We start from the raw sequence: 72,089 nt of genomic DNA on the forward strand, positions 1-72,089 counted from the left end.
AGGCATCCCACCACGAGGTGACGTTGTGGAAATTAAGCAAGCTATTGCCCAGAGTCGCAGAGTGTGAACCCGTGAGTCGAGTAGGCACCGGAGCAAGAATTGTTGAGTCCGTGGACATTTTAGGACTCAAGACCCCGCCGAGCCGGGAATTGAACCCTGGTCCCGGGCTGACCTCTGCTTCCAGGTCTGCCTCCTCTACCCAGTGAGCCACACTTCTCACACTTTACAAACGTTTATCCTATCCTATCCTAAGTCTGGATCCACCCGAGGGGGGGGACAATATACCTTGCAAAATTGGGGCTTCAAATATGAGTTTTCTTCTTTGATTTGTGAATACATGTCACATTGTCCTTTTCTTTTCTCTCTTGTATTTGATGTACTAATAACAATAAATAAAAAAATAAAAAAATTGACATTTAAAAAATTGAATTTGGTAAAAAGTTACAGGAAAACATTGAATTATACAGGCTGTTGACATACAATGCTGATGAAATGAGATATTTAATCAAAGAAGCAACCAAATGTGCAAATGCAGCACATGAGAAATTGGATCAATTTGTGACCTACTGGTTCCACCGGGTTGCTAGGTACACTGAGCTAAGGGTGTATGGTGTTAAAGAGACAGACCTTTTTTTAAAGGTTGAGGAATGATGACACAATTTAAGTTATTTCAAAGAACAATGGTCCTAAGGGATCAAGATATAACAAAAAATGGCAATACAGACTACAATGAGTACTATATTTTTGAAACACGTCCAGCCGGACGCAAGTTTATTCAAAAGATAACATGAAGTTGTTGGCCCAAGAGGAGGCCAAAAAATATATAATGGCAAGATAGGGTACAGTCCTGTACCTATCCCAAGAGGTTTAAGAGAAGATAAACCAGGAAGAGAGGGATAGAAAAAAGGAAAACTTTTCAGGCAAAACAAGAAGTTTTTGAGCCAATCGGTGACTTGTAGTTAAAGTAAATACAAATACAACAAATTCACCGTGCAGTGCCAACCATTTCATATGACCATATTAAATAATATGCTACACTGCTTATTGCGTCGACGTTTCGATCCCTAAGGGCTCATAGTACAATGGGATCATCATCAGGACTATTTTTATAGTTAATGCCTGCAATACATAAAGCCAATTGGTGTTGACTAATGAGGCCTGGAGAGATAACCTGTAATTGGTTGTGGCAGCGAGGTTCCCTCTGATGGATCCTCGTGGTTGCTAGCTACATATGGTGTAGCAGGGCATCGGATGGTCTCTGTAAGCGGTTGGCTTGGAGTCAGACCGTTCTTTGACTTGCTTCCAGTTGAAATGCAATGGAGTGTAGGGCGAAGCTCAATCGGCTTTTGGCCCCTTCGTAGTTACAGCGCGAGTATGCTGTATGTAGACGCTCAATGCCAGGCTAGTCGGGATGGTTTTAGACAGCGGACCCGCGCTGCGACTAAGAAGGGGGCAGAAGCAGATCGTGCTTCGCCCAACCCGCCGCTGCTCTCATCGAAAAAGCAAGCCACTGAACGGGTAAAACCATCCCGACTAGCCTGGCATTGAGCGTCTACATACAGCATACTCGCGCTGTAACTACGAAGGGGCCAAAAGCCGATTGAGCTTCGCCCTACACTCCATTGCATTTCAACTGGAAGCAAGTCAAAGAACGGTCTGACTCCAAGCCAACCGCTTACAGAGACCATCCGATGCCCTGCTACACCATATGTAGCTAGCAACCACGAGGATCCATCAGAGGGAACCTCGCTGCCACAACCAATTACAGGTTATCTCTCCAGGCCTCATTAGTCAACACCAATTGGCTTTATGTATTGCAGGCATTAACTATAAAAATAGTCCTGATGATGATCCCATTGTACTATGAGCCCTTAGGGATCGAAACGTCGACGCAATAAGCAGTGTAGCATATTATTTAATATGGTCATATGAAATGGTTGGCACTGCACGGTGAATTTGTTGTATTTGTATTTACTTTAACTACAAGTCACCGATTGGCTCAAAAACTTCTTGTTTTGCCTGAAAAGTTTTCCTTTTTTCTATCCCTCTCTTCCTGGTTTATCTTCTCTTAAACCTCTTGGGATAGGTACAGGACTGTACCCTATCTTGCCATTATATATTTTTTGGCCTCCTCTTGGGCCAACAACTTCATGTTATCTTTTGAATAAACTTGCGTCCGGCTGGACGTGTTTCAAAAATATAGTACTCATTGTAGTCTGTATTGCCATTTTTTGTTATATCTTGATCCCTTAGGACCATTGTTCTTTGAAATAAGTTAAGTAACCCACGGTCCAAAGGCCCCCTACTGGGTTCCCTTGTGTCCTTAAAACAATTTAAGTTATAGTAAGCTTTCATTTCCAACTCAGGACTAGGTAATAAATTGTTGTTTAGTATTAAAATTTTAGAAAAACTATGCTAAATATAGGTTTGAACTCCAGTTTTGTTTCGCGATCATTGTGAGTATATCTGAAAAATAACAGTATAGTATTGTGGAAAGTTGCAATCAGCAACTAAGAATGTTTTAAATATCTAAACATCATATGCAGATTAGAGACATCTGTTAGTTGCATTGTAGCAGTTGTAGTACCTTTAGTAATACTATTAAACAGGAGAAAAGATAAGCATTCTTTTTGCCTTTTTATGAATTCGAAAAAAGAAACACTTGTTAGGTATGTTTTGGGAAGTATTTATCAATGTGATTTTTATTTTATATGACCGCTTTGCATATGCTTAGATGCTGAGATAAAGTTCTTGAGGTTATACATAGCTATATTTGTGGAGGGACTTTTGAGTTTACTTAACGATGTAAACAGGTATATATTCTTTGAAAGATGGTTCAAAGATGTACATCTATTAAGAAATAGAATATTAATTTACATGCTAATATATGTTCAGTAAGGCTGATGAAAATTTCATGTGTATGGTGAGCGTGGTATTTTTTCCTTAAACGTGGTTTAATTAAAATTGAGGAGGATTAATAGTGCAGAATGCCTCAAAAGTTCTTGTGCTTGCTTAATTTGGAGGGTAACTTTTGTATGGGAAATGCTGAATATATGTTTTAGAAGCAGATGTATTTAAGAAATTATGTGGGTATGGGTTTCACAAAAGGTTTTGTGCTTTGAAAAATGTAAAAATGCTGTTTACCATTTTAGAAACTTACTGATGCATGTGCACACTCAGTAACAAAGCAATGTATGCTCCTAGAGAGCCATGTATGTAATTATATATCGAGTGTGATATCTAGACTTCACTCACACATAGCTCAGTAAAAAAACATATATATATATATATGTATATATATATATATATATATATATATATATATATATATATATATATATATATATATATATATATATATATATATATATATATATATATATATATATATATATATATATATATATGAGAGCAGAACCTTCTTCAAGCAAAGAAGAGCAGAGACCCTCGGGGAAACTTCAGGAGGCTTTTATTGTGTAGATGTATGGCGGATGCATTTCTGGCTGATGTCTTGCCGTCTTCAGCGCCAAAAAGCCCCCACAGGTAAGTATGCGCTCTGGCCAATGTTCCACTTCTCTTAAAACTTGTGGTTTCAAGTCCGCCCCGCCCCCGGTGCTTCAATTCCAAACACCTGTGTAGCAGCCCTTGTGCTGCGGCAAAACTACACGTCCCAGAATCCCTCGTGGAGAGACTCTGGCTGTTGTTACTGGGGGGTCGGATTGCTGTTTACACCCCACCGGGCGTCCATGCAGAGGAATGGCCAAAGTGCGCCCTGGGACACACCAACCTCATGCTGATGCGTTGACTGGCTCCAATGTCCACAACAGAATCTCCTCCGTCTCCCCGTACCGCCTCCTCCTTTGAGTCAAGGGTTGACTGTGACAGGGGCTGCAGAGCTGTGTCCGCCGGCCAACGCGGGGTCCGAGTGACCTCGCTCCTGCCGGACTGCTTCCCCCTTGTCTCGGTGGCAGGCTCAGGAACATCCAAATACCTTTGGGAGCGAAGAACTTAGCAGTTCGTGCCTGTGTGTTCCGAGCCCAAGATGGTGAGGCGGGGTCTCTGCAAGCGCGCCACAGACAGACGCGTAGATACGTGAGCAGAACCTTCTTCAAGCAAAGAAGAGCAGAGACCCTCGGGGAAACTTCAGGAGGCTTTTATTGTGTACATGTATGGCGGATGCATTTCTGGCTGATGTCTTGCCGTCTTCAGCGCCAAAAAGCCCCCACAGGTAAGTATGCGCTCTGGCCAATGTTCCACTTCTCTTAAAACTTGTGGTTTCAAGTCCGCCCCGCCCCCGGTGCTTCAATTCCAAACACCTGTGTAGCAGCCCTTGTGCTGCGGCAAAACTACACGTCCCAGAATCCCTCGTGGAGAGACTCTGGCTGTTGTTACTGGGGGGTCGGATTGCTGTTTACACCCCACCGGGCGTCCATGCAGAGGAATGGCCAAAGTGCGCCCTGGGACACACCAACCTCATGCTGATGCGTTGACTGGCTCCAATGTCCACAACAGAATCTCCTCCGTCTCCCCGTACCGCCTCCTCCTTTGAGTCAAGGGTTGACTGTGACAGGGGCTGCAGAGCTGTGTCCGCCGCCCAACGCGGGGTCCGAGTGACCTCGCTCCTGCCGGACTGCTTCCCCCTTGTCTCGGTGGCGGGCTCAGGAACATCCAAATACCTTTGGGAGCGAAGAACTTAGCAGTTCGTGCCTGTGTGTTCCGAGCCCAAGATGGTGAGGCGGGGTCTCTGCAAGCGCGCCACAGACAGACGCGTAGATACGTGAGCAGAACCTTCTTCAAGCAAAGAAGAGCAGAGACCCTCGGGGAAACTTCAGGAGGCTTTTATTGTGTACATGTATGGCGGATGCATTTCTGGCTGATGTCTTGCCGTCTTCAGCTCCAAAAAGCCCCCACAGGTAAGTATGCGCTCTGGCCAATGTTCCACTTCTCTTAAAACTTGTGGTTTCAAGTCCGCCCCGCCCCCGGTGCTTCAATTCCAAACACCTGTGTAGCAGCCCTTGTGCTGCGGCAAAACTACACGTCCCAGAATCCCTCGTGGAGAGACTCTGGCTGTTGTTACTGGGGGGTCGGATTGCTGTTTACACCCCACCGGGCGTCCATGCAGAGGAATGGCCAAAGTGCGCCCTGGGACACACCAACCTCATGCTGATGCGTTGACTGGCTCCAATGTCCACAACAGAATCTCCTCCGTCTCCCCGTACCGCCTCCTCCTTTGAGTCAAGGGTTGACTGTGACAGGGGCTGCAGAGCTGTGTCCGCCGCCCAATGCGGGGTCCGATTGACCTCGCTCCTGCCGGACTGCTTCCCCCTTGTCTCGGTGGCGGGCTCAGGAACATCCAAATACCTTTTGGAGCGAAGAACTTAGCAGTTCGTGCCTGTGTGTTCCGAGCCCAAGATGGTGAGGCGGGGTCTCTGCAAGCGCGCCACAGACAGACGCGTAGATACGTGAGCAGAACCTTCTTCAAGCAAAGAAGAGCAGAGACCCTCGGGGAAACTTCAGGAGGCTTTTATTGTGTACATGTATGGCGGATGCATTTCTGGCTGATGTCTTGCCGTCTTCAGCGCCAAAAAGCCCCCACAGGTAAGTATGCGCTCTGGCCAATGTTCCACTTCTCTTAAAACTTGTGGTTTCAAGTCCGCCCCGCCCCCGGTGCTTCAATTCCAAACACCTGTGTAGCAGCCCTTGTGCTGCGGCAAAACTACACGTCCCAGAATCCCTCGTGGAGAGACTCTGGCTGTTGTTACTGGGGGGTCGGATTGCTGTTTACACCCCACCGGGCGTCCATGCAGAGGAATGGCCAAAGTGCGCCCTGGGACACACCAACCTCATGCTGATGTTTTGACTGGCTCCAATGTCCACAACAGAATCTCCTCCGTCTCCCCGTACCGCCTCCTCCTTTGAGTCAAGGGTTGACTGTGACAGGGGCTGCAGAGCTGTGTCCGCCGCCCAACGCGGGGTCCGAGTGACCTCGTTCCTGCCGGACTGCTTCCCCCTTGTCTCGGTGGCGGGGTCAGGAACATCCAAATACCTTTGGGAGCGAAGAACTTAGCAGTTCGTGCCTGTGTGTTCCGAGCCCAAGATGGTGAGGCGGGGTCTCTGCAAGCGCGCCACAGACAGACGCGTAGATACGTGAGCAGAACCTTCTTCAAGCAAAGAAGAGCAGAGACCCTCGGGGAAACTTCAGGAGGCTTTTATTATGCACATGTATGGCGGATGCATTTCTGGCTGATGTCTTGCCGTCTTCAGCGCCAAAAAGCCCCCACAGGTAAGTATGCGCTCTGGCCAATGTTCCACTTCTCTTAAACTGCCGGACTGCTTCCCCCTTATATATATATATATTATGTTACCAAGGCCTCTGGGCAGGCCGAAACGTTATGCTGGTGGCGAAATTTAAAAACAAATAAATTATTCCCCTTAAGCCTGGGTTGGCTCTCGCTTCTTGTCTCCGGTGGTGTCCTTTTCGAGGGAATTCTGCTGGAGGTGCTGGTGCGAGGATTTGCAGTATATATATATATATATATATATATATATATATATATATATATATATATATATATATATATATATAGATATAGATATATATATATATATATATATATATATATATATATCTATATCTATATCTATATATATATATATATATATTTTTTTTTTTTAACCTACTGGCGGTCGCCAGTAGGTAGTCATAGTTAGGATTTTTTTCAATGCAAAATCTCAAAATTCCATTGTGAATAACTTTGGTGCCGGTTGACGAATCTGCCTGAAAATTTTCTCAAATTTGCCTCGCGAAGCTCCGGTCCTTTCTTGAAAGTTTTGGGGGGATTCGTCAAGCGGGGGCTGAGATAAAAGGGGGGTCCCAAAACGTGTTTTCCCCATGTTAATTTCCATAGGGCAGTCAACCTCACTTTTAGCCCAAACGACTGAATGGATTTCAACCAAACTTGGCAAAATTGTAGGGACTGGTACCCCGATGTGCCTTTGCTATGTCTCAAGACATGTGCTCCAGTGGTTTTTACAAAAATAAACTTTGAAAAAATATATATTGGGCTACATTGGGCTATATATGTTAGAGCCCAAATGTAGCTCAATGTAGCCAATGTAGCCCAATGTAGCACAAAGATGGCCACCAGAGACAACAAAAAAAACAAATGCAGCCCAAATATCAGCCAGATGTAGCCCAACTATAGCCCAATGACAGAATGTCCCAGAGTGTTCTAAAGAACAACTAGAGCGCTAACAGTCTTACTTATGACAAAAGTATGGCACACCTGAAGTCATCTTGATTGAAATAAAGTGTTAACACTTGAAACATTTAATTTGCAAAGGAACAAAATGAGGGGGTTCATTTTGCCATAGAAATTATGATTAGTGCTTAAGAAAGAAAAATTAGGGCACATTTTGAGTGACTTCTCAAATCCTCTTATATTTCATTAAAACAATTCTGATATGCAGTCTCCCAAGATGGCCACCAGAGACAAAAGAGCCCAAATGTAGCTCAAATATCAGCCAAATGTAGCCCACCTATAGCCCAATGACAGAATGTCCCAGAGTGTTCTAAAGAACAACTAGAACGCTAACAGTCTTACTTATGACAAAAGTATGGCACACCTGAAGTCATCTTGATTGGAATAAAGTGGTAACACTTAATACATTTAATTTGAAAAGGAACAAAATGAGGGGTTTCATTTTGCCATAGAAATGTTATATATATATATATATATATATATATATATATATATATATATATATATATATATATATATATATATATATATATATATATATATATATATATATATATATATATATATATATATATATATATATATATATATATATATATATATATATATTACCTACTGGCGGTCGCCAGTAGGTATATATAGTTAGGATTTTTTCTCTATGGGATTTTTGAAAATTCTATGTCTAATAACTTTGGCGTTTGTGGACGGAATTGGCTGAAATTTTCAGGAAAATGGAACATTTTGTTTCTGAGCAGCCCCTGACAATTTGGGGGGGTTTCATCAAGGGGGGGCCGAGAAAAAAGGGGGGTCCCAAAACGCGTTTTTCCCATGTTAATTTCCATAGGGCGGTTGGCCTCACTTTTAGCTCGAACGGCTGAATGGATTTGCACGAAACTTGGCAAAATTGTAGGGACTGTTAGCCCGATGTGCCTTTGCTAGGTCTCAATATATGTGCTCCAGTGGATTTTGAGTAATTTAGGTTCAAAAAAAGATATATATCTGGGCGGAGCCTAACCACACATCTGATCTGATTGGCTGTCAGCACTTCATCCAAGAAGTGTTGGCAGCCATCTTGGGACCAATATACATGATAGCACCTCATTAAAAAGCATTGTAGTTAATAGAGGGTTTTAGGACTTTAGTTACATTATAAATCATTTGTTGATGGTACCATACTCGTTTTAGGAATTGTGGTGGGTTCTAAGGTGATTTTACCATGTGAAAAAACCTTCTGTTGTGATATCATGAATATTGTTTGAAAGAAAACTAATATCTCATGATTTTCCCACAGTGGTTTGGAAGGGGATCTATAAGCTAAACTGAAAGCATATTTTCTGTAAATTCACATTACCTTTCTCAGTCATGTGAAAATGAAGTCTGACATTCTCAGTAAAACATGTACATCCAACAAGGACAGAGACTGTCAGTTGATTCCTTTGTGTTCTACTGCAGCCTCCTAGAGTGTTCTAAAGAACAACTAGAGCGCTAACAGTCCTACTTATTACAAAGGTATGGCACACCTGAAGCCATCTTGATTGGAATAAAGTGGTAACTCTTAAAACATTTAATTTAAAAAGAAACAACATGAGGGGGTATATTTTGCCATAGAAAGTATGATTAGTGCTGCAGAATGAAAAATTAGGGCACATTTTGAGTGACTTCTCAAATCCTTTTCTATTTCATTAAAACATTCTGACATGCAGTCTCCCAAAATGGCCACCAGAGACAAAAGAGCCCAAATGTAGCCCAAATATCACCCAGATGTAGCCCAAGTATAGCCCAATGACAGAATGTCCCAGAGTGTTCTAAAGAACAACTGGAGCGCTAACAGTCCTACTTATTACAAAGGTATGGCACACCTGGAGCCATTGTGATGGGAATAAAGTGATAACTCTTAAAACATTTAATTTAAAAAGGAACAAAATGAGGGGGTATATTATGCAATAGAAGGTATTATTAGTGCTGCAGAAAGAAAAATTAGGGCACATTTTGAGTGACTTTTCAAATCCTCTTCTATTTCATTAAAACATTCTGACATGCAGTCTCCCAAAATGGCCACCAGAGACAAAAGAGCCCAAATGTAGCCCAAATATCACCCAGATGTAGCCCAAGTATAGCCCAATGACAGAATGTCCCAGAGTGTTCTAAAGAACAACTAGAGCGCTAACAGTCCTACTTATTACAAAAGTATGGCACACCAGAAGCCATCTTGATTGGAATGAAGTGGTAAGTCTGAAAACACTCAATTTAAAAAGGAACAACATGAGGGGTTAATTTTGCCATAGAAAGTATGATTAGTGCTTCAGAAAGAAAAATTAGGGATCATTTTGAGTGACTTCTCAAATCCTCTTCTATTTCATTAAAAAAATTCTGACATGCAGACTGAAACATGCACTTTGAATACCAGCAGCAGACGTCCCTGGTGAGCAGTAGCTTTACTACAGTGATCTAATGTGCAACTAGAGTGCTAACATTCAGAATTTATGGCAAATGTGTGACACATCTGAATGCCTTCTTGATGGAACCAAAGTAAACAAGCATTGAAAATGCAATAGATCTCGCCCTCGTTTAAGTTAAAGCCATTCTGTTTGTAATGAGGTGGCTTTTTAGCTTTGATTTTATTAGTGTTTTTTTCAACTTTCATGTAAATAACATGCATCTGTATGCATATAAGTATATGTATGCATGCATTTATGTTTGTATTTATATAGATATACAGATGATATATGTTTATATATGTATGTATATATATATATATTCACTGAAAAAACCATAGGCTATAGACCATATATAGTTAGGAATTAGCATTTACAAAACCTTGAAAATTCACTGAAAAAACCATAGGTTATAGACCATATATAGTTAGGAATTAGCATTTACAAAACCTTGAAAATTCACTGAAAAAACCATAGGTTATAGACCATATATAGTTAGGAATTCGCATTTACAAAACCTTATTTTACTCACACAAAACCATTGAAATTCCATATATAGTTAGTTGCACTAACTATATATCGCGCACCCGCAATCCACTGCTGATGATGTCACATATTACATCATTCATGACATGGTCAGTGACATCACTGATGACATCACTGATGACATCTCAAATGACATCACTGATGACATCTCAAATGACATCACTGATGACATCACTGATGACATCTCATTTGACATTACTGATCACATCACTGATGATATCATTCATGTGATAATACGATGAACCTCTTCAGACTCTAATATAACCTTAGATACAATCAGTGTAAACAGACACTCACAGACTGTCACTCATCCATGGAGTTACTGTTATATACTACTATAATAAAGGAAGAACTTTCAGCCTTTGAGACGGGTAAACTCGGGAACCACAGCGCCAATCCACACACCCGATACACCGTTGGGATCGTCAGGGTGTGTAGATGGTTATAGGCTATATACATTTTTAAAAAAAACGTTATTTAAAATATTTACAGTAAAAAAAAAAGTAGTCCCTCTGAAGTAGCGCCGGCCGCGACGTGTGTGCTCACGTCAGGAGCGCGGGGAGGAGCGGCGTCCAGGAGCACGAGGTGGAGCAGCCTGTCCCGACGCGAGGAGGAGCGGCGGACATGGAGCGGGGGAGGAGCGGTGACGTGAGGAGCAGTGGACAGGCCAGCGGCGGTGCGAGCAGCGGACAGGCTGGAGGAGGCTGGAGGAGGACGGCGGCTGAGGTAAGGGAGCGGCGGACATGGTGTGGGGGAGGAGCGGTGACGTGACGAGCAGCGGACAGGCCAGCGGCGGTGTGAGCAGCGGACAGGTGGGAGCAGCGGCGGCTGAGGTAAGGGGACCCATGTCGGGGCAGGCGGGGGTCGGGGCAGGCGGGGGCCTGGGCTGCTGGACAATGTCGGGGCGGGCGGGGGCGGGGAAGCCTGTTGCTCCCGGACAAGGTCGGGACAGGCTGCTAGTATATATATATATATATATATATATATATATATATATATATATATACATATATATATGCCACAGTAACCCCTTTGATTAAAGAAGTCAGAGGCCCAGTGGGGAGATTTTGGGAAAACAATTTATTTGACCATTTGCTTAGCGTGATGCATATCGGCATGTAGAGCCTTCGTCGGACGCCGTTACAAAAACTGGTATGCCGCCAAACCCCTCCTTTAGTCCTTCTAAGGTCCTCCCCTCTGCAGGGAAGGTCAGCTGACCCCGTCCGGTCACCAACAGCTGCAGTTGCCATGTTGTGCACTACAGCTTCCATCATGCACCTGCGTGAAAAGTGCAAGTACGGGGATCTTGCTAGATGCGCGCTGAAATACCTTGCCAAAGTGAGGAGATGTAATGTCTCTTGGTGGCCTCCAGAAATAATGTCCTGTTTCCCCTCCGCTCCCCAACACTCCACCTGGAAACGTCTATCCTTGGTAGGGCTGAACGCGTGGATTTTAGTGATCCCCACGCTCCATCAATGTCGCGCTGCTCCAGGCAGAACCGCTCACCCGAGCCAGTGTTCCAGGCTGCTGCGTGGTGCCCGATCCCTCGGGAAAGTTCAAAAACGTGTTGCCACAGTGTTGGCCAAACCACGGAGCAATTGGTGAGTGAGGGCCCCTTCACGCCGCCAACAAGCGCGAAATATGCCACAGTCACCCCTTTGATTAAAGAAGTCAGAGGCCCAGTGGGGAGCTTTCGGGAAAACAATTTATTTGACCATTTGCTTAGCGTGATGCATTTCGGCATGTAGAGCCTTCGTCGGACGCCGTTGCAAAAACTGGTATGCCGCCAAACCCCTCCTTTAGTCTTTCTAAGGTCCTCCCCTCTGCAGGGAAGGTCAGCTTACCGCGTTCGGTCACCAACAGCTGCAGTTGCCATGTTGTGCACTAGAGCTTCCATCATGCACCTGCGTGAAAAGTGCAAGTACGGGGATCTTGCTAGATGCGCGCGGAAATACCTTGCCAAAGTGAGGAGATGTAATGTCTCTTGGTGGCCTCCAGAAATAATGTCCTGTTTCCCCTCCGCTCCCCAACACTCCACCTGGAAACGTCTATCCTCGGTAGGGCTGAACGCGTGGATTTTAGTGATCCCCAAGCTCCATCAATGTCGCGCTGCTCCAGGCAGAACCGCTCACCCGAGCCAGTGTTCCAGGCTGCTGCGTGGTGCCCGATCCCTCGGTAAAGTTCAAAAACGTGTTGCCACAGTGTTGGCCAAACCACGGAGCAATTGGTGAGTGAGTGCCCCTTCACGCCGCCAACAAGCGCGAAATATGCCACAGTAACCCCTTTGATTAAAGAAGTCAGAGGCCCAGTGGGGAGCTTTTGGGAAAACAATTTATTTGACCATTTGCTTAGCGTGATGCATTTCGGCATGTAGAGCCTTCGTCGGACGCCGTTGCAAAAACTGGTATGCCGCCAAACCCCTCCTTTAGTCCTTCTAAGGTCCTCCCCTCTGCAGGGAAGGGTCAGCTGACCCCGTCCGGTCACCAACAGCTGCAGTTGCCATGTTGTGCACTACAGCTTCCATCATGCACCTGCGTGAAAAGTGCAAGTACGGGGATCTTGCTAGATGCGCGCTGAAATACCTTGCCAAAGTGAGGAGATGTAATGTCTCTTGGTGGCCTCCAGAAATAATGTCCTGTTTCCCCTCCGCTCCCCAACACTCCACCTGGAAACGTCTATCCTCGGTAGGGCTGAACGCGTGGATTTTAGTGATCCCCAAGCTCCATCAATGTCGCGCTGCTCCAGGCAGAACCGCTCACCTGAGCCAGTGTTCCAAGCTGCTGCGTGGTGCCCGATCCCTCGGGAAAGTTCAAAAACGTGTTGCCACAGTGTTGGCCAAACCACGGAGCAATTGGTGAGTGAGGGCCCCTTCACGCCGCCAACAAGCGCGAAATATGCCACAGTAACCCCTTTGATTAAAGAAGTCAGAGGCCCAGTGGGGAGCTTTCGGGAAAACAATTTATTGGACCATTTGCTTAGCGTGATGCATTTCGGCATGTAGAGCCTTTGTCGGACGCCGTTGCAAAAACTGGTATGCCGCCAAACCCCTCCTTTAGTCCTTCTAAGGTCCTCCCCTCTGCAGGGAAGGTCAGCTGACCCCGTCCGGTCACCAACAGCTGCAGTTGCCATGTTGTGCACTACAGCTTCCATCATGCACCTGCGTGAAAAGTGCAAGTACGGAGATCTTGCTAGATGCGCGCTGAAATACCTTGCCAAAGTGAGGAGATGTAATGTCTCTTGGTGGCCTCCAGAAATAATGTACTGTTTCCCCTCCGCTCCCCAACACTCCACCTGGAAACGTCTATCCTCGGTAGGGCTGAACGCGTGGATTTTAGTGATCCCCACGCTCCATCAATGTCGCGCTGCTCCAGGCAGAACCGCTCACCCGAGCCAGTGTTCCAGGCTGCTGCGTGGTGCCCGATCCCTCAGGAAAGTTCAAAAATGTGTTGCCACAGTGTTGGCCAAACCACGGAGCAATTGGTGAGTGAGGGCCCCTTCACGCCGACAACAAGCGCGAAATATGCCACAGTAACCCTTTTGATTAAAGAAGTCAGAGGCCCAGTGGGGAGCTTTCGGGAAAACAATTTATTTGACCATTTGCTTAGCGTGATGCATTTCGGCATGTAGAGCCTTCGTCGGACGCCGTTGCAAAAACTGGTATGCCGCCAAACCCCTCCTTTAGTCCTTCTAAGGTCCTTCCCTCTGCAGGGAAGGTCAGCTGACCCCGTCCAGTCACCAACAGCTGCAGTTGCCATGTTGTGCACTACAGCTTCCATCATGCACCTGCGTGAAAAGTGCAAGTACGGGGATCTTGCTAGATGCGCGCTGAAATACCTTGCCAAAGTGAGGAGATGTAATGTCTCTTGGTGGCCTCCAGAAATAATGTCCCGTTTCCCCTCCGCTCCCCAACACTCCACCTGGAAACGTCTATCCTTGGTAGGGCTGAACGCATGGATTTTAGTGATTTTAGGATATATATATCCTACTGGCGGTCGCCAGTAGGTAGTTATAGTTAGGATTTTTTTCAATGTTAAATCTCAAAATTCTATTTGGAATAACTTTGGAGCCGGTTGATGAATCTGACTGAAAATTTCCTCAAAATGGCCTCGCGGAGCTCCGGTCCTTCCCTGAAAGTTTGGGGGGGATTTGTCAAGCGGGGTCCGAGATAAAAGGGGGGTCCCAAAACGCGTTTTCCCCATGTTAATTTCTATAGGGCGGTCGATTTCACTTTTAGCCCGAATGGCTGAATGGATTTCCACCAAACTTGGCAAAATTGTAGGGACTGGTAGCCCGATGTGCCTTTGCTATGTCTCAAGATATGTGCTCCAGTGGATTTTGAGTAATTTAGGTTAAAAAAAATATATATGTCTATAGGCGCGCTTCGGTACGCGCACCGGGGAGCTACCGGGCGCGCCACGCGACTTGCGCGCAGAAAGCTGATTGGCTCTCGGGTGTCTGTAAACATTCTAAACAGTCTGAAGCGGCCGCCATCTTGTGTCTCGGTAAAATTGAGACACAAGAAGAGGCAAAAACAAAGGGGGGAATTGACTATAAGGGGGCAGGGTAGACCCCCCCTGACCACCTAGGTTTGATGTGGGGGCCATTAAAGGGCGTGTGGGGTCTCAATTTTTTTTTTCGATTTTCGCGGGGGGAGCGCCCGGTACGCGCACCGGGGACCGCTCCTGGGAGCGTACTATGGGGGAAAAAAATCACTTTAAAAAATTGTATGCTTATTAATTGTTCTTTTTGTTGTTTTTTTTTTTTTTTATTTAAGTACCAACATGTAGGTATCAATGTAGAGTCTATAATTTAATGTACACCGTTTCCTTTGTAGATATCTTGCATGTTGTTACAGAAGTTATTGTGGTATATGGAATTCATAGCGTAGTCTGTCAGGAAAGCAGAAACAACATGGAGGCAGGAGATGATAAAGAGATGTTAAATACACATTGGAGATAATATAGTGGGAGAAAGGAAGTAACTATGAGCACACTTTCTATGTAACACAAAAAAGTTGCACAGTATACTATAAGTCTCACTTTATATTTTAAACATTTTTGATCTCCTTGATGAATTTCATATAAAAATGAATAATGGCTCGAACAATTTTTGATTATTAAATATAAATTTATTCTTTTGATTCTTTTTCATAATTTAATAAAACTTCTAATAATATATTGTCTGGAATCTCCTCATTTACATTCCGTGTTTCCATTGATTCCACACACTCAAGTAATTCAAGGTCCAGAGACTCATCCATAAAGTCAATGTTATCATTTTCAGCATTTTTTCCATCATGGTTGTTGTCCAAAACAATTTCAAAAGAAATATTCTTTTCTCCTTCCATTTTGTTACTGTAAATTGCATAAAAAATAATTATATCAGTAGAGATAGGGCACTGTTGTGTTTAAGTTCAGACAGGTAGTTTGGATTTTTTAACAGTGAAGTTATCTTTGGGCAGTGTATGGTATCAGGTTGGAATTTGAAATATAACAAAGAGTATGTGATGAAGCCTAAGTAAATTTATAATAATACAAGGGAAGCCTAACTCAATCCATAACTATAACAGAGATGCCTATCTCAATCTATTTCTATTACAGAGGGATAGTATATAACTAACAGAATATTTTTTCTCAAATTAACTTAAAGTGCACAACATACTTCACTTTCCAAAATAACAACTTACCTTTGAGAAAGCAGTTGAAGTTGTCAGTGTTATTTCTTTTCAAATGTACTTCAGGAAGCAGTAGTCAAAATGGCTGTGTTTCCTTATCTTTTTTTTTATTTATTCATGTACATAACCAATCAAATGTCAGGAAATAATCGTAGAAAATGAAATAAACTTTTTAATTGGTTGTAAATTCTAACACTTCATATGTGTTTTGGTCATGTAATTTACCTCAGGATATTTAGACAGGCCTGTAGCCTAAATGTCTCAATGGAATTCCACCAAATTTGGGCAAATGGTAGGGGCTGCTATGTAGTAGGGCCTACTCTATATTTGATGAAAGTGTCTCCAGTGGTTTTTCTGTAAATTACTTTCCCACCTTTTTTTATGGAGCGCTTACCGGTGCGCTTACCGGTACACGCACCGGCAGCGTTACGGGAGACCTCCATTTTGTGTTTCGGTACAATCGAGACACAAGATGGAGGGCAAACAATGTTCGGAATGGGTAGAAGGGGGCGCGGTAGACACTTCCTGACTCTCTAGGTTTTCTGAGGGGGGCTTAGGAGGCTCATAAAGGTGCGCGTACCGGGAAGCGTACTTTGGTGAAAAATAGTGAAAAAAGTTAGAAAAAGATAAACGTTTTGAATGATCAGAGGTAGGGTAGCTCTGAAAAGAGCTTTTGGGTTCTGTGATTGATTTAGGTACCTACAAGTAGGTTCCAATGCACAGTCTTAAATTCAGGAGGAAAATTCTATTTCCCTCATCTGAGAAGGGCACACCATCTCCTCTGTAGATGTCTTGCATGTTGTAACGCAAGTTATTATTGTATATTGAACCCATTCCACAGTCTCTCATGTAAGCAGAAACAGATTAATTCACATGTTTTCGTGCTTTTTCAAATTGTGGACAAAAGTGGTTGGACCAGTTCCATTTCTGTCTTTGGCATATATTGGAATATACCAAGGCAGTTTGTGGAAAAAGTGTCATCAATTGATCAAAGGTGTCCTTTAAAAGCATTTCCAGACCAACCCCAGTCATAGTGCCCAAATTATTTCCACCACAGTGCACTATTAAGAGGTCAGGGTTTGGCAGATGCAAAAAGGTTTTCACCAATGGTATCAATTGATGACATCTCAATCCTCTCTGGCCAATCCACTTGATTTCCAGATTTGATAAATCAAGGTTGTGATAATTTCTGCTAGCTGCATACCTTTGAGCCCAGTGGATGTAGCTATGTCCAATAATCCACACACAATACATGATGTGAGAACGTTCTGCTGCAGTCAGATGAAGTGTGGGAATGAAATGGAAGTTGGAACAGTAGGAGTTTACAAAAAAATAATTGTGGAATTTCTCTGCTCTTGAATCACAAGCAATGATTGGTGGATTCAGATAGTTGAAAACTGAAAGTTAGGGTGCATGGTTGTGTTGTGTGAAAGAAGCAATTTGATTGGTTAGGAATAAGTCACTAAAAGCAATAATGCCCTGGATAAGCTGGTGTATTGAGAGGTCAAACATCCTTGCTGACTTAATTTGCAACATTGTAGAATAAACTTTTGAACCTGAGAGTTCAGTTAGGAGGGAGTTGCTATGGTAACAGATAGAAAGATATGAGAGGGGGAAGGGTGTTGGTTTGAAAATAGTGAGGGGAGACTTTTGATTGCTTGAAATAAGGCATATATGAGCAAAGTTAGAGATTTTGTATGCCAGTCTTGGTTTCAGTGTATTGAGTGCACACCTTTTGCTCTGCTAAAGAAAAATTGGTGTGTGTGTCTGACACTGTTTTCAATCTCCCAAAGCATTTGTAAAGGTAAGTAATGATTTATTTAATTTAGATAGAGACTTGTTTGCTGTATGGAGAATATTTGGAAGCAGATAGTTAAGTTTTAGTAGTAAAATTGAATGCCTGTACATAGGTTCTGCGCAGTGTTTCTTAAAAGTTATTCAAAAAACGATTTTGGGTGCAAATGAATGGTATTTTCATTTGGCCCTTATTTATGATTGCCTTGTGCAACCGGTGCATCACTTTATACATGGGAAATAAGTGACGCTCTTCTGGCGCAAGGTCTTCATAAATAAGGTCTTGAGTTTCTTTGCTTTTAGTTTGTGTTCTGCTTTTTGATAATGCTTGATATCAACATTTGCAAGGTAGAGGATTTGCATTTTGGGAAACAGTGACGTTTCAAAAGTGGAATTCAGTGCTTGTACACAGGTTCTGGGCAGTGTTTTTTAAATGTTATTCAAAAAACGATTTTGGGTGCAAATGAATGGTATTTTCATTTGGCCCTTATTTATGATTGCCTTGTGCAACCGGTGCATCACTTTATACATGGGAAATAAGTGACGCTCTTCTGGCACAAGGTCTTCATAAATAAGGCTTTGAGTTTCTTTGCTCTTGGTTTGTGTTCTGGTTTTTGATAATGCTTGATATCAACATTTGCAAGGTAGAGGATTTGTATTTTGGGAAACAGTGAGGTTTCAAAAGTGAAATTCAGTGCTTGTACATAGGTTCTGCCCAGTGTTTTTTAAATGTTATTCAAAAAACGATTTTTGGTGCCAATCAATGGTATTTATATTTTGGGTCTTATTTATGATTGTCTTGTGGCGTAGGTATGTCACTTTTAACATGGGAAGAAAGTGACGCACTGGTGGCGCAAGGCTTTCATAAATGAATGAATGAATGAATGAATGAATGAATGAATGAATGTGCTTGTTCATAGGTTCTGCCCTGTGTTTTTTAAATGTTATTCAAAAAACGATTTTGGGGGCAAATCAATGGAATTTATATTTGGCTGTTATTTATGATTGTCTTGTGGCGTAGGTATGTCATTTTTAACATGGGAAGAAAGTGACGCACTTCTGGCGCAAGGCTTTCATAAATAAGGCCCTGAGTTTCTTTGCTCTTGGTTTGTGTTTTGCTTTTTGATAATGCTTGCTATCAACATTTGCAAGGTAGAGGATTTGTATTTTGGGAAACAGTGATGTTTCAAAAGTGAAATTCAGTGCTTGTACATAGGTTCTGCCCTGTGTTTTTTAAATGTTATTCAAAAAACGATTTGTGGTGCCAATCAATGGTATTTATATTTGGGTCTTATTTATGATTGTCTTGTGGCGTAGGTATGTCACTTTTAACATGGGAAGAAAGTGACGCACTGGTGGCGCAAGGCCTTCATAAATAAGGCCTTGAGTTTCTTTGCTCTTGGTTTGTGTTCTGCTTTTTGATAATGCTTGATATCAACATTTGCAAAGTAGAGGATTTGTATTTTGGGAAACAGTGACGTTTCAAAAGTGATATTGAGTGGTTATACATAGGTTCTGTGCAGTGCTTTTTAAATGTTATTCATAAAACGATTTTGGGGGCAAATCAATGGTATTTTCATTTGCCCCTTATTTATGATTGCCTTGTGCAACCGGTGCATCACTTTATACATGGGAAATAAGTGACGCTCTTCTGGCGCAAGGTCTTCATAAATAAGGCCTTGAGTTTCTTTGCTCTTGGTTTGTGTTCTGCTTTTTGATAATGCTTGATATCAACATTTGCAAGGTAGAGGATTTGTATTTTTGGAATGCAACATGTGTTGCACTGGTGGTGCAAGGCCTACATAAATAAGGCCCTGAGTTGCTGTTGTATAAACTTAAATATGTTACAATTTATTGTTTATATTCTTTGCTTTTTGTCATTACTTTGTTGTTTGCTAATAGTGTTTTTTTTTTCCAGAACAACAGATTCAAATCAACTTCTGAAAAGCAAGCAAAAATGCCTTCAAGGCAAAGAAGTATCAAAAATACCATACGGAAAAGGAGAACATCAGCAACAGAATTTATAGAATCCTCTACAACCACTACTTCAAAAAACACCACAAAAGCTCCTGGTAAGCCAATTAAGTCTTTTCTTCGCAACATATGTCGTACAAAAAAAAATGATATTGGTAATGTGAATATTCAGAAGGAGACAGCAAATCTAAAAAGGAAGGAGAGGCCCACAAAAAATTTCACGATTGGAGCAGGAGAGAAGAAAATGGATAGCAATAGAAGGGTAAATCAATTTAGGGACATTCGTAGGCGAATGTTTCGCAATAGGGTAGTTTTAAATTTGCTAAAAAATGATAAGAAAGGTAAACAGAGAACTGCTTTTTACAAGAAAAAGAAAAGTGTAGAGAAGATTGTTGATCAGGCTTTTGAAGTTAAGAAAAAATTATTTATTTTAGTAATCAATAGAATTAGGATACTTTATAAGGCAATTGTTGTTTTCAAATCGAACAGTAGATGGAAAAGAATTGTTAATCGGACTAATTTTTGTGAAGTATTTTCTGGCGAATGGATGCATAGTTCAAGTTCTGAGCCATTTTCAATGAGGAGAGTTACTTTCAGGAAAATGATTTGGTGCATGCAGTTGACTCCAGTGGTCGAGCATATGAGGTGAAAGATGGTTGTGTGATGGAAAAAGAGAAACTTGTACCTAGAGATGCAGAAGAGGTGTTAGCTCATGAAGTTTTAGGGAGACGTACTAAGGGTCCAGTGTACACATGGAAGTGCAGTAGTATTTGTAGTGTGCGACAGGATTCAATCGATTTGCTTCGAAATTTCTTACATACATATAGTAAGAAAAGTCTCAAACAAAAAATGAAGATCTTGCAAGAGTTAGATCCTTGCAGAGTGAGAGAAAGCACAGGTTTGCATGGGCATTCACTGGCTTGTATTTCTAGAAAAGTATGTCAGAGTGTTTTTCATCATTTTAGGATGTTAGCAGTGCATCATAATAAGGTGAGGAAATTAGTGAGAAAGTTGTATTATGCAAAAAGTCCAGCACTTAAGCTTAAACAGTTAAACAGTGCTCTTTTGAATGGATCTGAAGTGGATGTGAAGACTATTTGTGAAGAAATTGAGTTTTGTTATTTTGGGAACAAAGAGGACAGTGTAGAAATGGATATAGTAATGGGTGGTAATGTGGAAGACAATGTACAGATTTCAAGTACAGAAAAGTTTGACGAGGAAATTACCAAGTTTAAGGTGAAATCAAGTGAAAGGCCTAATTTAACTTGTGTGTGTTGTCGACGGACTCATTATAGGATTCAGACTAGGTTAGTTGATTTATATGCAAAATGTGAATTGGAAAATAATAGTGAATGGAAGGATGTTGTAAGTTATTTGTTGGTGGAGAATTCTTTTGATTTGAGTTTTGATCAGCGTATTTGTAATTATTGTTTGAAAAAATTAAATGAAAATAGAATGCCTGCTAGAGCAGTTCATAATAATCTTCAGTTGATAGATATTCCTTATGAATTGATGGATTTAAATACTTATGAATCAATTTTGATTCAATGTGTCCATCCTTTTCAAGCTATTGTTCGCATGGAGCCTGAGATAGGAAAATTACCTCCTACAGATTTACAAAGAGGATTAAAGGGAAGAGTTGTTTATTTGCCTCTAGATGTGAAGAAAAATATTGATACAATTGGTGTAGAAAGAGTAGAAGAGGATCCTCTAGTTATTCTAGTTAATGGGGTTCCAACAAAGAGTAAGAAAATCTGGCAAGATTTAGTGGATGTTAGGAAAGTCAAAAAGGCAACGTTGTATTTGGTCAAAAACAATGAGTACTATAAAGATGTAAGTGTTGGAGCAGAGGAAACAGCTACAGAAGAAGACAGTGATTGTTCAGTTGGCCAAATTGAAAAAGTTGATGTGTCTAGAAATGAAGAAATATATGAACATTATACTGTTCATCCTTTGCATTCCAAAGAAGTAATGGGGAATGCAATTGACTTGTTTCAAATGAAAGCAGCAAAAGGAAGTCCTATTAGTGTATGGGAAGAAAGTTTGGAAGCTCGTTGTTTTCCACAGTTATTTCCAACAGGTCGTGGTGGACGATATGACGATCGACCAGTTCAAATTCCTGCAGCTGAATACCGGACTTTAAGAATAAATGCTGAAGATCCAAGGTTTCGGCAATGCATTCCGTATTTATTTCATCTACTGTATGAAAGTGATTTGTCTGGTCTTTCTTATGCAGTTAATCATATATTGAAAAGTGGAGCTCATCTGCAAAATGTTTCTGCAAGGGACTTTATGGAGAAAGTTAATCTGCAAGATAGTATTTTGGAATCTCAGCTAATCAATCTCATGGCATGTCAACGTGGAACCAATGAGTATTGGTTCTGTTGTCATGGAGAATTGAAATGTATGCTAAGAAACTTAGGAACTCCTACATGGTTCCTCACTCTTAGCTGTGCATAGTATGCATGGGACGACTTACTTCAATTTCTACGAGAGGCAAATGGAAACATACAAAATATAGAATTGAAAACACCTGGAGAACTGTGTTCTTTGGATCCAGTAAATGTTTGCAGATATTTTAATCATAGATTTGAAGCTATGATGTCTTTTATTACCAACAAAAAAAATCCTCCCCTTGGAGAGGTTTTGGATTTCTTTTGGTGGAAGGAATATCAAGCGAGAGGTGCTCCTCATATACATATGCTGTTATGGATTAAAGATGCACCCAAATTTGGATCAGATTCGGATGAAACAGTGATGAGTTTCATTGAAGAGTATTCAACATGTGCTGTTCCAAAATCTACTGAAGAAAACAGTTTAAGGCAACAAGTTTTACGTTTTCAATCTCATCGTTGTGGAAAGTACTGTCGTCGAAAATTTAAAAACAAGGAAAAGTACTACACGAAATGTCGTTTTGCGTTTCCACGACCAGTGATTTCTAAGGGAAGAGTAAATAATTTGATGTCATCTCTACGACATACTATGACGAGGAAATCTCCCAAAAATACATACAATTTGAAAAGAAACGAAGAATCTAAGTACATCAACTATTACAACCCAGTGATTTTGTCCATGTGAAATGCTAACATGGATATTCAGTTCGTTGCTGACAACTCTATTGCTGTGGCTCGATATGTGACATCTTACATCACCAAAAAAGAAAAGACAGAACTGAAGGAAATGTGGGAGGACATTTCACATGAAAAGAGTCTAAGCAAGAAATTATATAGTTTCAGTCTGAAGATGTTGTCGCATCGAGAAATTGGAGCATATGAATGTTCTGATCGGTTATCATGAGCAAGTCTCTATGCCAAATCAAGAACAATCATTTGGGAGAGTCTAGGTCTTGCTGCAACACGAAACCGAGTTTTGAAATCTGTACAAGAAATTGACTATTTGGCGGAGAAAGAACCAAACAGTACAGATATATTGAAGACAAATATGTTGGATACATACTATCCAAATAGAAGTGCTCACCTTGAAAACACTTGTTTGTATGAAGTTTTGCAAAACTACAGTTATAAGAGGAACATCACAGAAGATATCAATAATGGAAAATATGCAGTCATTGGCTATGAAGGATGTCTAGTGAAGCAGAAAAAAGGCCATTTGATTAATCATCGAAAATTGAGTTGTGAAGCTCCAGACAAAAGAGAATTTTACTATTTAGCTCTTTTGCAACTCTTTAAGCCATGGCGTACAGAAGACGAACTACTTGGAGATTTTCTCTGTTATGAAGACTCTTTTCATGCAACTAAGGATACCATAGAATGTCCTATTTTTCTAAATAATCTGCAAATGTTGAACGAAGAAATAGAGCAAGAAACCACAATTGCTGAAGAGATTGCTAGAGACAGTTCTCAAGACAGTCAGAGTTCTACTTCATTGAGTCAGGATCCACTAGGAGGACCTATTATCCAAAAGGAAGCTGCCACTGCCATGGATGAGGTGGAAAGAGCTATGGAACAAGCTCAAGAGGATGGAGTTAACTTAGAAGATTTGGTAAAGCAACTAAACGTTGAGCAGAAAAAGAAATATGATGAAGTCACAGAACAGATTGAACATGGATTCAGACATGAGAAAAAAGTGTGCTCATGTACATCATTTAAGCCTGTTCGACTGTACGTAAGTGGAGAAGCGGGAACAGGAAAAAGCTTTAAAGCCATTGCAACTTATCTGCAGAAAAGGACTGATTCACCGCTGTCTTGTGTTGTAACTGCTCCAACTGGTCTGGCAGCACATAACATTAAAGGGATTACTCTACATCGTTTACTGATGCTGCCAGTTGAGCATGATAATAAATTGCATTACAACAAGTTATCTGGAGATGCGTGTTCTGAAGTTTCAAGAGTCTTGAAGAAAATGAAACTTCTTATTATTGATGAAGTAAGCATGGTCTCAAATCTAATGCTTGCTTTTGTGCATTTGAGAATGCAAGAAATTCTTAGAACAGAGTATGATGTGTTATTTGGAGGAAAACACATTATTGTTTTTGGAGATCTATTGCAGTTGACTCCAGTAAAAGGACAACCAGTGTTTAAAATGCTCACGCATGAAGATACTAGGAAGTCCCTTGGAAGCATTGGAAACGCTGAATATGCTGAACTGCTTCAAAATATGCCACAGGCAAAGGATGAAGATTATAAAAATATTCTACAAGATATAAGAATTGGAAAAGTAAGCGAGCTTGGGAAAGAAGCTTTACATGGTCGATTAATTCCAAATTTGTATCCAAATGAAAACATTCTTCCAGAGAATATTTTTAAAAAAATGACTGAGAAGAAATCTGGGATATGTTTGTTGCCAACTCTGCAAGAATGTTCCATCTTCAACAACAAAATGTTAGAGTTCGAAAATGAAGAGATTGTGAAACTGGAAGCAATAGATAAAATAGAGCATCTGGGTGCAACAATTGTTTTGTCAGAAAATTTGAAAACTAAATTGGATTCATTAGAGAAAAGTAGTTCTAAAACAGCTGGTTTTGAAAAGACTCTGAATGTGTGTTTAAATTGTCGTATCATTTTGAGAAGGAATTTAAATGTTGAAAGAGGTCTGGTAAATGGAGCAATGTGTTATGTTGTTGGTTTTGTGAATTATAGAAATAGAGATGGAATTGAATTTTTAAAAATAAAATTTGATGGCATTGAGCAAGTACAACAAATCAGTCGTTGTTCTGCTAGATGTTTACTTGGAAAAGACTTATATGTTAACCGAAAACAGTTTCCTGTTTGTTTGGCATATGCAGTAACAATTCATAAATCTCAAGGTTTAAGTGTAGATAATGCTTTAGTGAACATTGGAAGATCTGCGTTCAAAGAGGGTATGGCATATGTGGCATTATCCCGAGTCAGACCTTTATCAGGATTGTACTTGATTGAGTGTGATGAGACAAAAATTTGTACAGATCTAGATTGTGTTAAAGAATACAATAGGTTAAGAAGAGAGTATGCTCCACATTTGCCTCAATATCCTCTGTTTGAAAAACGTGTGGTAGGCCGAAAAAGAAGAAATGAGAGTAATTGCAGTGAGGTAGTAGCAAAAAGACAAAAAGTAGACGAAACTGTAATTGAAAACAGAAAGAAAAAGGATTGTGAAGAAAATGTTGTTGGATTCAGTTTGAAAATAGTTCTGGTGTCAACTGCTATGCTAATGTAGTGGTTAATGTTATTTTTTTTCTTAAAACTTTACAAGAACAGATTGTTGAAAATCGGGATCAAAGATTGTGTGGTTTATTGAATTCTGTGTTTGAGAAATGTAGCAGTGATAGAGCAAAAATAGAAAGTGTAACAGAAATTCGAAATATTTTAGATATGTGTTCTGGTCAAGATAAATTTCACAGAATATTCAGCAGGGTTGTCAGGAATTTTTAATGTATATGTTTGGTGTTTTGGAAGATGAAGGTGTAGATGTAGATAATCTTTTCAGCCTTTCTTATCAATGGCAGCATGACTGCCACGATTGTAGTTCATCAAGTACTACTAGAATAGACACTGAAATATTTATATATTTGACTTTACCTGACTGTAAATCAGTGTCATTTAAAAATCGAGTTAAAGCAGCAGATCATAATATGGTGTGTACTCAATGTAACTATCCAATGCTATCCACATTATTTGTACAAAGTTATGGTCAGTATATCATTTTAGTTTTATAACGATGTAGACCTGATGGAACTAAATTGACAACTTCTATCAAAAATGTTGTGGCTTCTCAGTTATCAATTTCAGGAAGAACCTTTACAACTGAAGCTATTATTTATCATGACGGTTCTTCGACAACCTCAGGACATTATACATGCTACTTAAAATGTGAAAAAGGATGGAGTTACTGCAATGATTCTCATTTAACTTATAAACAACGTTTGCCTTATGACTCTACAAATTCTTATCTATTGTTTTTAAAACTAAAGTTTTAGTAAAGGGAATTGGCCTTTGAAGATGGGAATAGATAATAAAAGTTAGTTAGTTAGTTAGTTAATCTAATGTTTTAAATTATTTATCTCATATAGATACTTTAAGTGGATCTGAAAGTAAAAAATACTGATATATCTGACACAAATTGGCCGTGAGGAAAGTGTAAGGTATGATGTTCTTAGATCTTTTTTCATAGGAAGTCGATGAAATGGAAGGTATAGAGCACAGCAGACTTTTTTTCCACCAAAAGGACCTTCACTATCTTCTATTTGGCCTCACGGAAAAGTAAGTGAATCAAAGATTAGTGTACATATATGAGATGTATGTTTGAATGTTTTTTTTTAAACACAATCTTTTAGATTGTGTTTTTTTTCCCGCTGTTATATGATGAAGACTTTGAACTCACTTTAAGTGAAATTCAATATATTCTGAGAACAGCAAAAATAAATAATGTAACATATTGTAGAAGTTATTCTATAGTTTGCATTGTGTAATTTATATTGTATTCACATCGTCTCACACTCATTTTCCTTTTTCACCCTTATTTACCTCTCTTTACTCATTTACACTGTCTTTTTTTAACTTTGTTTCATCGCTGTTCCTTTACTGCACTTCATTTACAACTTCTCAATCCAATTTGAACTGTCTGCATTTCCTCTCTTCCTTCCACCACTTTTTATCTTTTACACATTCTCTCAGTACCACTGCTTTAATTTTCTTCCCCTCTCTTTCTTTCTTTTTCTCCTTTTTTTTCTTTTGCACTCATTGTACTGTAGTTCACTCAGTCTTTCTCTTTGTTTTTCTGTATACTTACACTCTCACTCCTTTTTCATGCATCGTTCTATATTAACCTCATTCCCTTCATCCCTTCACTCTGTGACTCCTCTTCACTCACTCTCAATCATCTTCTATTCCTCTTTTTTATTAATAGTTCCTCATTCAGACTTCTCTCCTTTTCACTCATTTTCCTTTTACATTCTTATCTTTCCTGATTTCGTTTTGGTATCTCACATTCTTTTAGTATCTTACTTACCTTCAGTAATTTGTTCTCTTTCTATTTCTTTTTCCTTCTTTTTTCTCTTTCTACATTACTTTATTTCTGTTTTTCTATCCTTCACTATTGCTTTATTTCTTAGTACACTTTTTTTGATTTTTTACCTCTTCACCTGTTTCTTCTATTTTAATATATATTTTTTACTAATTATAACGTGTTTTTTCTTTTGTCTTTCTCAGATACAAGTAAGTTAACATAAATTATATGGTAAGTGTGTTTACAAACTGTAGTATGTTATCAACCTTTGCTTTAACCTCACTACTTTTCTGTCACCCTACCTCACCCTTGTTTCCTTACTTTGCTTCCCTCACTTATTCTTATGCTCCATGTTTACTTCCTAACTTCTTTCAGTACCTCTGCTTATCCACACTCCTTCACTTACCTTTTTTACTGGTTCACTTAGTCCCTTTCTGACACTCCTTCCTGTACTCTCTCTCTTCTTTCTCTCTGTCACTCCCTATGCTTACCCTTATTCACTTATATACACCCTCTTTCACTCGTCTTTACTTACACTCAATGCTATTTTCTTTCCCTCCGTCACTACTGTTTTTTTTCTCTGGTTCCGTCACTATCTGTCATTCCTCATCCTTTACTCTCCTTCCTTTTACTCTCATCACCCATTCACATTCTCCCAGAACATCTGCTTTATTCTTCTTCCTCTTTCTTCTCTTCTTTTGCTCCCTTATTCATTTTCTTTTTCTCAGTTACTTCCTCTTACACCTTTTCTCTGTCTTACTATCTATTACACAGTCCCTCTGTGTTCCTCCCTCTAGCTCTCTTTCTCTTAACACCACTCTCTCTGTCCCCATTCCTCATGCTCAATCCTTCATTATTTTTTTTTCTTTTTTTTTGTTGGTGCCCTGACGGGACGCGCACCGGTACGCGCACCGGGGCGTTCACCGGTACACGCACCGGGAGCACACCAGGGTCAAATATGAAAAAAAAAAAAATACTATTTTTAAACAAAAATATTATCTTAATATACAATATGGGGTTCATTTTTAGAAAAACATACCTTTCTCAGCTAAAGACATTTGCGAAAAAATAACCTTAGAAATTCACTAAAAAGTACATAGGTATGAAGCCCTATAAAAAGTTAAAAATTAGCAGTTAAAAAACCTATGAAATTCACAGAAAAAACCAAAGGTTTCACACCAGTTATAGTTAGGAATTAGCATTAAAAAACCTTTGAAATTCACTGAAAAAACCATAGGTTTCACACCAGTTATAGTTAGGAATTAGCATTTAAAAAAGCTAAGAAATTCACTGAAAAAACCATAGGTTTCACACCAGTTATAGTTAGGTGGAAATTTTACTTGCATAAAACCATTGAAATTCCCACGTTATAGTTAGTTGGACTCACTATAACTTGAGCGTGCAATGCACTGCTGATGACATCACATATTACATCACTCATGACACTGTCAGTGACATCACTCATGACATCACTGATGACATCAAAAAATTACATCACTGATGACAACATCCAGTGAATTTGTATCTTTCTGAAAAATAAATATTTTTTATATATGTATATTTAAAGGTTGATGGAAGAATAAATGGGTAAATAAATGTCTAAATGGAGGTTTTTTTTGTGTAAAATTGATTGGTTAACTGACTTATTAAATGTATCTTAGTGAATACATATATTAGCGAGTAATGTTTAAATATTTAAATATCTGTATCTGTGTCTCACTTTGTGTATAAGTGGCTACATGGGTTGGTGAGTAGCTACATGAGTGTGTATATGGGTTATTAGTTGTTTTTTTGAGTATCAGTATCAGTGTCTGTATGGTTCGGTGGGGGATATTACTTAGAGCACAGATGCATGAATGAGTGACTCGCTATTTGTATGTATTTTGAAGACAGCATGTGTGCAAGACTGGGTGGATGATTGTGTGTATGGGTGGGTTAGTGAGTATGTGTTTTTATAATTGATTGTTTAAAAGAGTAAATATGTTTCCGTTTCTGTAGAAGTATGTGTAGTGGTGTGCATATAGAAGTATAATCAAGTAAATGGTTTTTTGATAGTTTATTTGCATGTGTGAATTTTTGTGTGAGTAACTATATGGATGAGTATTAGTGTGTGTAACAGGATGTATAGGTGTATGAGTACATATGATGAGTAATTACATGCATGAGTGACTATATAGAACTGTTGGTGAATGAGTGGATGTGTATGTAGATGTTGGAATTACCTAATAAGTTGTTGTAATTGGTATTGGTTTCTCCTTTTTAAAGAAAATGTTAGTTTCTATTTTTGAATGTGTGTGTCAAAGGGTATTTTATGCTGATAGGAGGTCTGCCACTTTGTCACAAGGATGTTGTCATCAGTGATGTCATTTGAGATGTCATCGGTGATGTCATGAGTGATGTCACTGACCATGTCATGAGTGATGTAATATGTGACGTCATCAGCAGTGCATTGCACGCGCAAGTTATAGTGAGTCCAACTAACTATAACGTGGGAATTTCAATGGTTTTATGCGAGTAAAATTTCCACCTAACTATAACTGGTGTGAAACCTATGGTTTTTTCAGTGAATATATATATATGCCGACATGCTGTAGGCATATATACAGAAAAACAGGTAGTTTGATAGTGACAGTGTTGCAGGGATTCTTCACAAATACAGAACTATGTGCAGGAAATGGGACCTTGGTGTATAGGGACTGAGTCTTCCTACCACCTTAGTACCACCGAACCCAGGACGACTAGCTATAGTGTCCCACTTGCTCTCTATTAATTTACGGAAACTGTGTAGTTTAGAAGTACATTTATATATAGGAGCAACCACCGACTTGTCAGCTTGCCTTGATGCGCAAAGCATCAGATAAGCATTATGGAGATATACTAAAGGACACCTGGCATTATCCATGGACTCAGCCAATCACCCAGGCACTATACATGCATTCATCCAATCACCCAGGCACTACCCATGCACTCATCCAATCACTCAGGCGCTATATACGCACTCACCCAATCAACCAGGCGCTATCCATGCACTCATCTAGTCACCCAGGCACTACCTTGCACTCATCCAGTAAAGCAGGCGTTACACTTGCACACATCCATTCACACAGGCCCTACTCTTACACTCATCCATTCACTCAGGCAGTACCCATGCACTCATTCATTCAATTAACATATACATTGCTTCCTGGACGACCTTTTGTGAGCACTAGACACCCTTTCCTATATCCTTCCTTGATGTTTTAATGTGATGCTGTGCCAGATGTACAGGGAAGCAGTACAAGTAGTGGAAATTGTTAAATTCACTTGGGTACTTTTTTTTATTGGCTGTCTCATCTTTTTTCGAGTTTAGAAACTATTTCAATGCTCAGTTCTACAAGAATATATGAGGTAAAAAGGAAGGTTAGACAGGTTTGTATTCTAGCCCCTTTTTTAGTAACTCTTTTCATCAATCACCTCGAGCCGCCCTTCTCTAGCATACCAGAAACTTCCCGACAGCTGATGGTAGACCAATCCCGGTTTTAGTGTATGCAGATGATGCAGTCTTCTTATCTTGTACTGCATTGGCCTAAGTCTTTTCTGGACTACTTGGACTTATCGATTAACTCTGTCAAGTCCTATATCATGGTGGCTGGCCCTAAGTCCACTGAAACCTTTCACTATTTTGTTGCTGGTAGCAAAATGTCAAACGTTTCAGTGTTTTCTTATCTTGGGATCCACTTCGACTATATGGGTATGTGGTCCTTGGCTCCTTTAAGGAACTTTCTATGCTTAGGTCCATCTCTTCTGTAGGAAAGTAGGCTCTGTGCTCATGTTTATCCCCATTTTTTGTTGGTGATACATTTTTTTTTGACTAGTCTGACTGTGATACAGCTAATCAGGACCCCAGTCACTATCCTGTCTCCCTAAATTTGACTATGGTAAGTTCTTTGGTAACTTCCCAGTTGGCTACTGGTGTAGCTTTTTAAGTACCCAGGGCATAGGTACCCTAAGGGTCTCCCATTGGCTGTAGCATGCATTTTGTTACCCATGAGAGACCATTCAAAGTGTCATTACAGTTCTGCCATTGCAGCCTGTGTGAGTTGGTGCTAGTACCACTGACAACCAATAAGTCACCCCCTAAGGCAGGCCTTTCAATCCTGAAGGCAGGGTGCTAGGTTATAAGTGTGAGGGTGCCCTGCATGAGTAGGACACCCCCTATAAACCTCGGAGTTGATTCTCTAGGCTTTGTAAGTGCGATCAGGTAGATAATACATATAGTGGACATCGGGGCATTTACGAGATGTCTAATTATATATTGGCTGCACCGAAACTGGTCGTGTTTGGTATTAAACATGTTGCAGTTCTACCCCAACACCGATTCCAGTGTTGGATGTAGGATTCTTAGTACTGCCCTGTATTCTTGCAACCAGCCTATCAGAGTCTAACAGCAACCTAGTGCTGCTGAGCCAAGCTCAAGCAGGGGCAGGAAGAACAATAGGTTTCCTGTTACAGGGAGGTGTAACCACTTCCCAGACAGGACTTAGTGTATTGGGCTGGGTTGGGGGTGCTTTCCAGTGCCACCAGACTGCTTTAAAGGGCACATTTGGTGCCTTCCTTGCACACTCGAGTTGGAACCATTTCATGGAGCCATTGGCTCCCGCTCTGGTGCAAAACTGGACAAAGGACATGAGACTATACTCCCCTCTGTACAGCCCGAATCATCCCAACCCTTTCCCTAGGGTACTTAAGAGCTTACCTGTGGGCAACTCTTCAGATTCATTGTGGGAAAAGATTCAGGTCCGTAGCCACTTCAACTTCAACCCTTCTGGGCACCCTGGACCTCGTTGGACTTCGCCTGGAACCAAGACTGCAAAGGAAGACTCCTGTTGCTCCTGGTCTCGTCGGCCTGCCAGCCTTCTGCGCTACGTGTGCCTGTGCTTCATCTTGCTTCTTCTCCAGGCCTGTGGGCATCAAAGACACCCCAAGTAATCTCCCTTGGAGTGAAGGAGTCACTTCCCTGCGGCATCGCAATGAAGCTGACCGATTAGCTGCTCCTGAGGTCCCACAGACTCTGAAAGGCTCAGCAACACAGGTGGTGATTCTGCAACTCCCTCAAGGCTGTCACTGTCTTCTCAGCAAGTATGAGGGCTGTATCCCTCATCGGCACTGCCAGAACAGAACTCCTGTGCACCGCGTTGACTTGCTGTTGCCAAGGCTTGTTTACTCTGTCCTCCAGAGATCCTCGGGCTACAAGAAGCTCCAGCCTCAGCATCTCTTGCTACAAAGATCTTCGTCCTCACCACATCCTCTGCACCGTCGGCCTGTATCTTTGGTGAGCTCCTTGAGGTCCTCTTTTGAGTCCTGTGCCCTCGGCCTGTGGGTTCTCATGAGGGTCTTCTTTGGCTTCAGTGGGCTCCACTGCTTGCTCAGGCCTGCTCTGACTCTCTTGTATTTGGTGAGTCCCCTGGACCTTGCTAGTTCTGACATTGCACCGTCTTCATTTACCACGTCTGTAGCTGCTGCCAAGTCTTGTTGGTGCTCATGTCAGACACCGACCCCCTGGTTCTTGTCTTCCGACATGGGACAGCTCGTGAATGGCTCTTTGTCTTCCACAGCATCTGCTGGTTCTCACAGCTGCAACAACAAGGTCACCATCAACTCTTCTGCATCTTCTGTCTGGTGGTCATTGGTCTTCTGTGCCTCCTGGTCACTCCCGTGTGGCATAGACTCTGACCTCTCTGCTTCCAGGTACTTCTCTTTAAGAATCCATCTTTGGATTCCACCACACTTTTTCTCCTTCTTCGCCAGTGGCATCTTCACTTAAGTCCTCCATTGCGGTCTATGGCGGTTTCTGACGTCACTTATCACCTATGCAAACGGCTTCCCTGGTGTAGAAGGTATCCTTCTTCCTGGGGTATCCACAAGTGGGGTGACTCTCTAACCTTCCCTCTTCCATGGAGTTTCTTTAGGGTCCACGGGGAAGGGTCCTTTTCCTTCAAAACTGCAACCAAGACTTTCCCATTGACTTGCATTTAGTACTTTGGCGTGTTTCCACTCCGCACACAGCCTCCGTGGGGTTCCTGGGTACTTCCCTCGGGTGGTTCCTTAGTTTCCCACCTCTTCTGAGTCTTCTGGGTCAAGGCTCAGCTTTGGTCGCAGTTCGCATTCCACTTCTTTAAGATATGGTTTGGTCTCCCCCTGGAGACCGCTGTGTATTTATGATTACTTACCTGTTTCCTTTCTAAATGTTCTGTGTACTGTGTTCATATCTCCAGTTAGGAGATATAACAATGTTTTTCATTGTGGTTTTATATTTTGTATGCGTAGGTGCTGTTAACTATTTTTATAACTACACAGTGTGATTCTTTTTTATTTAACCTACCCTACATGATTAGTTCTGGTAGAACTAGCTGCTTAACACTCCTTCTGGACAACCTGTAGGCTGCTCTCCACAGGTACCACTTAAAGAGCTTTCTAGGGTTGTATAAGTCCACTAAAATCACCATTATGGTGCAAGGTGCTTCCCTTAAATAAATGTGCACCATATACTAGGTCAGTCTCCTTTATCTTTTATTTGTACTTTTTCCACTAAATTGCGGTTTAAGCCCCCTTCCAACCTGATTAACAATTTTCAGTCAAAGTGCCTTTCCGCTTTATCTTATGGAAGAGATATATGAAGTTTTGAGGATGCTTCAATCTTTGAATCCCTAAAAAATCCCTTTTACAGGCTGCTTTCTTACTCAGAGCACATTGGCCTTTGTAGACCATGAGGAGCTTGGTGTTGTGTATTTTTCCGATGTCCTCATCCTTCGTCCCCTCCTCAGGTGACTATCGGTGTGGTTACTGAGGAGGCCAGCGCTTAACAAGACCATCATCAAGGACTGTCTAAAGTTAGATGGGTCCACAAATGAAGTGCCTGACTTATATTAGGTGCCAATACCGAGACTGATTTTCAAAACAGCCTAATCATAAGCTAATAAACAATCAATTATTAGCCAGAAATTGGAATTAATCCATCATTATTTATTTCTTTTTATGAGAAAATTTTTCGGGAAGAACAACAACCACAATGAACAACTTTATGTACATTCTCCTCGCCTGCCGCTCTTCCCGGGGCCCGAGACGGTGTTCCGCCGGGCCCAGGGAGCCTGCCCCTGCTTGTTTGGCTGGGTAAAAGTGCTCTGAAGGTCCCCCCAAGGGCTCTGGGGAGGGTGCCCTCTACACCCTTGGCTCCGTCCTTGGGCCTGCCGCGTGGCAGAGCACCGGGGAGGGCATGCTGTGGGCCCAGAGAGGACCCACCCTTCGCCTCTGGGCACAGGAGCCCCATTAGTGTCCAGGGGCCCTACCGGGCCCCATGGAGGGGGCTCCCAGCCTGGGTTTCATCTCCCGGACGTGCCCGGGGAGCCTCCCTTACTTGGCTGGATTCAGGAGCTCCAGCTCCTGAGGGCCCTGGGGAGGGCAGCCTCCCCACCCCGGGCTCTGTCCGGTAAGGCTTCCCTTGTGCCTCTGGGCCTGAGAGCCCTGGATGGGCTCAGGGGCCCACCTGACCCGTCATGCCTGGGGAGCCTCCCACTGCTTGGCTGGGTTCAGGAGCTCCAGCTGGTGCCCCTGAAGGCTCTGGGAGGGCAGCCGTTCCACCCCAGGCTCCTTCCTCAGGACTGCTGTGTGGCAGGGTGCCTAGTTGGCGTCCGGTGGGCCTGGGGAGGTTTCCCCTGTGCCTCCCAGATGGGGTCCAGGGGCACGCCTGGCTCCAGGTCAGGACGCTTCAGCATTGGACCCCATCCTCCGGCCTGCCGCTCTGCCAAGGGCCCAGTACAGGGGTCCATCGGTCCCATGCAGACCTCCCCCGTTTCATCTGCTTGTCATGGTGTCTGCAGGCCCCCGGTCGGAGGGCCTGTCGGCTCCCCCCTTGCAGTCCCATGGCTGAGGCCCAGCTGGAGCCCAGGGCCTCCGGCCCCCTATGCCTCAGCACCCGCTCGCCCTTTTGTTAGGGCACAGAGTGACCAGATGACCACCTTTCAAGCACGGCCATCTGGTCGCGCCTTTCCCCTCGGCCATCTGATCGCACCTATCTCCTCGGCCATCTGGTCACGCACAATGCTTTCCAATAGGGCGACCAGATGGCCGGGCTTCCCTGGAAGTCCTGATGATGGCTCATTTGCCTCCCCAATCCCACCTAGGGCTCCAGGAGGTCGGGCAAGTTTGCGCCTTGGGTCCCCTCCGTCACCCAGTGGGAACGGATTACAAGAAAGGGGGGTATTTTTCTTTCGGATTTCTAGAGAGAGGGTCAGTCAGACCTCCCTGAGATTTAGCGATTCCGAGACAGGGGATGGCAGGACCTGGGCCCATCCGCCGGTGTCTCCAGGGGCCCAGGTCTTTGCCTGTCTCTTAGCCCCTTTCTGAAGGGCCTTTCCTCTGAGCCTTCTCGCCCTCTGGAGCGGGCATTGATGTGAAGCCGACATCCCCCACACAGGTCGGCCTGCCTGGGGAGGCCCCGGCCTTTCTCCGATCGATTGGGCACTCTCGATCTGTTTAAGGATGGACTCTTTGGCTTGTTTCAAGCAAAGAGCTTCTAGCCCGCATGGACCGTCCGACTCGAGGGCCTGCCTCCTGGTGGGAGGCCCCTCACCCTACCCAGCAGAGCGAAGGCCGCCCAGCAGGTTCATAGGCCCGGTGCGCCACACCAACACCCCTCTCCGCCCAGCGCATTTCCACAGCAGCTCAGAACGATCATTCCGAGGGGTGCCGCCACAGCCAGACTTCAGCACCCCTGCGTCTTGCTCAGGCTGCACCTTTGCCCGCCTCTCCCTTCCGGGGGAGAAGGCTGAGCCAGCTGGTGCCCGTGTAACCACACCTCTCCATCCCTACAGCGAGCCATCCCACCGAGACAGGCAGGCTCCTTCCCTAGCAGGCTCCCGAGAGGGAGGGGTGTGCGAAGGTTGCCAGTCAGGGAGACGGCCACGTGGCTCTTAAACCCACCCTGTCTGCAGGTGCGTTACCTGGTTGATCCTGCTAGTAGTATATGCTTGTCTCAAAGACAAGCATATGCTGCTACTATCTTAAGCCATGCACGTGTAAGTACACAAACACGGCTGGTACAGTGAAACTGGATATGGCCCATTAAATCAGTCATGGTTCCTTTGATCGCTCCATCCGTTACTTGGATAACTGTGGTAATTCTAGAGCTAATACATGCCAATGAGCGCTGACCTCCCGGGGTGCGTGCATGTATCAGACCAAGACCAATCCAGGCACGGCCCGCTGCTTTGGTGACTCTAGATAACCTCGGGCGATCGCACGTGACGGCCACAATCTATTCGGATGTCTGCCCTATCAACTTTGATGATACTTTCTGTGCCCACAATTGTGACCAGGGGTAACGGGGAATCAGGGTTTGATTCAGGAGAGGGAGCCTGAGAAATGGCTCCCACATCTAAGGAAGGCAGCAGGCGTGCAAATTACCCACTCCCTACTCACGGAGGTATTAATAAAAAATAACAATACAGGACTTTTTCGAGGCCCTGTAACTGGAATGAGTACACTTCAAATCCTTTAACAATGATCAATTGAAGTGCAAGTCTGGTGCCAGCAGCCGCGGTAATTCCAGCTCCAATAGAGTATATTAAAGTTGCTGCAGTTAAAGATCTTGTAGTTGGATCTTGGGATCGAGCTGGCAGTCCACGGTGAGGTGAGCTAGCGCCTGTCCCAGCCCCTCCTTCTTGGCGCCCTCTTGATGCTCTAGACTGGTTGTCTTGGGGGTATGAAGCATTTACTTTGAAAAAATTTGAGTGTTTAAAGCAGGCTGGTTGCCCCAATAGTTCAGCTAGGAATAATGAAATAGGACTCCAGTTTTGTTGGTTTTCGGAACTAGGGTCATGATTAAGAGGGACGTTCGGGGGCATTCGTATTGTGCTGCTAGAGGTGAAATTCTTGGACTGGCGCAAGATGAAATAAAGTGAAAGCATTTGCCAAGAATGTTTTTATTAATCAAGAATGAAAGTCAGAGGTTCAAAGATGATCAGATACCGTCGTAGTCCCAACCATAAATGATGCCGACTAATGATTCAGCGGCATTATTCCCATGAGGCACTCCCCGGCCTGGCCTAGGGTTCGGAAGCCAGGACTGGGACCGGGCCCGGGGCTTGAGCTCTGTCCGGCGGACCCTGGGGTACAGGAGCCCCCCATTGTGTAATCCAGCCGAAGGTCCGGGTGCTGGGGACAGGGGGTCCATCAGGGCCTTGGGAGGCTTGGCCTAGGATTTGGGAGCACGGAGTAGGCAAATCTTCATACACTCGGCTGGCGGAGCAGAGTTCTCTGCCCGCCCCTAGTTAACAGGATGGCATAAGGTCAATGATCGGGCTTCTTGCTCATTGGACTTAATTTCAGTCCAGGATACTTTGCATGTGTATGTTTTTTTTTGTAAGTGTTAAGCTCGCTTCAGAGCAAAATGTATTGTACCACTTAAAATATCAAAATTTAATTCAAGTCAGACCTCCTATATTGTTTTTACAGTCACTGCTTCTGAGCTTGTTTGCTTTTCTGTGGCAGATTTTCAGAGAGAAGTCATTCCACTGAGGCTTGTTATGAATTAATAACAGCCTCACCCAGACTGTTGTATTTTCTTTTTGGTGGGCCCTACAATCAGATGGTTTTTATTTCATTTTATATGTGGTGAAGAGTTTTATGATCTGTATTGTTTTAATATGTCTTCAAGTTAATATGCTGATCGGATTATGTTTTTATTGTTACTGAACGGTGTGTTTATTTTAAACCTTTATGATTTTTTTTCTCACAAATTGAATAAAAGGTTTAGTAAAAGGTGCACATGTTAGCTTTGGAATTTGAATATAATTCAACATAATTTCCTCAGACTGAAAAGACTGGGATTACAGAAAATAAAATACTTAATAGCATGGATACAGAACACCATCTTGTATCCGAAGTCATAGGAACATTAAAATCTTTCTTTATATCGATGCACACTGAATACAGGACACACACATCATGGTAGATGCTGAGTTTATTAACTCGTTCGGTGCTTATGACGAGCTCAGCTCGTCATGAGGCACAGTTGAGCTGTGCTCATGAGGAGCTGAGCTCGTCAAAACTGCTGTGGAACGCCCACACGGGGGTAATTCCCCTCCTGTGTGGGGCGTTTCATTGAGTGGGCGGAGTCATGACGAGCTCTACTCGTCATGATCACAGCTCCACTGTGCCTCATGACGAGATGAGCTCGTCATGAGTACCGCAGCGCCGTGTGCGGCCCCCTCCCCCGCGTTGCGGGGGTATTAGCCCTGCGGGGAAATTAGCCCCGCGGCGAAGGGGTTAAACTAAAAGCTGCAACATATTTTTCAGTTATTGTTTGAACAAAAATTGAACTGCAGAGAGGCGCTGGCACCGAACTGTAAGTAATTGGGTAAAGTGTCAAAATGAGAAAATGGAGTGCTTGTAGGTTAAAAGAGGGTTCTCTTGTGAAGTTTTGAGTATGCTTTTTTACTAGCCAGTGAAATGATGTACCTACAATTACCAGACCATGACTGTTCAGCAAAACTCGAAAGCATTTAACAATTGAAGAAGTATGGCAGCCATCCAAGCAATGAACACATAAAGTGCTTCCTGGAAGTCCTTTTGTGAGCACTGGGCACCCCTTCCAATATTATTCCTGGCTGTTTTAATGGTAATGCTGTGTCAGATGCCCAGGGAAGTAGTACAAGTGGTGGAGATTGTAAAATTCACTTGATACCTTTTTATTGGCTGGATCATCTTCTTTCGAGTTTGGAAACTATTCTAGTGATCATCTCTACAAATATTCTGAGTTTTTTTTATCTTAACAAATTGGTTGAGCGAGGTAAAGAGTGGCACAGCAGCGAGAACAGGACAAAGAAGCAGTAATCCACCAATTACTTATGGGAAATCTTCAGTAATCTGCAGACCCTACCTTGTCCGGTACTTACATGAAGTATGCTGTTTCTTATAAACACTACTTGATCTGGTTTAATAGCCAATGCATGTATTTCACTCTTCAGGCTCCCCCCAGGACTCCTACTGCTCTGAGGGTCCATAAAGGGAGGTAAGTACTGGGACAAAGGAGGTTAATCGAAGTAATAACGATTACCGGCAAGTATTCTTTGCTTTACCTGCATTGTCCCAACCTTTACATGCATAGGAATATATCAAAGCAGTTCCTTAATGACCAGATCTCAACAGAATACACTGATTCCAAAGGAATGCAACACATCTAAATTTATTAAAGAGTATAACATTTACAAGAGAAGTCATTAGGAAGAACAGATGGTACTACACTGCTGTCAAACTCTGGTGCTCTCTCATCTGGCTTAATGGTAGTGTGAAACAAATGCTTATCAGCTGTTTACAATAAATTGTCAACAAATATCACGTAAGGCCACACCTATAGCTCTGGCCAAGAAGTTCCCACCTCATGAGTGGGCTTACCCTAAATTTTCTAGGCAGGAGCGCAACCTGAGCAGCTTGGGCTAATGAAAATACTGTTTCGATTAAGATCTCAAGAGGTTCTGGTTTACTTGTCTCCGTAAGGAGGTGTATAGCGCGAGGTGGTGCATGCACACAGAAGTTTCTGAAATTATGAAATTTTCTTTGCCAGGATCAATGGCGGCTCCTCTATGGGGGCGTTTGGGTGCCGCCCACCTGCTTTCTCGCCGTGCAAGAAGGCAGAAACAAATAGTAGTCATTACCGTAATAACTACCATTTGTTTCTGACTTCTCGCACGGCGAGAAAGCAGAAGTTCCTGGTTCAGAGTGGGAGGTGTTACTCGAGGGCAGGGGTGGAGTGGCTTTCCCACTGTTGTTAATACTGTCTGAGGCTGCCCAAACAGACAGTATTAACAACAGTGAGCAGGCCACTCCCCCCTGCCCTCGAGTAACACCTCCCACTCTCCCTGTTCTCTCTGTATGCTGCAGCATACAGAGAGAAAATTACGCTGGTGGGGCAGCGGCCGGACCAATCGCAAGGCTGCGGTGCGGTGGAGGGGACTCCCCACTGTGACCTTCTGGATGCACCCACATCTCGGCGGCCCTTGCAGTGTGTACGTTGAGTTTGCCGATGGCCAAATTAAATCTGTTTAAAGTGCTCGTAGCAGGTTATTGCACAACACACTGTACTTGATATGCCTTTTATTATACATTCGTTGGTGCACCAGCTCGTGCACAGACCCACCTGTGTGTATATAGGACTGTCAGTTTGGGTTGAGTCACAACTCGGGTTACCCTGGCAGCCCTACAGATATGGGGACCCCACAGTTCTCTTCAGATCTCTTAAACTTACAGGGATGAAGTCTTCCTTACACAAAGAACACAAGGTTTGTATTCAGTACTTTCGATTGGCGCAGTTACACATAAAACAGCAAGTGTGTGTGGTAAAGATAAAGAAATTAAATTGCAAAATAGGCGCGGACGCCTGCACAAACTAAAGGAATGTCACATTTCAGACATATTCGTTTATCAACCCCGACCTTTCTCTGGTGGCCATGCAGCATTCTGGGTACTCAACGGGGAATGGGTGCTCACAGCCCTAAAAACACTGCAAACAGAGACTCTGGCACAGCCATATTGTTGCAAATATCAGCAGCATGCAGGGCATGTTTTGTTTGAAAAACTAGTGTTTTCATTTCAATCCATCAGTAGACACCATTGTGGTTTTATATTTTGTACGCGTAGGTGCACAGTTACAGTCTGCCAGTCGCTCTACTGGGCACAAATGTAGTTTCACCGGTTGGCAGTAAGGGTGAGGAGGGCAGACCTGCATTATGAAACTGCTAGAGGAGAAGGGCAGTCTGATGAATTTGTCGCTGTTCTTGGTCTCGCAGGGACCTCTGCCTCATTGCTTCCTGTTTGCTCTGTAAGTGGTGCCAATTTCCTGATCTTTGACGTGACCTCACAGTCCAGCTGCCTCCTACATGGGTCTGAGTCCCAGCGCTGCTCCTGGCCTGTGATGTGTACCCTCTGACACCTGGGCTTGTCCAGCTGTCTGTCCCGTTGCTGGAGTCTAGAGGTCCAAACTCTTGGAAACCCTAACCTCCCACTTTGTGCACTACCTGTGCTTCTTGCGTTTGCCTCTGTGCTGTATAGATTAGTATTGTTTATTTCAATCCTTATACCTGAATTTCCATCACCCTGCAAGACTACATATCCATAGTCAGCCGTTTCTTAAACGTTCTTATGTTTTGCTTTGGAATGTTTGATTTATGATTGGCTCGCGCAGCCTCTGGGCTTCTGGGTGCTAAACTGCCAATACAAACCATTTGTCAGGACACAAACACAGGCCTGCTAACAAATGGCAGGCCATATGCCTTACTCTCAGGCTGTAGTCTGCTCTGCTGTAGTGTAAACAATATAAATGCAGTGCAGAGACAATAAACGGTTTTAAATCAATAAGATACGTGGCATTTTTTATGTGTTCATTTTGTTTAAATATTTCAAGGCTGCACTTTCACCATTGCTTTATAAACGTTAATGCTTCCTCAAATTAGCATCAAGTACCATTTCCCCACTCTATTTCCAAAATATTCCTCCTGGGTAGAACCCCATGAACTCACTTTATGACGGTAGTATTTATTTATTTATTTATTTATTTATTTATTTCGATTTGTATAGCGCTCTATAACCCAGGGGTCTCTAAGCGCTTGTCCAGTAAGCACCGCAGGAAACCAAAAAAGACACTTCCCAGAAATTTATAGCCCTCCCCAGGCCTTCTGGAAAAGAACAGTCTTCAACCTCTTCCGAAAGGACAGCAAATTAGATTCTTTGCGCAAGTCCGCCGGTAGAATATTCCAAGCCGCTGGGAGGGTGTTCGAGATGGCGCGACCGCCCACTGTCGCCAATCTGAAACGAGGTTGCATGAGAAGGGTAGCCTCAGCAGATCTTAGCACCCTTGCAGGTTTATATGGAATCAGGCGGGTCTTAATGTATCTTGGTGCCTTACCATAAAGAGATTTATGTGCAATGCATAACCCTTTGAAGAGCACCCTCTGCCTTACTGGGAGCCAATGTAGCTCACGCATAAGTGGGGACACATGCGTGCTCCTGGGTTTCTTATGAATGAGCCTAGCGGCATCATTCATCACCATCTGAAGTTTGTCTAGGAGTTTTTGGGGTAAACCCAGATAGAGCGAGTTGCCGTAGTCCAGTCTTGCAAGGATCATAGCGGAAACCGCCCGTCTCAGTGTGGAATGGGACAGTAATGGCGCAATTTTTCTAAGTTGACGAAGCAGGCCAACACAAGTTCCTACCACCGTGGTAACTTGTTTCCGCATGGAAAGCTTGTCATCCACATGGATGCCTAGGCTTTTTACAGCCACTGCCGGCTCCGGAGGCGGTCCAAGTTCCCTCGGCCAGAATCCATCATGCCATGGATTACCAGCGATGGTAATAGGTAGAACTTCCGTCTTGTCCGGATTAATTTTTAGGGAGTTCAGCGACATCCAATTAGCTGTATGCTTCAAGATGGTTTGCAGATTTGCTGGCGCCCCAGGCGTATTATCCATTTGGATAATGATTTGGGTGTCGTCCGCATAGTTGTATACCTGACAATCCATTTGATTCAGGAGTGCAATCAATGGTTGGAGATATATATTGAATAACAGGGGCGACAAAGCCGACCCCTGTGGCACTCCACAAGAGATTGGTGTTGCAGTAGAGAGCAATTCTCCCAGCTGAACTCTTTGTGTCCTCCCTTGTAGAAAAGAAGCAAACCAGGCGTGGGCTGTGCCCTGGATGCCGAAGTCCCTCATCCGCGACAGGAGTTGTTTGTGACAGACGGTGTCAAACGCCGCGGAGAGGTCTAACAGCACCAGGGCGCCGGGAATCTTCTTGTCTGCCCTATTCCGGAGCTCATCTATGATGGACAGCATGACCAGTTCCGTGCTGTGATTTGCACGGAACCCCGATTGGTTTGGTTCCAACAAACCATTCCTTTCTAGATGGTCAGTAAGTACTCGCTCGCGACAAAGCACTCACCCCCAACTTTTTCGGCCACCACTTTCAAAAGTCACCAGCCGCCACTGGCCAGGATAGTGTGTTTAATCTAAGTTTTTGTGTATTTAATCTTAGTTCCTAAGTGTACGGGAGTAAGAGCATTAAGCAGCATGGACTGGCGCTGGACAGTATGAATTTTAATTTAATTTTAATTTTAGAACAGTACTGTGAAAGCGGTTTCCATTAATCTCTTTTGGCTATTAGTTGTGAGATTTGACTTATCTTACTGTAACCTGTTAACTATCTTCCTATTTGAGTTAAGCAGACAAGTGTTTAATAAGCTTAAAGTTGTTAAAGAAGGTTCTTCAATTGTTTTCTGTGTTCACAGACAAGTCACGCTGTGATTGATTAGTCAATCTGGAAGCCCTGCTGAGATTAGTGAGCCTCTCTGTCATTGGTTGGTTGCTGCCAGAGACGTGCTGTGATATGCAGATCCTTGACAGAGCCGTCGTGAGATTGGTTGTTGTTTGCTGATTTGCTTATTGTGATTTTGAGTATCTTCTAAGTGAGAATAATGGGGAATGTTTTAAAAAAGCTTAAAGTTTCTGTGGTTCCTGCCCTAGAGGCTGAGAAAATACCAGCTAAGGAGACACCTGCATAAGATATGACGAGGAAGATCGAGTGTTAGCCATATACCTGGATTTCTGAATAGCATGGTTATAACACTTCTAATAAAGATTTGCAATTTCCTTTAGAAGGTACCTTTGACACTAAAAAGCTGTAATTCCTTAGACAACCTATGAATATCATTAAACTTATGCCCAGACCAACACAGTTCAAGCAATTAAACAAATGGTATTGAAAGGTGACTGAGAAAAATAGAAAGAAAATGTCAAAGCAGGTGAAGGGATCTTTTTTTTTTTTTTTTTGGAAAACCTTTATTGTAGCATTCAGTAAAAATACAAGTATGGGCCTACAACCGCGGGGGCCGGCCGCTAGACAAATTAAAATCTCCAATATCACAGCATGACACAGCTCATCAGCCGACAACCCAAGGGTCCGGCAGCGATTCAGGATAAGACTTGTATTAGAATGCACAACTGGGTTCCAGGAGGAGACGGAGGTTTCATTTTATATTTTATAAGAGAGGATCAGGTGACATACAATCAAACAGAATGCGGGGGACAGGGTAAGGAACAGGATATGCATATAATAACCACTATAATGGAGAATTGGCGCCAGAGCATATAAATCGGTTAAAAAAAACACACAATATACATTCCATGGTGCGCCAATACTCAGAGCCTGCCCACCCAGGAATCAGGATATCATAAGATCATAAGCATGAAATACAAGCACACAATAAGAATCCGAATATTTCGTAGCTATACCGATCCTTATGAAAAGAGAGAGAAAGAAAGAAAGGCCATAGAAAATAAAAAAGGCAAAATAAAAAAAAACCCTCCAGCACCCCACCCTGCACCCCTGCAAATGGCTACAGCTTGACCGCACTAGCAGCGTGCCTGTCGCCCCTAATAACTAAAACCCCCAAAGGTAGGGGAAAGAGCGGAGGAGGGCATATCCATGTGTGCTCCCAGCCCCTTTAGACCCCCTGCCTGAAACAGCCACCCCCTATCACTAAAAGACAAGTTTATTACAACAATATAGAAGAAATTAGAGGGTACCGTGAGACACCGCCCAGCCTCTTAGAGCAAACAGTTGCATGTTCAACACTTGAGGAAGCCACGCTAACCCTTCCCGACCCAGTCGATCTTAACCTTGGCCCTTCCGAACCCGGACACGAACCCCTCCCAGCGAGACCCAAAGGCACACAAAGAAGCAATAAAGAAGAAGAGAGTCATCAGAAATCAACCCATGGCTACCGGCAGGCAGTGAGTCCACAGGAACTGTAGACACAGACAAACTCTCCCTCCTAGTTGAACAGTCCCAATGCGTCTTGCACAAGAGTTGTGGCGTCACCAGGGAAGGAGAAGATGACCACAGAATGAATTGAAAGTCACAAACAAAAGTCTCCGGGAGGGGAACGCTTGACGATATCTCCAAAGCCGGTAGTGGTGGAAGGTTCAGCAATACCATGACATCTTCGGGAACACCGTCTCCCAGGGCACCATCCGATGGTTCCAATACTTGTTTCCTCCCGGGGTGCTTGCACGGAGTCAAAATGGCCGCGATATGAATGGCTGCAGAATCCTGTTCCAAGAATAAGGCTGGGCCCGGTTCCACCAGGAGCATCTCAGATAGGCGCGTGTCCAATTTGCTCAACAAAGTATCCACAAGTGAGCGAAATGCCAAAAGTTCTGCCAGTATTGACCTCAGCGATGACTCATTCACCGTTCGATCCATATTCTCATGCCCGATATCAGTCACAATCACCTCCCCGGGTGAATCTGGCATCCTCGGGGGGGACAGACAGGACCACGAACGTCCAAATGCGAAGGGTGACCAGTCTTTGTCCGCAATCACGGTCAACCCAGTTAAGGCCGCAGGCCAGAGTCGCCGACCCACCGAACCCCGGTGGGCGCAAACCGGGTCCGCGGGACAGGGGCCCCCACCCGCAGCCGGCAGCTGGCAGACTCACTCCTCGGACGATGCTGAGAAATGAAAACGATCGCTGCCAAATTCGGGCTGAATTAGAGCCTCCACTCAGGTCGTCCGGACCCAGCCCGATTCTCCTGGCCGATGTTGTTGCACTACAGCCCGGCTGTGAAAGTACTCCAGGCCCCGGCTTCACCGCTGGAGTAGGCTGCAAACTTCAACTCGATGGAACTTCGTCAAACAAGCCGATAAAAATTTCCGGATTTCACCATCGGAGTGCGGAACAGTTCATGCACTCAGAGAGTAGGCATAAAGTCAGGATAATATACAGGATATCGTGGCGGGTTACGGAGGTCGGCGGAGCCGGGAGCCTAAGCAGCCATCTTGCTTGCTGACGTAGCTCCTCCGGTGAAGGGATCTTTTAAACAATGGTTGGAGAAGAACTGGGATTGACAAGAAAGGCGCTGGGGGGAGCTCGCAATGGATTTGGTGAAAGTTTATCCTGCTATATAGTGAAAAAATCAGATGACTAAAGCGACATGAAAGAGGAAAAGAAATAGAATGATGATTCTGATGAGGCGGATACATTATTTAACGATCTCTTGAATTCAAGACCTCCCACATATACTGTTAGAGCAGCAGGGATAGTTGGTTCTGGATTAGAGCAAGACATGGGAGCGGGAGGAGGTGGTACTACTATTCTAGCTCCTACAGCTTTGGGATCGTGTGAACCCACTGAGGTGGCAGTCATAGCAATACATATGACTAGCAGAGATGTCCAACCTCAAGTTGATTCAGCTGAGAAAATAGATGTGATAGGAGAGCATCCATTAAAATTGGCATTTTAAAAATTGAATTTGGTAAAAAGATACAGGAAAAATGTAATTAAACAGGCTGTTGACATTCAATGCTGATAAAATGAGATATTTATTCAAAGAAGCAACCAAATGTGCAAATGCAGCACGTGAGAAATTGGATCAATTTGTGAACTACTGGTTCAACTGGGTTGCTAGGTAGACTGAGCTAGGGGTGTATGGGGGAATGGTGTTAAAGAGACAGAACTTTTTTTAAAGGTTGAGGAGTGATGGGACAATTTAAGTTATAGCAAGTTTTCATTTCCAACTCAGGACTATGTAATAAATTGTTGTTTAGTATTTAAATTTTATAACAATTAAGCCAGATATAGGTTTGAACTCCAGTTTTTTTTCGCGATCATCGTGAATACATCTGAACAATAACAGTATAGTATTGTGTAAAGTTGCAATCAGCAACTAAGAATGTTTCAAATGTCTAAACATCAAGTGCAGAATAGATACATCTGTTATTTGCATTGTGGCAGGTGTAGTACCTTTAGTAATACAATTAAACAGGAGTAGTGTAGTCACAGATAAAAGATCAGCATTGTTTTTGCCTTTTTATGAATTCGAAAAAAGTAACACTTGTTATTTATGTATTGGGAAGTGTTTATCAATGTGCTTTTTAACTTATATGACCACTTTTTATATGCTTAGATAAGGTTCTTGTGGTTGTACATAGCTATATATGTGGAGGGACATTTGAGTTTACTTAACGATGCAGACAAGTATATATTCTTTTAAAGATTGTTTGAAGGTGCACATCTATTAGGAAATAGCATATATATTTCTATGGTGATTTATGTTGAGTAAGGCTGATGAAAATTTCATGTATATGGTGAGGGTGGTATTTTTTCTTTGAACATGGTTTATTGAAAATTGAGGAGGATTAATAGTACAGAATGCCCCAAAAGTTCTTGTGCTAGCTTAATTTGGAGGGTAACTTTTGTATGGGAAATGGCGAATATATTTTTCAGATGCAGACGTATTTAAGAAATTATGTGGGTATGCGATTCACAAAAGGTTTTGTGCTTTGAAAAAAGTAAATAATGTTGTTTTCCATTTTAGAAACTTACTGATGCATGTGCACACTCAGTAACAAAGCAATGTATGCTCTTAGAGAGCCATGTATGTAATTATATATCAAGTGTGATATCTAGACTTCACTCACACATAGCTCAGTAAAAAAGCATATATATATATTTTTTTATGGAGTTTTATTTCGCACGAACTTGACCCCGTATCGAGTATCAGAGTGCTTTACATAGCACCAGTTGCGTTACATGAGGACACCCATTCATTTTTGTTCGGCACGGGGAGATTAAGTGATTTGCCTAGAATCACCGGATGTTCAGCGCCATTGCCGAGACTCGAACCAAGTTCCCCGGATTCGAGGTCGACCGTACTAGCTGTAGGCATATATACAGTAAAACAGGTAGTTTGATAGTGACAATGTTGCAGGGATTCTGCATAAATACAGAACTATGCGCAGGATATGGGACCTTGGTGTATAGGGACTGAGTCTTCCTACCACTTTAGCTCCCCCGAAACCCAGGACCGACAAGCTATAGTGTCACACTTGCTCTCTATTAAATTACGGAAAATGTGTAGTTTAGAAGTACATTAATATATAGGAGAAACCACTGACTCATCAGCATGTCATTTAACCACGGAATGGATGATCCCTAACATTCCCATTCAAAATATGCGCAAAGCATTATATAAGAGTTATGGAGATATACTAAAGGACACAAGGCATTATGTATGGACTCAGCCAATCACCCAGACACTATACATGCACTCATCCAACCACCAAGGTGCTATCCATGCACTCATCCAATCACCCAGGCACTACCTTGCACTCATCCAATAACTCTGGCATTACGCGTAGGTGTGGGCGGAAAATCTGTTACGCTCGCGGATTTTGCGGATTTTTGGGAAATTCGCAATCCGCGAGATTTGCGAATTTCCCGCAAAATCCGCAAATTCGCACGCAGCGGATTTTTTTGGCGGCGCGCGGCGTTGGTGATACAATTTTTGCGGCGCGCGGCGTTTATCATCGTTTGCCGAGTTGTTTTTTTCGATAGTTTGCGAGTGCTGCGCCATTTTGGATCTTGCTGTGTGATCCCGCGGGAATTGGCGAGCGCGATTACGTCATCGCGGCTTGCCAGCGATAGTTTGTCAACGCGAGTACGGCGAGATCACGTCTCGCGGTACTTCGCAATTGCGAGATTTGAGATGCGGCGAGCGAAAATATAAATTTGCAATTCTGCACAAGAAATCCACCAGCAAGCAGCATAAACCTTCTAGAAATGATGATTTTTATGTGAATAACTCCTTAGTTTGACATTTGCCTGCACTTTTTTAGCGAGGAGTCCATTTTGGGGAGGGGGGCAGGGGGGTGGGAGGAAGGAAGTGCCCCACAGTCTTCAACTTCCTGTTCCTGTTCAGCAGGCTCCTCCCAGTGCTTTGTCCATCTCCTGGTCACTTTTCATTTGGGTCTGGAGCTGGAAGGATTACTTTTTGTGGATGCTGCTGGATATTTGGATTTGAGGCCTTTTTGACTTTCTTTGGATCACTGTTGGATTAGAAATTTTACAAGTAAGTTTGTTTGGGGCATTACAGTTGCTGCAATTAAAATTTTGGAATTTTCGATTTTTGGGCTGTTTTGGGGCCTTTTGCCCAGGGGTACTCAGTGGTGGGTGGACTGAGTCTTTCTGTGGGTTGTCTTGAACTTAAACATCATGGAGGCCATGGATGAATTGGGATTGTGCTGATTTTTCTGTGTTTTTCGATTTTTGACCTGTTGTTGGGGCCTTGACCAGGGGTAGTGAGTGGTGCATGGGCCTAGTCTTTCTGTGGGCTGGCTTGAACTTAAACATCATGGAGGGCATAGATGGAATGGGATTGTGCTGATTTTTCTGTGTTTTTCGATTTTTGACCTGTTGTTGGGGCCTTGACCAGGGGTAGTGAGTGGTGCATGGGCCTAGTCTTTCTGTGGGGTGTCTTGAATTTAAACATCATGGAGGGCATGGATGGAATGGGATTGTGCTGATTTTGCAGTGTTTTTCGATTTTTGGGGGTGTTCATGGGGAGGGACATGCCATGTGGCTGGTGGCCATTTTGAGTGCAGCTACAGGCACTGGCCATGTGCTGGCAGGCAAGTGGCCATTTTGAATGCAGGCTTTGTTGTTAGGCCTCCAACCATTTTGCCTACTTTTCAACCTTTATTTATGCCCAGGGGTAGTGAGTCTTGCATGGGCCTAGTCTTTCTGTGGGTTGTCTTGAATTTAAACATCATGGAGGCCATGGATGGAATGGGATTGTGCAGATTTTTCAGTGATTTTCGTTTTTTGGGCCTGTACTTGTGGCCTTTTCACCAGGGGTATTTGAGTCTAGCATGGGCCTAGTCTTTCTGTGGGCTGTCTTGAATTTAAACATCATGGAGGCCATGGATGGAATGGGATTGTGCTGATTTTGCAGTGTTTGTCGATTTTTGCGGGTGTTCATGGGGAGGGACATGCCATGTGGCTGGTGGCCATTTTGAGTGCAGCTACAGGCACTGGCCATGTGCTGGCAGGCAAGTGGCCATTTTGAATGCAGGCTTTGTTGTTAGGCCTCCAACCATTTTGCCTACTTTTCAACCTTTATTTATGCCCAGGGGTAGTGAGTCTTGCATGGGCCTAGTCTTTCTGTGGGTTGTCTTGAATTTAAACATCATGGAGGCCATGGATGGAATGGGATTGTGCTGATTTTGCAGTGTTTTTCGATTTTTGGGGGTGTTCATGGGGAGGGACATGCCATGTGGCTGGTGGCCATTTTGAGTGCAGCTACAGGCACTGGCCATGTGCTGGCAGGCAAGTGGCCATTTTGAATGCAGGCTTTGTTGTTAGGCCTCCAACCATTTTGCCTACTTTTCAACCTTTATTTATGCCCAGGGGTAGTGAGTCTTGCATGGGCCTAGTCTTTCTGTGGGTTGTCTTGAATTTAAACATCATGGAGGCCATGGATGGAATGGGATTGTGCTGATTTTGCAGTGTTTTTCGATTTTTGGGGGTGTTCATGGGGAGGGACATGCCATGTGGCTGGTGGCCATTTTGAGTGCAGCTACAGGCACTGGCCATGTGCTGGCAGGCAAGTGGCCATTTTGAATGCAGGCTTTGTTGTTAGGCCTCCAACCATTTTGCCTACTTTTCAACCTTTATTTATGCCCGGGGGTAGTGAGTCTTGCATGGGCCTAGTCTTTCTGTGGGTTGTCTTGAATTTAAACATTATGGAGGGCATGGATGGATTGGGATTGTGCTGATTTTGCAGTGTTTTTCGATTTTTTTGTGCTCTATAACTGAACTGATGTTCCTCTGTCTTCCATTTTTTTTAGGTGCACAAGACTCAAGAGAACCACCAGTGCCAGGAAGAAGTCCTGCAGCGGTGTGTGTGTGCAGCATAACGTCACGCGACGTCACGTCTGGCCTCAGACAACTCTACAATTCGTGCAACTGCGGCCTGCTGTCTGACCTGCTCTGAAGAAGATGGCCCCGCCCCCAAAGAAAGTTCTCCGTAGCTCCTCTAGCAAGAAAGTTGCTAGTAAGGAGCAGAAGAAGCAAGTTACCAAGGAGGCTGGTGTGCCACCCGCCACGTTTTTTGGGAGCAAAAAAAAAAGTACGCCTGCAGCAGCAGGATCTGCTGGGGACCAAGCTGGGAGCAGCACCCCTGCTCCATTGGGTTCAGTGCCTCCACCACCACGCCAACTTAAGTCAAAGCCCTTGAGTGCTTCAGAGGCAGTCAGTGTACTTCTCCAATCACCATCGACCAGTGATGTTGGCTCATCGCAAGAAAGTAGCAGCAATGTCCCTGAATCAACACAGGTTGTTGTAACTCATCTGACAAGTGTTGAACAACCACAGCCGCAACAACAACACCATGTGCAAGTACACGCCCAAGTACATGTGGAAGGAGAGGCAGCAAAAGGAGATGCGCAAGCAAAGGTGCATGGAGGTTCACAAGTGCCCACAATAGTTGTTCCTCCCGAAGTAGGGGCACATTTGGAAATCGACAATGAAGCCGAGGTATCATTGGAAGCTACTCCTCCTGATGATCATTCATTGTCTTCCACATCCCTAGCAAGGAAAAGATCAAGGGGGGTGTCTACATCTTCTTCAAGCCCACCTCGTTCTGATGCAAGTGATCTGTCTTGGGAACCACAACTGCGGTCTGACAGTGAGGCACACCATGATCTGACACCGGTACCTAAGCGTAAAAGGAAGGTCGTCCAAAAACTCAAACCTATGGAGTGTGATGAGGCTCAACAAGAAGTGACAGATACTGCTGGTGATGAAGCCTCTCACGATGACGACGAGCCAGTCATCACAAAGGTCACTGCAGCCCCACCGGGCATGCAGCAAAGAGACATTTTGACCCTATCCCGAGAAGCTGCTGAGCGTGATGATGATGTCAGCGAGGAGGCAATGGAAATGGAATCATTAGATTTGGAGTTAAGTAGTACACCAAAACCTACCGCTTCCATATTTCTTCCTCGCAAGAAGGTACCCACCTCGTCCTCGACCTCAATTCGTGGTGGTGAAAGTGCAAAACGTACTGAAGTTCGGCAATCCACATCCTCCACTTCATCTGGCATTAGCAGCAGGACCACCACCACCAGTATCGCCGCCTCCTCCGGCCCCCGAAGACATTTTAAGTCTCCAGTTTGGGACTTCTTTAGTGTTTGCCCAAAAAATGAAAACGTAGCCATTTGTAGCATTTGTAAGCTTCGAGTTAGTCGTGGTAAGTTGGGTTCCAACTATGGTACCGGAGGCCAGAGAGGTCATCTTAGGAGAACGCACGATGTCCAATGGTTTGCGCACTTACACACGATCAAGGAAGCCGCAATTGCACGCAATGAAAACGTTGTTTTTTCATCTGGTGATGACGAGGAGGTAGAAGACGATTCAAACACTTCACTTACACCCAGTTCCCCTGTCAGCAGCACACCCCATGGGAGCCACACTAAGAGTGTGGGAGAGAGTGAGACATCAATGCGGAAAAGTTCATCAGCGAGCGTAACTGGGTCGAAGAGATCATCATCATCCCGTAAATCCTTGGTCCAGGGCAACATTAAAAAGATGTTGTTTACAGAAGCGCAATATGAACGCAACCACCCAATGACCCGTCTGTATAACACTAAGCTGGCTAAAATGCTAGCTCTGGACCTTCTCCCTTTTTCTTTTGTAGAAGGGGTTGGTTTTCTAGAATTAGTGACAGCGCTCTGCCCTAAATGGAAGGTTCCTAGCCGGTTCTATTTTGCCCGAGTTGCGGTTCCAGCACTACATGAAGATGTTCTGAAGGTGATTGGGGCAGCTTTGCAGAAGAGTGCTGTTCACACTATACATCTGACAACAGACATGTGGACCAGTGGCGCAGGCGCTGATTACATGTGCATCACTGCACACTGGGTCTCTTTTTCAGGGGCTAAAGCAAAGCTAAACTCAGGTGTTGACACTAACATTGTTTTTAAAGGTGCTCGGAAACATGCAACACTAGCCATGTTTGGTTTGGAGAAACGTCACACAGCAGAAAACATTTTGGATGTCTTTAACACAAAGGTCCTTAACTGGCTGTCCCCACTAAAACGCAAGGTTGGTTATGTTTCCACGGACAATGGCGCCAATATAGTTAAGGCCATGAGGGACGGTTACTATTTCAGAGTGCCGTGTTTGGCGCACTGTATAAACCTGGTTGTCCAAAAATTCTTGGGTAATAAAGGCAGTGCAGCGTACAGTGTATTGGAGACCTGCCGAAAAATGTGCAAGCATTTCAGGCATTCTTTTAAGGCCCGGAAGCAGCTGAGGAGCCTGCTATATCAACGTCAAATGCCAGTGAAAGCACTCATCCAGGAGGTGGTAACACGTTGGAACTCAACCTTCTACATGCTTGAGCGTCTGTATGAGCAGTATACGGAACTCGATCAATATTTCTTTAAAGAGGGTATAGAGGAGCTGAGGATGGGTGGGCCGCAATGGAACATAGTTGAAAGCCTGACACGCATGCTTCGTCCTTTTGAGTTCTTCACGCGTGCAGTCAGCAAGGAGGACTCTAATTTGGGAAAAGCTATCCCATTGTTGTACATGCTGGAGGACCAACTGAAGGAGGTGTGTTCTGTGTTTGGAAAAGATGACAAAAACCAAGACTCTTTGCTTCTGGCTGAGCAATTATTAGAGCTCCTACAAGGTGATGAACGTCTTAAAAAGATCCACTCAGAACAGCATTACATTTGTGCTACTATTCTGGATCCACGCTACAAAAAGGCGCTGGCAGGCCAAGCATTCTTTCCTTTTGATGATGAACATGTTCCAAAGTACAAACGTTGGCTAGCCTTGTCAGCCAAGAAGTTTGAAACAGAACGGCTGGAAATTGAAGGAAATGGCAGTACATCAGCAGGCCATCCCCAGTCAAAACAATCCACTTCTGCACCTGTGGCTGTGGCACAAGTGACCTCTCAGCCGTTAAAGACACCGGCAACCGGATCATCTGCACGAAAGACAACAGAAACATTGGAGGCTGAAGAGGATTGGCTAGCTCTGCGTGGGTTTGGTTCTCAAAAGGTCAGAGGCACAGCAAGAGCTAAGCAAAGTGGAGGAACCTTGGATGAGGACCTTGAGTCGATGGTGAAGGACTATCTGAATGACTCAACAGAGGTCTATGTTAATTCTGACCCATTGGCGTATTGGCATGGGAAAAAAGAATTGTGGCCACAGCTCACCAACCTGGCTTTAAACTACTTGTCTTGCCCACTCGCAAGCGTGTCTTCTGAACGGGTTTTCAGTGCGGCTGGTGGGATTGTAACTCCCAAACGGAGCCGCCTCTCGCCCAGAAATGTGGAGAGGTTAACAATGATCAAGATGAATCAGCACCTCATACCACCAGATTTCAGAGTACGAGAGAGCGTGCCGGATGAAGAGGAGGTGGCCAGCAACATAGATGAGGGAATTTCTACTCTGTCAGGTGACACTGAGCTCACCCTGCCTGAATTCGCAGAGTATGATGACGAAGCCTTATTCTTATTCCTGGACCGTGATACCGACTTCGAGCCCTGAAAATGAGACAACGAATCAATAACTTTCTTTTTCATCCTTATTCACTTTTATTCCTGTGTGTCTGTCTTTCTTTGTTGTGCACAGTTAATATAATTCAAACTTTAATCAGATAATCACAAAAACAAGCCCATCAGCAGAACTGTCTTCACTTGTTTGCTAATTGATTTGAAGGTGCCGCAGTCTGCATTCCTCAGGTTCACAAGTTCAGAAGAACATGCTCCTCTATCCTCCTCCTCCAGACTCCTATTTCCATCAAAGCAGAGGGCTGGTTTACGCCCAATGAAGAAAGACTCAGCACTTGTGGGGGTGTTGTTCTACCTCTTTGCAGGTGAGTTGACGGGTCTGGGGCCATTGCTGGGAAGCACTAAAAGTGGTTTGGACCAAATCCGAGGCGGAAAATTTTTTGTGTTTTTGATGACTTGCTTGCCTTTGAGGTGCTCTTAGGGGGGGTTCCGTCTGTTTGTGGGTGAGTTTCGTGGTCTGGGAGCATTGCTGGGACACTCTAATCTTGATTGCATTTGCTTTTCAGGAAATCCGTCGTGCCAACCCCGACTTATGGCCTAGCTAGGCAGCGCGTTTGGACCGAAGGCCCAGAAATATTGCAAGTATGAGATTTTGCTTTTGGCCTGTTTGGGGGTGTTATGCTTCTTGGCGGGTGGGTTGCCGGGTCTTGGGGCATTCCTGGGAAGGTCTAATACCGGGTAGAAGTGGTTGGGACAAAATCCAGGCCGATTTTTTTTTTGGCTATTTCTGACATTTTGCTCTATGTAGCGTTTTCGGGGGTCCTGTTTAGGGGGCTTCCTGGTGTTTGTGGGTGAGTTTCGTGGTCTGGGAGCACTGCTGGGACACTCTTATCTTGATTGCATTTGCTTTTCAGGAAATCCGTCGTGGCAACCCCGACTTATGGCCTAGCTACGCAGTGCGTTTGGACCGAAGGCCCAGAAATATTGCAAGTATGAGATTTTGCTTTTGGCCTGTTTGGGGGTGTTATGCTTCTTGGCGGGTGGGTTGCCGGGTCTTGGGGCATTCCTGGGAAGGTCTAATACCGGGTAGAAGTGGTTGGGACAAAATCCAGGCCGATTTTTTTTTTGGCTATTTCTGACATTTTGCTCTATGTAGCGTTTTCGGGGGCCTGTTTGGGGGGCTTCCTGGTGTTTGTGGGTGAGTTTCGTGGTCTGGGAGCACTGCTGGGATACTCTAATCTTGATTGCATTTGCTTTTCAGGAAATCCGTCTTGGCAACCCCGACTTATGGCCTAGCTACGCAGTGTGTTTGGACCTAAGGCCCAGAAATATTGCAAGTATGAGATTTTGCTTTTGGCCTGTTTGGGGGTGTTATGCTTCTTGGCGGGTGGGTTGACGGGTCTTGGGGCATTCCTGGGAAGGTCTAATACCGGGTAGAAGTGGTTGGGACAAAATCCAGGCCGATTTTTTTTTTGGCTATTTCTGACATTTTGCTCTATGTAGCGTTTTCGGGGGCCTGTTTGGGGGGCTTCCTGGTGTTTGTGGGTGAGTTTCGTGGTCTGGGAGCACTGTTGGGACACTCTAATCTTGATTGCATTTGCTTTTCAGGAAATCCGTCGTGCCAACCCCGACTTATGGCCTAGCTACGCAGCGCGTTTGGACCGAAGGCCCAGAAATATTGCAAGTATGAGATTTTGCTTTTGGCCTGTTTGGGGGTGTTATGCTTCTTGGCGGGTGGGTTGACGGGTCTTGGGGCATTCCTGGGAAGGTCTAATACCGGGTAGAAGTGGTTGGGACAAAATCCAGGCCGATTTTTTTTTTGGCTATTTCTGACATTTTGCTCTATGTAGCGTTTTCGGGGGCCTGTTTGGGGGGCTTCCTGGTGTTTGTGGGTGAGTTTCGTGGTCTGGGAGCACTGTTGGGACACTCTAATCTTGATTGCATTTGCTTTTCAGGAAATCCGTCGTGCCAACCCCGACTTATGGCCTAGCTACGCAGCGCGTTTGGACCGAAGGCCCAGAAATATTGCAAGTATGAGATTTTGCTTTTGGCCTGTTTGGGGGTGTTATGCTTCTTGGCGGGTGGGTTGCCGGGTCTTGGGGCATTCCTGGGAAGGTCTAATACCGGGTAGAAGTGGTTGGGACAAAATCCAGGCCGATTTATTTTTTGGCTATTTCTGACATTTTGCTCTATGTAGCGTTTTCGGGGGCCTGTTTGGGGGGCTTCCTGGTGTTTGTGGGTGAGTTTCGTGGTCTGGGAGCACTGCTGGCTATATATACTTTACTTTGCAAGAGGTTTGAAGCAAATCCATGGTGGCAGAGGGGACTTAGGGCCTAGCTGCAGAGCGCGCGCGGAGTGATTTGGGAAATTTGTGAAAAATTGACTAAGTCCCCATTTTTGTACTTTTGCTCTTTGGCTGTTTGGGGGTCTTCTACTCGTTTTCTCCTGGGTTGACGGCTCTGGGGCCATTGCTGGGAAGCTCTAATACCGGATAAAAGTATTTTGGACCAAATCCCAGGCGGAATTTTTTTTGTGTTTTTGATGACTTGCTTGCCTTTGAGGTGTTCTTAGGGGGGGTTCCGTCTGTTTGTGGGTGAGTTTCGTGGTCTGGGAGCATTGCTGGGACACTCTAATCTTGATTGCATTTGCTTTTCAGGAAATCCGTCGTGCCAACCCCGACTTATGGCCTAGCTACGCAGCGCGTTTGGACCGAAGGCCCAGAAATATTGCAAGTATGAGATTTTGCTTTTGGCCTGTTTGGGGGTGTTATGCTTCTTGGCGGGTGGGTTGCCGGGTCTTGGGGCATTCCTGGGAAGGTCTAATACCGGGTAGAAGTGGTTGGGACAAAATCCGCGCGGAAAAGCCTTTAGTTTTGGCACTTTTTGTAACTTAGGGTTCGCTAGGGTTAGCCCTAGCAGCAGGATTGCATGTGTTTCGGGGTGTTCTAGATTTTTCCAACTGAGTTCTGGGGTCTTAGAGCACTCGTGAGAATGTGTAATTTTGGTTGCAAGTCATTTGAAGAAAATCCATGGTGGGAAAGGGGGGATTTGGCATAGTTAAAGAAAGCCTTTGCCACTATTCTTAACTTAGGGTTCGTTAGGGTTAGCAGTATTTCTATTGCATGTGTTTGAGTGGGGGGGATTTCGAGTCTTGGAGCGATGCTGGCTATGGCTACTTTTGCTTGGTTGCTTGCAAGTGGTTTGAATGCAATCCACGGTGGGTAATGGGTAATTAGGAAGGGGGTACTTCGGCCTACTTTTACTTTCAAAGTAAGTTTTGTCACCAGTTTTCTGCTAGGCCTCGTTTTTTGAGATTTGATTGGGGGTCTTCTACATTTTTGTGACTGGCTTTAGTAAGGGTCTGGGTGGGAGCACTGCTAGGAAGATCTAATTTTGTTCTAAAACACAGTTTACAGTACACCTAGCTTGAGGGGCAAGATCCGCTACATTAATTTGCCCATACTTATTTATCCTTCAAAAGGTGACTCAGAGTACGCACTTTCAAAAATATTGTACTGTCTACTAGGAAAATCAAATTGTGAGTTTTTGCACTCCACAGCCTACATACCTTATATTTATTTATCAGTGGTGTTGTAATATTATATCACTTCCTGTTTTTCGTTGAATAATTACAGGCCGGGTTTCAGTCTCTGCAATGGGGAAAAAAGGATGGAGTCAGGCTTCACAGTAGCGAGCCACAATTCAGCATCAGGCAGGCAGTGGACAGGGTGTCTTCTGGTGACCAACATCGATGGACGAAGCGTCGGCTGCAATGGAGGAGTGCCGCTAATAGAAGGATTTTTTTTCTGCAGGCAACTTACTTACCACTTCCAACAGGACCACTACAACCACATAGATACAGTATCCCTTGCCTTTTTCTCTGACTGTGACTGCATTTCTTGGCTCTCTCTCGGCTTCTAAATTGATCCCTTAACACATCACTTAGTCCACTCCACTATCACATCTGCACCACACATAGTCATTTGTAAGTGCTCCTACGTAATTCGCAAGTCGCAGCACGCCCCAGGCCGTAGAGGACTGGGATGGCCCCAATGATGAAGCATGTCACCAAGGGGCAACCCTGGTGAGTGAGGGGACACCTAGAAAAAAAGCAATTTCTCCTTTTCTATCTACTATACCTTCCAGACCAACCCCACTGAGTGTTGTTGTGAATGGATTTATAGTGACCAGCAAGGCTCTCGGGTATCTGGCTACAGAGACCTTATGTTGAATATCGTTATCAATAATTTACACATAGGCCCTTTACTGTTGCATTCTTTCTTCCACAGTTGTCGAATGTACTACTTACTTTTCACTGACATGCATGCAGTAGTGCATGCACTTTCAAAGATTGATGGATAGGTTTGTACCCAAAGAATTGTTTATGTTCGATTGTTTGTCTATGCTGTGCTTTTTTTTACAGGGTGTCTTCTGGTGACCAACATCGATGGACGAAGCGTCGGCTGCAATGGAGGAGTGCCGCTAATAGGAGGATTTTTTTTCTGCAGGCAACTTACTTACCACTTCCAACAGGACCACTACAACCACATAGATACAGTATCCCTTGCCTTTTTCTCTGACTGTGACTGCATTTCTTGGCTCTCTCTCGGCTTCTAAATTGATCCCTTAACACATCACTTAGTCCACTCCACTATCACATCTGCACCACACATAGTCATTTGTAAGTGCTCCGACGTAATTCGCAAGTCGCAGTACGCCCCAGGCCGTAGAGGACTGGGATGGCCCCAATGATGAAGCATGTCACCAAGGGGCAACCCTGGTGAGTGAGGGGACACCTAGAAAAAAAGCAATTTCTCCTTTTCTATCTACTATACCTTCTGTCAGGTTACGCAGCCCCTAAGCGCCTACCGTACTATGAAACTACATTTCCCATGAGTAGGCGGGAGACTTGCAGGAAGTTTATCTGGGGAACAGACGCGCTTCCTGTTGCGCATTATTCAGGTTTCTGTTCTGCACCGGCATGAGAGCGGACGCTCTGCATGCTTTTCTATCGTGTCTCCTGTGGACTATCACCTTCCCCCCCCCCCCTGAGGCTCAGTGGGGAGCGCTTCCGTGTTCTGTCCTTGGCGGTAGACGGACTTCACGCGTCTTCAGGTAAAGCCGCTCTAAACTCTTCGGCCGCCCGTGCGGTCAGCTGATTACTGCCTGAACGGATTGTTAAGGGAGGTTCTGTGACTGTTTTCTAACAGAATTCTACCTTTGCTGAATTCCTGTTTGGTTGAATTGTGTGTGGCGGAGCACAGTGGCGGTCTATACCACGTGTTACCGTTCACATCGGGGATCGTTTTTGTACTATTAAAACGGAGCGCGGTAGTAAGGACAACTACGCGTCTCCGTTGTATAACTGTGTATTTCAAAGGACCTCCATAACTGGGCATGTAGTGAGGTAACTACAGGCTACCCCAGTTCTCTTTGTGTAGTGCACCGTGGGGTGTGTTGTTGGCAGAATTCAGTGGTGGTCGCAACTACGTTTTTCTGTTTGACCTTCACCAAAGATTCTCTACTGGGTCATTACTTAGAGAGCGCAGTGTTGTAGTTCTTGCTTCCTACACACTACCGTTTCCCTCTTCCTTTTTGTTGGACCATACATCTTTGCTTTGACTATTTGGAACCCCCTTTGTACATTGAGTCCTCTACCATGTTTGTGGTATGTTGTGAGTAGTGGGTTTGATGTCTTAGTATAACGCGAGTGTGTTTGGTGCGACAGGAGTGTGTTCGTTAACTATATGTTTATGTGTTTCTTAGGCCTTCCTCACAGATTGTGGCAGAAGGGCTGTAGTATTTCCTATCCAAGATCATGTTTTCTTGGTGCTCAGGTACTTGTCTACTTCCTTGGTTATTTAGTGAGACTATATGAGAGTAGCCTTGTATGTTAGGACAGCACTTCACTGATGCCTGTCTTGTCTTCTGTTACAGGTATCCTTTCCCTGCTGACCCTACCTTTACCCATCCCACATTTTTTATTTTAGTTTGTTATTTTTCTCCCCCGCCTAATGGCTCGAACACCCTGTGTTTACACTTCTGGGTGTTGGTGACATTTGGAGGTGGAACCATATTTGCATCGACTGGATCACGGGGAGTAAACCTGACACCTTCCAGACCAACCCCATTGAGTGTTGTTGTGAATGGATTTATAGTGACCAGCAAGGCTCTCGGGTATCTGGCTACAGAGACCTTATGTTGAATATCGTTATCAATAATTCCACACAGGCCCTGTACTGTCGCATTCTTTCTTTCCACAGTTGTCGAATGTACTACTTACTTTTCACTGACATGCATGCAGTAGTGCATGCACTTTCAAAGATTGATGGATAGGTTTGTACCCAAAGATTTGTTTATGTTCACAATTGTTTGTCTATGCTGTGCTATTTTTTCTTGTCTCCCAAAACCTTTCCCAAAAACCCCTGTACCCATCCATTTTTCAAACCCTAACCCTCTTCCCCCGGGCTGTGTGGTTTTGATTGATGTGTGACTAAATTATTATTACAGCAATAAATCCACACACTTGCTGGGGAGGATAAGGTGATAGCAACAGGCTGGTGAAGAAATCCGAGGATATATTCTTACTCTGCTTGACAAAGAACCATTGCTAATGTGAAAGAACTTCAACCGAATTAGTAGTTATACTTTACCATTTGTTAGGCTACAATGTGGCACTGCTCTACTGTACTTCTGTCACCTGCTATATTCTCAGTTGTACCGTTGAATTGCTCAGGAGGACAAACCAGATTTCATTTTCTTTTTTTTCATAGGCATGCAACTGCCACTCTGTCACACCACTAGTACCACCGCTATGAGGAAATTTTATCCGACCAAGATTTCCAACCTTATTCGGTGTTTCCCGTGGAGCCAGCCCTGGGTCTAGCCCTACTTTCAAACACAAATTACAGGTAAGATAAGCGTTTGGTGGTTTGGGGGTATAATGGAGTATTAGTACGAGAGACGAGAGACTGAAGGTAGTACTACTAAAGTCCTAGGACTCCTGGATTCACTTCACTTAGTCTGTGAGAGGCACTTAGTGTTGAAAACATTTGGGCATTTACACTTAAAGGAAGAAAATGGAACTAAACTTTCAGGAAAACAGTCAACGTTAAACCCCCACCCACCAGGCAAGCAGTAAAAAACAGGTATGCTCAGATAAAGTTTGAAAAAGTATATTTATATCCCTAACAAAATAATCTCCCGCAAGACCCTCCCTAACCCCAACGATTGTCCTTCAAAAGTCCCCAAAAACCCAACTCCCAATTCCCACCCCCCAAAAGTCTCTAAAAAAGGGGCAAGGGACACTATGGGTGGATGCTGTTAACTTTTTGGGCCAGGGCATCATGCTCCTCGCGGAGCAAGGCGAGCTCCTGCTGAAGGCGGAACACCATCAGGGTAGTGCGGCGCAGGCGTGCCTTCACTGCCTTGCAGGTGCAATGCCTGTGAGAGGCAGCTGTTGGCCTTGCTGCTCGGCGGTGGCGTTTTCCTTTGGCAGCCCGGCTCAGTCTGGGTGGACCACTGTGCTGGGTGGCAGCCCGTGGGGCCACGGAGGCCGATGCAGACGACGTTGTTGTTGTTGTCGACTGCACACTTTCCTCGTCCTCCAGGGCCACCAGCCGCCGATATTCCGCAACAGTGGCCTCGATCCTCCATTGCCGGGCCGCTCTAGCCAGCTCCTTCCTCCTTGTTCGTTTGGAAGGAGCATCTATATGAAGAAAGAAAGACATAGTCTGTAACCAATGCTCTTTAAGATTAACTCAATCATTCAGCAGAAATTTGTGTTGCAGTACAACTAGCAACTTGCAAGCGCATTACATAACTATTGAGGCCAGTATCTATCTAACCTCACACTTCTTCATCCTTGCTCTAACATTAGTGGGAGTTTAAGGAACAAATTCTACGAGCACTGTGGACTTCCATTGGAGTCGACTATGAAAGTACACCAGTCTTATTCTTCTTCTTATCTCTTGTTTTGGAAAATTGGTACGTTATTTTCTGCAAGCCGGCATAATGCCAGCGCAGTAAACTTGCACCCGAGAAAAAGAGACGCACGCCATGAGGAGTGACCTAGACTTGCGTTGCGTTACTGTACCCGTCCAGTACATGCAGGTGGTGAAGCTCTTACTTTTCTATTACGGGTGGCACTGAGAATACTCTGTTACAACTCAAGGGCTACTGCTTAATTAATTTAACTTTCACCCTACAGTGGAAATGAGTACTAGAAATGGAAAATTGAAGAAGATAAATAATCTGATTATCTATCACTTCACATGGGATGTTTTTGCTTATATATGGGATGACTTTAGGTGCTTTGCTTTTTATTGAGTGAACCAGTGATACATCCACACATGAATGACTGAGTACTACTAAACTTATTAAGAGAGGTAGGGAGTGGCCTCCGTAATAACCGGATCTATGCAGTGCTTGCAATACAAACTACTGCTACTATTTATGGTAGTATTTGGACAAAATTAAAAGTTCTTTTCCTTGCCTTTCCTACACTGGAACGGACGTGCGGGTGCAGTGTTACATGCTCTTCAAAGTTACACTTAGTTCATCCACTGACCGTCTACTCTCTCTAGATCATGGGTACTCACAAACTTTCTCTCAGGGGCTACATTTACAGTGTAGTTTGGGGCCGAGGGCCGCACTGGTGGGGGCGGAGTCAGAGGGGGCGGGGCTAAAGCAAAACGATAACTTGTGACCATGAGGTTGCACACAGGTCCCTGCAGCAGATGCCCTCATCCACTGAGCCACCAGACCCAGCATTTACATACATCTCTCTCCCTCCTGCTCTCCCTCCTGCCCTCCCTCCATCTCTCTCTCCCTCCTGCCCTCCCTCTCCCTCCCCCTCTGTCATCTCACTGTGTGTGTGTCTATCTGTGTCAGCCTTCAGCCCGGGTTGAGACCGCTTCCTCAACGCGCACACACAGACAACAACACCAAAGTACTTAACAGGTCTTTAAAAGACCATTAACATATTATTGAGGCTTTGTTTGTTGTAGCGCCCCTGCTTCTCCAACCTGACAATCACTGCTTGCCCGGCCCCACAGAGCAGAGGCTTTGTTCTATTTCACCTCTTTGTGGCCTTGCATCTCCACTCTGCTCTGTGGGGGCCGGGGGAGCAGTGATTGTCAGAGTGGAGATGCAGGGGCGCTAACAGGTGAAATACAAAAAAGCCTCTGCTCTGTGGGGGCCGGGGGAGCAGTGATTGTCTGCAAGGTCTGCGCACCGCCAAGGAAGGCTTGCCGGGCCACCACCGGCCCGCGGGCCGTACTATGAGTACCCCTGCTCTAGATACACATATGCTATCTAAGAGTCAGATAGTAGCATGATCCAGGTATATGGACACATACAGTTTCTGTGTCACCCACCCAGGCTGTTGTCCTTCCACTCATCATTGCTTCATCATTCACCCAGCCATGCATCTCATATTCTTGCCTTCCCAGCTAGTCTTCAATCTCAATAAGTAAGGAATATATAAGAGCTTACCTCTGGCCGCCACCACCACCGTCTCAACTCTCACAGCCGCCGCCTCCTCCCCTGAAGAATCGCCCTCCGCCTCCGTGTCGAGCACCACCACCTCCACACTGGCCCCGCCACCAGATGTTCCACCTACAAAGTACATTTAAGAATGTTAGAATAAAGCACTCACTAGTCTTTGGTCTAGGAATGAAGACATGTGAAAACAATGTAATTTGTGACTGTCTACGTTAAAGTTAAAAAAAATGTCCCTTTTTCCAGGGAAGGTTGTCTTGCTGCACTTTTTGGCACAACTGATGAAGGCTGTTTTTTTAACACGCACCATTTTTCTCCACACAGACAGAAGATGGACTTCTAACAACAAGATCAAGTTGAAACCAGGTGAGAGCTCGGCTCGACCACAAGAAATGTCTTCAATTAATCGTCAGCACTAACCACTTTTCCATTATCAGTTAAATGTTTAGTTTTATTATGACTTCATTTTAATAAATGTGTTTACTTTTAATAAAGCTTTTAAACTTAAATACAATCTGTGTTTTTTGGTCCAGACTAGAGTGACTGAGCGAAAGGTTTTGCAATTTTTGCAAGCATGAGTCCAGATAGAACACTTCAAAAGACATTATGGACAATCCCAGAGGACTGCACTAAGTTGATAGAGCTATTGCTGACTAGAATCATGGGAGTTTCGCCAACCGTGCAATCTTAGTTAGCTACACAGACAGACTAATAAGAATAATCTAGTAATACCACAGGGAGTCATAGTAGAGGCAGGATAAGAATTTAGATACAGTCTACAAGAAGAGCAAAGACAATTTTGAAAAAAGTCAAATGAGGAACGCTAGGAAAAATAGGTACTAGTCTAAAATGAAAACTTACTGGGGCCAGCAGAGGAGCCCTCGCCTGCCCGATCCTGGCCCTGTTGAACAGCATCCGCCGCCTGCTGCTCCTGTGTCCTCCTCTCGCCCCTGGGGGGAGCTGACGTACAACATGAAAGAAAGAACAGAAAACATGGATGATTGTTGCTTGTCAATGTCAACCAAATCAAACATTTCAAAAGAACAATAACAAAATATTTCCGCGAAATTATATTGATTATGGTTAGTTTTCATTTATTTGCGGACCTGTGACTTCGAAAGTCACGTAACTCACTAAACAAAGTACTGAAACGTTCACCTAGGACTGGCAGGCAGCAGTCCGCAGGCAAGACGCAAAGTGACAGACAAACTCCATTGTGATTTCAGTCAGATCAGTGACAACACTAACAGTTGCCTGCTACATTACCAGTCATTTAAATAGTCAAACTATCAATCCACCGCCACTATTTTTCTTATTGTCAGGGGTACAAAGGAAGGGGCAGATTTAAGCCCTTGCGGCTCTTTTGCGCCGTTCTTGCGTGACTTTTGTGACGCAGCAGCTAAACAAAAAAGGGCGCCATGGTGCGGCGTATAATATTATAACAACGTGACGCATTTGGGAGATGCATCCCGTTATAAAGCCCTGCGCCATCAGGGGGCGTTCCGGCGCAAGGGAGGGCATTCCTGCGCTGGAACACATCCTAATAGTGGCTGAGGGAAATCTACAAAATATCAATCAGTCACCTTTAGGACAATGATGAGTCACACAAACCCTGCACCTGCTTGAAGCAGACGTATGGCTTGACCCAGCATTGGGGAGATAGGGTACCCCAGAGCATTGATGGAGCTGCGCCATCGTTGCGACGCAACTCCAGCAGTAAAGCTTCGGTGACGTTTTGGGCCCATGGTGCGCCGCATTGCAAATACGGCGCACCATGTTTGGTGGTGGTAGCGGGCCGCACAATTAATGGCGCATCCCTGCTACTTTGCAGGGATGCGACGGTAATTGCAATTCTGCCCCTTAGGGGCATACTTACTTACGCGTTCTGGCGCATCTCCAGAGATGCGCCAGATCAAATGCGTCACGCAAAACTACCCTTGCGACACGGCAGATGTGCCTCATTTACAATGCGGTGCGCCCTGGCGCAAGGGTAGGCACTTGCGTGACGCATCTCGTCACGTAAGAGCGGCGCATCGCTGGAGTCACGTCGCCAACGCAATGCAACTCCAGTAATGCTCAGGGCCACCCAATACTTAACATGCTGTGTCAGTCCTTTCGCCTGCTTCGAGCAGACATAAGGAATTGAATTGACGTAGCAGCGTCGCAGAAGTGCCTGCGTTAAATCTTGTAGATTTCACGCAGGCAATTTTGCGAGGCGCACAGCCGCTGGACCGCCCACCCTGCGTACTAGGAACGCACCCATTGTGGTGCAGGTCCATGGCTTTATAACGTGACGCATCTCCCTAGATGCGTCATGCTGTAAATGACTCGCAGGGATGCGGCACGTTTACGCTGCTGTTGCGTCACGCAAGGCAACGTAAACGTGGCGCAAGGGGCTTGTAAATGTAATCTGCCCCCTAGTGTCTAGCATTACGCAGTTCTGTAAAGTACACTCATACATAATATTTACTCAGGCCAATGAGACCACGAAATAGAAAACAAATAAGCATAGTAGCAACGCCACTGAGAAGGAGAGCAGTGCACCTGAAATGCACAGAAGATTTTGAAATATAATTTAACTACAATGTAATCGTCATCAGCGGCATTATTTGCTTGCTCCATGTAAAAAACAAATATTTGCAATACAACAACACAGAGCAGGAGAAAACATCATAGTAGTGAGTGATTAAATGGCTACTACTACTCACCAAGCCCGGGGATCTCCAAGCCGAGCTGGTCCAGCAGGTCGCGCTCGCGGTCCAGGAGGTCCGTCCAGCGATGGGTGACCTGGCTGTAGGTGCGCTGGACCCCGTAGAGGTGGGATATGGCCCAGCACACCTTCTCCCACCGCTTCCGGCGCTCCCGCATGTTGTAGCCGCCGGCCGCGATCCTGCCGCCTCCCGCGATGGTCCTGGGCAGGCGGCGCTGGACGAAGTAGACCAGCGCGCCCACTTCCTCCGGGCTGAATATCTCCCGTCGCGTCACCTGCCCCCCCCTCAATCTCCCGCATGCTGTCCTGCCACTGGGTCCAGCACTACTCCCCGCCGCCGCTGCGGCCCTCAAGTGCCTGGGCAGCTTCACGGCGCCTGGCTTGACCATGGTCTGGGCAGGTAAGGTAGGAAGAAGTAGAAAATTAAGAAAGAATAGGATAGGGAAGAAGAAAAGAAAAGAGTTTAAAAAAGTAGTTTAAAAGTAAAGAAAAATAGCAGAAAAGACAAAAATATACAGCTAGGAAAAGAGAGGGATAGATAAGAAGCAAAATCGTAAAAAAAAAAACTGAAAACAAGCAAAGGATGGCAAAGATACCAAGAGGATTAAACACCATGCCCAGACACAGGAAATGAATGAAAAACAAGATGGCCGGCGCCCGTTCACGAGCGCGAAAGTAAGTTCGCGCGAGATTTTCCTCGCGATCTCGTGCGAACCTCTAGATTTCCCGCGCGATCTCGTGCGAACCTCTACTCGCAATGCGCTTACTGCGCGAGATTATACATAGCGGGCGGAAACGGAAATACGTCACGCAAACAAAATGGCCGCGCCCGTACTCGACCTTGGGGTAAATTCGCGTGTTGCGCTGCAAGCGGCTCGCAAATACTGCAAAAAAACTCGCGAAACAACAAGCCGCAAAAAAATAAAATGCTCATTCGCACGAATTGGCGGCTTCCGCGGTCGGTTTCGCACGACGCCGCGCCCCGCGAATAGCGCGAAAAAAACCGAAAAACTATTTCAGCAAAAGCAAAAGCAATGAGCAGGTGCAAAAGGTCAACCTCATGATTTGTAACGATTCTTTGTAGTGCTTCCTGAGGGGGCCCTCCAGAATTCGGTTGCCTGCTTGCAACTATTGTGTGACCCTGCTCTGACCTTAACTGTATGCCACAAAGGTCCTGATTTACAGCTAAAGGAGCAGACAAGCAGGTGCCAGGCTGGAACTTTAAATTCTTTCAGTGACACATTAATTAGCCCCTAATTCATTATTGTCAGTTGGGGCAGGGCAGGTGTTGTTAATAAACTAACCCCAAATTAATTCATGTCAGTTCAAGCAGGGCAGGTGGGCTTGCTTTTCCCCCCCATCTTCTACAGTGATGATGAACCAGAGGGTGGCATTGATGTAACAGAGGGTGGCATGGGTCAAAGAGAGGGTGCCAGTGGTAAAACAGAGGGTGCTGGGAGGCTGTGATGATGAACCAGACGTAGAAACAACATAGTCGCGACCGTTGCGAGCCGACAAGTAAGTTCGCAATTGCGAACTAGTACCAAATCCTCGCGAACTGGCAGAAACAATTGCGAACACACAAAAAAAAAAAATCCGCAAATTTGCGGGAATTCGCGGATTTTGCGGATTGCGAGTTCGCAAATCCGCAAAATTCGCGAACGCGAGATCCGCAAAATTCGCCCATGCTTAGCGTGCACACATCCATTCACTCGGGCCCTACTCTTCCACTCATCCATTCACTCAGGCAGTACCCATGCACTCATTCATTCCCCCAGACACTACTCATGCACAAATCCAATCACCCAGCCACTACCCTTTCACTCATTCATTCCCTCAGGCAGTACCCATGCACTCATCCAATGACCCCGGCACTAACCCTGCACCCATGCAATCACCCAGGCTCTACCCATGCAATCATCTATTCAATGAGGAGGTACCCATTAACTCACCCAATCACCCAGATGCTTCTCTTGCAGTCATCCATTCACCCAAGCACTACTAATGCACACATCCAATCACCCAGTCACTACCTTTGCACTCATCCATTCAGTCAGGCAGTACCCATGCACTCATTCATTCACCCAGGCACAACCCATTCAGTCATTCAATGACCCAGGCACTACCCTTGTGGTCATCCATTCACTCAGGCAGTACCCATGCATTTATTCATTCACTCGGGTACTACTCATGCAGTTACACATTCACTTAGGCACTACCCATGCACTCATCGATTCACTCAGGCACTACCCATACACTGATTCCGTTATTCATGTACCACACTTGCATTCATGTTGTTCTGTTTTCTGAGTTGTCATTTGTGTAATAAAGTTGTTAAAATTATACCAGTAAATTTTAGAACACCTTCTCTCACTGAAGTGCTCTCAGAGAGTGAACCAGAAAGGTGTATGGGTGTGTTCTTCCCAATGTTATATTTGAAAAGTGTATCATCCAATCATATTTCTTTGTTTCCGAGTCACATGATCTTCGGGATGATCAGTGTCATCACGAAGACCAAAAATTGAACCGAATAATTTTTTGTTTGAAAATAAGTAGTCAAACATAAATGTTAATCGACTGATATTAAACCCCAAATGTGTATAATACTATATATTATGTAAAGATATGTGTTATACACTTTACCACAAACACAAGTTCATCGCAACTACAGGCATCACCCCGGTCACATAAAATACCACATAAAAATATTTTAATTGAAAAAATTCTTCTAACATTTAGGTTTAAAGAGAATATCAATAAACAACGTGTCAACAAATAAAATATGTCTAAGTATGTGTCCCCGAGTTTTGAAAAAAACATTTGCACTACCCAACTTTTGATGATAGAGACTCTGCGAATATATGAAACATCACATTGGAGACTTTTTTTGTGCAAAACGATTGCGCAAACTCAAATATAAACTCTACATTACTAAACAACTAATGTATGCTATTAAGTAAAGTCTGTCTACATATATGTTTAAGACTTCCTCAAAAACATGCACCTTTTGTGGAGAAGTGTGGCTCAATGGTTAGAGCGGCAGACCTTGATGCAGAACGCTGGCCAGGGACCAGGGTTCGATTCCCGCCTCGGCGGGATCGGGCCTAAATTCCTCTGACCGGATATTCTCGCCTCAGTGCCGAATCTAAGCATGGGCCCCATGCTGCAACTCTGGGCAATAGCTTGCTTAGTCTCCACAACGGCCCCCGATGCACAAGGGATGCCTGGTTTCACCATGGGATGCCCAGGAGTGGACACCTCACAAGGAAAAGCCAGGAGGGGTTCCCTTGTGGTAGGAGTACAAGCGCCGGGATGCTTACGGGTTACTGTTCGCGCTATACAAATACAACACATTTTGCAACGTCACCATGGATATCGCAACATCGTTGCAAATATAAAATATGTAAAGAAAAAAAACAACATCTATCAATCCACTTAAGCAAATACTGGCTTAAATGAGTACACCTTATAGAGCCATTTTAGATAGAAAATACAATTTAAAAACCTTAAAAATTCAATAAACAAATCATAGGTGACATGGGCGTTATAGTTGGGAAAAAGAATTTGAAAAATGTTAGAACTTCACTGAAAAAAGACAAAGGTTACAGTGACGTTAAAGTTAGGATTTAACTGTGGGGTCAGGGGCAGAGTCTTTCAATGGTGTTCAGAGGCAGGTACTGGGGGACTCCATCTGTCGCCTCAGCGTAGATGCACACTATCTCTGGGTTCCCGGCTGTATAGCCTGTATGGAGCCTTACAGTGGCCAACCTCTCACCTATCGCTGCCCCACGCACCATGTTCACCTCGCAGTTTATGCAGAGTGGGACTGTAGCCGCCAACCGCTCCTCAAATTGCTGCCAGTATCCACTGTGGGCCTCCTCCACCAGTAGTCCGGGGGGGGGCGCAGGGACTGCTCACTCTCCAGCAACAGCGGATTGGTTTCCATGTGAGCATTGTGGCAGCCACTATCTTGCCAGCCACAGCTCTGTGTCTGGTCTGGTCTCGTACCTCGTAAAGATAGAAGGTCACAGGTGCCACAGCTTTTTTTCTCTGGCTGCTTCTACTCTCTAACGAAGGACCTTATCTGTGGATTTTAGGGGGCCTCAGGATCTACAGACACCTTCTTTCTTGGCCCCGGGCACTGGAGCTCGGCTCTTATGTTGCTGATTCCATGTTCCTCAGGCCACGCCCCTCCAAAAGCTGAAAGATTTGATCTGTCATGACTTTGAGAATAAGTGACATTCTTCAAGGAAATAGGGTGACTATTAGGGGGCGAGACTCACAATGTTTCCTCTGTCTGTATTTGTAGGCCTCCTTTGGGGAACTAATTCTATGTGTGTATTAGATAGTGTGCCTGTTGATGATAGCAATACATTTCTTTGTAATCTGCTGAATTCAAATAAGGATCTTCATTATTCAAAGTAGCACATCCCTGTAAATCAGGCATCATTCTCTGTGTCCCAGTCATCTGAATTAGAGCCTGAGTGAGAATGCCAATAATTGAAGCCTTTAACACATAAGGTCCCATTATCTAGTATGTAACTTTTTCCCATGCTATGTCCTCAGGCACAGAATAAGCTGTAATGTTTACGGTTTAGATATTTCTTTGATCTCTCTTGGGTTATGAGTTGTTCCTGCAGGGATGAAGTGTCCATTCAGTAGCAGTAGAATGATGATCATCACTGATAGCCATATGATGAAATGAAAAGTTGCCAGAGTGATCCAGGCATAGGACTAAGGGGGAATGCTCACCACTGCGGACACCGAATCCCTGCTAAATGACCAAATCTGCATCTCCTTTATACCTAATCCCAGCCAAAATCTCCAATTCGCTCGCCACTCAGCTTGCTGCCCCCATTTGTTCCACTTTAAACTGTTCCTTAAAGGAAGGAAAGCTCCACAAGGAATGGAAAGCAGTGCAGATCCTGCCCATCAGGAAAAATGCCAAACTGCCTCCAGACTTTATCACTATCGACCCATCTCACTACTCCCCCTACAAAGCAAGCTACTTGAGAAGCACATTAACACACACCTGTCTAAATTCATTGAATCCTCCGACTGCCTCGACTACTTACAGTCAGGTTTTTGTCCTAGACATAGCACGGAATCAGCACTGGTGACAGTCACAGACAACATCAGAATGCTTGCAGACAATGGTCAAGCAATGCTTCTTATACTGCTCGACCAGTATGCAGCATTTGACACCATCTCCCACCATATCTTGCTAGGGGGATTTAGAGCTATAGGCATACAGGATAACACACTAAAATGGTTGACTGATTTTTTGGCGTGGAGAACCCAAACCGTCAACCTCGGTCCTTTCAAATCTCAGACCACCATTGTTTCTAGGGGTGTACC

General features: G+C 44.2%; 1 pseudogene; it reads left to right on the forward strand.

The window, feature by feature from the left end:
- Positions 1-36,103: 36,103 nt before the first annotated feature.
- Positions 36,104-37,242, forward strand: LOC147669873 (18S ribosomal RNA; annotated as a pseudogene).
- Positions 37,243-72,089: the final 34,847 nt, after the last annotated feature.

Source organism: Lissotriton vulgaris, unplaced genomic scaffold (genome assembly GCF_964263255.1).
Source record: "Lissotriton vulgaris unplaced genomic scaffold, aLisVul1.2 SCAFFOLD_1208, whole genome shotgun sequence".
NCBI lineage: Eukaryota > Metazoa > Chordata > Amphibia > Caudata > Salamandridae > Lissotriton > Lissotriton vulgaris.